The following is a 72,089-nucleotide window of genomic DNA, read 5'->3' as shown; positions in this document are numbered from 1 at the left end:
ATACGGGAGAATCCGAGTATGCCTCGGACCCGTGTAAAATGGGTGAAGTTCGGGGGGGTTCGGTTTCCGAGAAACCGAACCCGCTGATCACCTTTAATGCTGCAAAATTCTCTTTTGGTCAAGAAATTCTGACACAGCACTGTAAATGAACACAGAGACTCATATCAGCAGCTGGGTATTATTTTAAGCTCTGCTTTGTGCTTCAGATTCACATTTTAAAGTTATGCCCCCTAATGAAAAAAAAAGTAAAGTGGAAGAACTTTAAGAACATTGAACTACAAGAAGCACAGTGTGTTTTTAATCCTGAGGGTAAGTGATGGTTTTAGATTCAAATATGAACAACACCAGGAAGGAATTAGAGGTTCCAAGGAAATGGCTATGCTACTTAAAGACTGCATCATTATTATGGATTTATTTCTAAACTCTTCTCTGGGCTTGGAATTTAGAAATAGATGGAAGGTTGGACCAGTTGTTCTCTGTGCTCCCTCCACTCCAATATGTGGGTAGGTGGGCATGTAATGTTTTGTACATGCTACCTCTCATTTGTAAAAGGGCAGAGGTGATACCTGCACTTCTACTGCTTCCAAGTCCCCAGCAGTCACTGAACTACAGAATAATGTCTTCCCCACTGTGAATATTTGAAAACAGACATCACTGCTGGATTTTATCCTAATTATCACCACAGCGGAGCCCCATTTGCACACCGAACATCCCCCATTCATCTGAACCTTTGCTCCTGCTGCTTGTCATGATCCTGTTGTCATGTGCAGTTAACAGAATATCTGGTTTCTTGCTGAGCAAGTGGCAAGGAGTCATCTAATTTTCATGTACAGTGTCTTAGACAAGGACTTTTGAAGCATTTGTGCAGAAGCTGCTGACTCTATTAACCACTTCCTGTCTATATTTGAGTGAGAAGCTTTATTTGTTTACCTAGCATATATTTTCCAAAGGAGCTGAAACACACAACTAAAAGTTATATATCTGCTGGTAATATTCCGATGTTTATCTTCCGGATTGACCGAAATCACTCCTTTGCTTAGTGGATGGTTTGTCAAAAGGTGAAATCCCTATTGCTGGCAATAAAGTGGAGCTTTTCACTGTAGTAATAAGGCTGGTTGTTTGCATTCCTCTATATGTAAACTTAAAGATGGATCACATTAGGGAAGGTTCTCTCTTGCTTTTACATGGCAAAGCATGTTTCTAAAATACAGTAAGCCTGTAGTGGCGTTGCTTGCACCCGTTTGTTGCTACGAACTCTGGAGAGCTTTAAGAGAAAATCACTGAATAAATAATAATAATAATAATAATAATAATAATAATAAAATACAGTGTGTACATTTTTAATTTCTTCTACATCAGTTCAGTTATTCTGTGCAGACACAAAATGGCATTCAGGTTGATCCATATGCCAACTGGCCTTGTGAACACATAAGAGTAACATTCACTGCCCCAGTCCCGAATTGCATTCAAAGGTAATATTTTTCATTGCTACAGTGAACGGTAATAAATTATACTATACATAATAAGAAGAAGGCAAGTAAAATCTATTTGAAGCAAGTCTATTTTTTTAAAGCAGAATTATACTGTACAGATGTGTCCTGCTACATCTTTGCTCCATACGCCATCCTGCTAATTGCACACTGCTGTGACGCTGCTTGACGCTCGAATTAGCTTTGTACTACAGTAAGGTGAAATGGAACATACTGAGGCGGTGGAGAAGTGGGAGAGTATTATACAACTTTCTGTCCACCAGATGTTGCTTTTCCTAAACTGTAGTGCGCATGCGTTAAATAGCCAACAAGCTTCTGTAACACCACCGGCTAGCTGGCTGAAGGAATATATAATAGTACTAAACAGCATTTTGCTGTGAATCCAGTGCTACAGTTGATTTTGAAATACTGTAAAGGATTAAATATCTTTTTATTTTATGTTACCCAGCTGCATTTTAGGCTAAACCGCTATAGACATTGTATTGTACAAATTACAGGCCGTGGTACATGGTTTAAAGACACAAGGGCAGTTTTTCATAAGGAGAGACCATTTCAGGTTCAATACTTTTAAAGTACTCTGCTCAACTTTATGCATTACTTCACACTTCCCTCCTTCCGTCCTCTCAATGGTATGACACCCAGCTGCATAAGACTCTAAACATTGTATTGTACACATTATGTAGGGGAAAGTCGCAGTACCCGAGCCTTATTGAACAGGAATTGAACTCACTTTGTGACATGCTGAGCTTGCGTCTTTTAAATAGCAAAGTTATAGTATGCATACGTCATTGCTACAGTAAAGGGGGGTACACACGGAGAGATCCGTACTTAAAATCTAAGCAATCTTGCTAGATTGCTTAGATTTTAAGCACGGATCTGCCGTGTGTATGCCCTCCAGCGATAGCGATGCGCGGCCCCGCGCATCGCTATCGCCGATGCTAGATTGAGCTGCATGCAGGCTCAATCTAGCGGGTCGCTCACTTCACCGTTGTGTGAAGTGAGCGGCCCCCCCGTCGGCTTTCCCCCTCGCTCAGCACATCGCGCTGTGCTGAGCGGGGTGAGAGATGTGTGCTGAGCGGTCTGTGTTAAGATCGCTCAGCACACATCTCTCCCGTGAGTACCCCCCTTTAGTTACATAACAAAGTCAATAGCGGTTAAGTGTCTAATGCAGATGGGTGGCATACAGTAGTATAAAAATGAAGCTTGGGAGGAGGTGCCGAGCCAAGTGACTGTTTACACTGCCTGACTGTGATTAGGCAGCTTATCAGGGATCACAATTCACAGACACAATATTGTTTTCAATACTGTAGTTTTTGTCCGTGGAACATTCGCCACCCAGCTGTTAAACCAGGGCTGGCCAAACCGGTCCTCGAGATCTACCAACAGTTCATGTTTTCCAGACCTCCTGGAGATCTGAAGAATTGTCAGTTTGAACGAATGCAGCACATCTTAATTAGTAATGACTACACCTGTACACCGGCTAGGTGGTCTGAAAAATCTGAACTGTTGGTAGATCTCGGGGACTGGTTTGGCCAGCCCTGGGTTAAACTGTGTATTGCATGGTGTGGATTCTTTTGTGGTCAGAGGCATAACTAGCATGGGGGGAACAGGGCACTGTGGCAGGCCCAGCAGAGGGCAGCGATCACCACCCCCCATTCTCACAGATCGCGCTCGCCCCCCTCCATCACACAGCCCCAGTCAGGCAGAGTAGGAAGAGTGGTGGTATGGGATTTGTGGTTTATTTTTTTACTGCTCAGACTCTGGGCTGTAAAAAATGAACTACAAATCCCATGATGCACTGAAACCCCCCTTCCTCCCCCAACACCTAAAGATGGCCACCGCTGGAGCAAAGGAAGAGTGGTGGTAATATATGGTATTTGTAATTATTTATTTTTTTACTGCTCAGGCTCTGAGAGGATACGTTTCTTCAGAGGTTCCCCATAGTGAGAAGCCATCATATAGAATTAGATGCATGTGGAATGGAAAGGAATGTTCCAAAGTGACTAGAAATGGGTGGCCTGTCATGTTTACACACCCCATTTTCAGTGACCACATCCCCTCTGGCACGTGGCCATGCCCATTTCTCGGCATGCTCCTTTGGTGCAAACACATAATTTTAAATGGGGTTGGTGGGGGCTCCATTCACCATCTTGCCCTGGGCTTCGAAGACACTAGTCACTACTCTACTCTTAGCGTTCTGTAGGGACACCACGTCATGACATGCTGTGAGTGGGAGGCTTGAATGCCGCATTATGAGCAAAGATGTAAGAGGACACATCTGTAGGTATTTTTTTTTAAACCTTTTTTATTAACGTACTCTTTTTTGAAAACACAACATTCTATGGTAGTATTACTTTTAAAAGTTTCAGCACAGTGTAGTTAAAGGTTATCAATGACATACAAAATACCTGATATACTGGACTGTAAATTTCCAAATTGTTTACAAATAAGTCTGACCGAAGGCTGACAGTAAAAGCATTGGCATTTCTATAATGAGTGCAATGTGAATGATGCACACTGGTCCCTGGGTACAGGGCAGCCCACACCGCACACACTGCACCCATAGTTTAAAACTTACCTTCCAGAATCCAGCATCGTGCTCTGCAGTCGTGGCAAAAATCACAGCCAAAATGGCCACTGCGCATGCGCTGTAGTCAAATTGGTCTCCAGAACATGACAGGCATCATGTTTCCAGAGATCTGCGCACACGCAGTAGATTCTGGCACAATGGGGGTAATTCCGAGTTGATCGCAGCAGGAATTTTGTTAACAGTTGGGCAAAACCATGTGCACTGCAGGGGAGGCAGATATAACATGTGCAGAGAGAGATAGATTTGGGTGTGGTGTGTTCAATCTGCAATCTAAATTGCAGTGTAAAAATAAAGCAGCCAGTATTTACCCTGCACAGAAACAAAATAACCCACTAAAATCTAACTCTCTCTGCACATATTATATCTGCCTCCCCTGCAGTGCACACGGTTTTGCCCAATTGCTAACAAACTTGCTGCTGCGATCAACTCAGAATACCCCCAATACCAGAGACTACTGCACCGTGCAGAGGAGGGGGCCCACCCGGAGGTGCACATGGGCCCCCTCCTCTGTTAAAACACCCTTGAGTATAAGCATGAGGGATATTAAACCACAATGGGTTTTGAGTGTTGCCATTTTAATAATATGCTGGTATTTCCCCTTTAAGGTAGTTAGCTTCGTTGTTAACATCCAATAGCAGTAAAGTGGGGAGGAGCTTCTAGAGTTAATAGTGGTGTGAGGCAGAAAATCTGCCTCTTTGTTCCAGTTCTCCCATTTTTTTTGTGTTTGGTTTATACTAGAGAACCGAACCCCCCCGAACTTCACATGGTTTACATGGGTCCAAGGCAGCCTCGGTTCGTCCCGCCTTACTCGGTAAACCCGAACGGGGGAAAAGTCATCATCCCGCTGTCGGATTCTCGTGAGAGTCGGATTCCATATAAAGAGCCGCGCGTCGCCGCCATTTTCACTCGTGCATTGTAGATTGAGCAGAGAGGACGTGGCTACGTTCTCTGAGTGGAAAGCTCAATATCAGCTCAATATCTGTGCTCAGTATCAGTGCTGCATTGTGGTGACCAGTATACTACAGTACAATAGTCCAGTGCTGTTCTCACTGCCCAGTATCAGTTCTAGTATCCCCATCAGTGCTCAGGATCAGTGCTCATTGTCTTGCTGCTGCATTGTGGTGACCAGTATACTGCAGTACAATAGTCCATTGCTGTTCTCGCTGCCCAGTGTCAGTTCTAGTATCCTCATCAGTGCTCAGTATCACTGCTCATTGTCTTGTGCTGCATTGTGTGGAGCTCAGTATACTACAGTACATTACTAATAGTCCAGTGTCTTGTGCTGCATCTTGCTGCTGTAGGGTGCTGTGGTAGTGTCTTGTCACTGTGCATAGGTCATCATCATTCCAGTCACAGTGGTATCTGGGGGGTGACAATTCCAGAGGGCTTTTGTGCTGCTCACTAATACTAGTACAGTGTCTTGTGCTGCATCAGTGTCAGTTCTCCGTAGTATCATCAGTGCTCAGTATAATCAGTGCTCAGTATAATCAGTGATCAGTATAATTAGTGCGCTGTTAGACGTGCGCCCATTATCCGCCATTGGTGCAGTGGGATTTAGACAATTGATGAAGTTATTGTGTCCCCAGTACCAAATAACATCTAGATTCCACTTCACTAGGCAGGCGATAGCGAGATTTTGCCAATTAATTCCAGTGCTGTGGACATAGCATTACAGTGATTTTACCAATTAATATCAGTGATTTATAATTATTCATTACAGTGATCTTGCCAAATAATTCCAGTGATTTGGACATATAATTCCAGTTGGAATTGTTTGTGTCGCTTGGCTTAGTCATACAGCTACCTCATTGCACCTCTTCGACATCTTTGCATGAGGTGCTGTTTGAGGCCTAGTTTTTGAAAAGTTCCATCCTGTGTGACACTGCCGTATGAGTCCAGGGGTACTGCTGTATTAGTCCTGGGGTACTGCCGTATAAGTCCACCAGTTGCATATTTTTTTTAAAGTGACTGGAGCGTGCTGGAGATGCTGTCAGTGTACCGAACAATTGCGGCCCACTCTTGATATTCAGCCACTGCGTGAGACTACTAGATGGGCCAGGTGGTTGTGTTGCTTAGCTTAGGCCTACATCAACCTCGGTGCACCTTTTTTTCATCTTTGCATCATGTGCTTTCAGGAGCCTTTTTTTTTATATCTGCCCTCCTGTCTGACACGCAGTGCCACTCCTACTAGATGGGCCAGGTGTTTGTGCTGACCACTTGGGTCGCTTAGCTTAGTCATCCAGTGACCTCGGTGCAACCTTTTGTCCTAAAAACAATATTGTGAGGTGTGAGGTGTTCAGAATAGACTGGAAATGAGTGGCAATTATAGTTATTGAGGTGAATAATACTATAGGATAAAAATTACCCCCAAAATCTATGATTTAAGCTGTTTTTGATATACAAAATTTAAAATGCCAGCACTGCTGTTTGTGTCTTTATTTGTACTGGTTAAATTATGCATATGTAGTTAATTACAGGTAACATAAAAGTATGTTGCCAGTGCGTTTAATGTATTAATGAAACACAGCTGAAAAATTATGAAAATAGGATTTTAATTACCTACCATTAAAGCCTTTTCTCGTAGTCCGTAGAGGATGCTGGGGTCCACATTAGTACCATGGGGTATAGACGGGTCGACTAGGAGCCACTGGCACTTTAAGAGTTTGAGAGTGTGGGCTGGCTTCTCCCTCTATGCCCCTCCTACCAGACTCAGTCTAGAAACTGTGAACAAGGAGACAGACAACTTCGAGAGAAGGATTTTACACAGATAGTGGTGAGATTCACACCAGCTTACACATACAAGGCAAACCAAGCTAACTAGCTTAAAACATCAGCAACGGCTGAACAATATTACTTAACCAAGTAACAATACAGTACTTAACCAAGAACTAAGCAGTACTGAACTAAGTAACCACTGCAGGATCACGAAGCGCTGTACGGGCGCCCGGCATCCTCTACGGACTATGAGAAAAGGATTTACCGATAGGTAATTAAAATCCTATTTTCTCTTACGTCCTAGAGGATGCTGAGGTCCACATTAGTACCATGGGGATGTACCAAAGCTCCCAGAATGGGAGGGAGAGCGCGGAGGCTCCTGCAGAACTGATTGACCAAACTTCAGGTCCTCAGCGGCCAAAGTATCGAACTTTTATAACTTTGCAAACATGTTCGACCCAGACCAAGTAGCCGCTCGGCAAAGCTGTAAAGCCGAGACTCCTCAGGCAGCCGCCCAGGAAGAACCCACCTTACGAGTAGAGTGGGCCGTAACAGACGTAGGACATGGCAATCCTGCCATAGAATACGCATGCTGGATAGTGAACCTGATCCAGCGAGAGATTGTCTGCTTAGAAGCAGGACACCCATGTTTCTTGGGATCATACAGGACAAACCGAGTCCGATTTCCTGTGACGAGCAGTCCTCTTCACGTAGATTTTCAGAGCCCTTGCAACATCCAAGGACTTTGATGTGATTGAGGAGTCAGTAGCCACTGGCACCACAATAGGTTGGTTGATATGAAATGCTGAAACAACCTTCGGAAGGAACTACTGACGTGTCCGGAGCTCAGCTCTATCTTCATGGAAGATCAAGTAGGGGCTCTTACAAGACAAAGCCCCCAATTCCAACACACGTCTAGCAGAAGCTAAGGCCAACAAAGTGACAGCCTTTCACGTGAGAAATTTGACTTCAACCTCCGGTAAAGTTTTGAACCAATCCGATTGGAGGAACTGTAACACCACACTAAGATCCCAGGACGCCCTATGCGGCACAAAGGGAAGCTGGATATGCAGAGCTCCTTTCAGAAAAGTCTGAACCTCAGGGAGGGAAGCCAACTATTTCTGGAAGAAAATGGATAGGGCAGAAATCTGGACCTTTACGGATCCCAACCTCAGGCTCATATCCACACCTGCTTGCAGGAAGAGAAGAACCTGTCCCAGTTGAAACTCCACCATAGGAAACTTCTTGGACTCACACCAAGATACATATTTTTTCCAAATAAGATGGTAATGTTTAGACGTTACTCCTTTCCTAGCCTGTATCAGGGTAGGAATAATCTTGTTCAGAATGCACTTCTGAGTTAATATCTGGCGTTCAACCTCCATGCCATCAAACGTAGCCGCGGTAAGTCTTGATAAGCGAATGGCTCTTGCTGCAGCAGGTCCTCTCGAAGAGGAAGAGGCCTCGTCTCTTCTAGCAGTGGATCCAGAAGATCCGCGTACCAAGTCCTTCTTGGCCAGTCCAGAGCAATGAGGATTGCCTGAACACTTGTTCTCCTTATGAGTTTTAGAACTCTTGGAATGAGTGGAAGTGGAGGAAACATGTATACCGACTGGAACAACCATGGAGTCACTAGGGTGTCCACCGCCACGGCTTGCGGGTCCCTCGACCTGGAACAATACCGCCAAAGCTTCTTGTTGAAACGAGAGGCCATCATGTCTATTTGAGGTACACCCCAAAGATCTGTTACCTCCGTGATCCTGTCTGCTAAGGAAGTCCGCTTCCCAGTTGTCTACTCCCGGAATGAAGATTGCTGACAGCGCCAACGCGTGTTTTTCTGCCCAGAGGATGATTCTTGTTACCTCTGACATTGCAGCGCTGCTCTTCATTCCGCCCTGTCGGTTTATGTAAGCCACCATTATTACATTGTCCGACTGCACTTGAATGGCTCGATCTCGCAGAAGATGGGCCGCTTGGAGAAGACCATTGTAGACGGCTCTTAGTTACAGAATGCTTATTGGAAGGCTTGATCCCAGACTTGACCACCTTCCTTGGAAGTTTTTCCCCTGAGAGACTGCGCCCCAGCCCAGGAGACTTGCATCCGTGGTTAGAAGGATCCAGTCCTGAATCCCGAACCTGCGGCTCTCCAGAAGGTGAGGTAGTTGCAGCCACCAGAGGAGTGAAATCCTGGCTTTCGGCTACACGTATTCTCTGGTGCTTGTGTAGATGAGATCCTGACCACTTGTCCAGGAGATCCAGTTGGAAGGGCCGAGCATGAAACCTTCCGTACTGTAGAGCCTCGTAAGAGGCCACCATCTTCCCCAGAAGGCGAATGCACTGATGAACCGACACCCGGACTGGCTTCAGGACATCCCGGACCATTGTTTGTATCACCAACGCTTTCTCCTACGGAAGAAACACCCTCTGCACTTCCGTGTCGAGGATCATTCCCAGAAAAGACAACCTCCTGGTCGGCTCCAAATGTGATTTTGGAAGATTCAGGATCCAACCGTGTTCTCTGAGCAGATGAGTCATGAGAACAATGGACTGCAACAACCTCTCCCTGGAAGATTCCTTTATCAGCAGATCGTCCAGATATGGGATTATGTTCACCCCCTGTCTGTGGAGGAGAACCATCATCTCTGCCATCACCTTGGTGAACACCCTCGGTGCTGTGGAGAGGACGACTGGCAGTGCCTGGAATTGATAGTGACTGTCTAGCAGTGCAAATCTGAGCTAAGCCTGGTGAGGCGGCCAAATCGGAATGTGGAGGTGCGCATCCTTGATATCCAGGGATACCACAAACTCTCCCTCCTCCAGACCTGAAATCACTGCTCTTAGAGACTCCATTTTGAATTTGAACACCCTCAGGTAAGGGTTCAACGATTTCAAGTTCAAAATTGGTCTGACTGAACCATCCTGTTTCGGTACCACGAAAAGGTTTGAGTCATAACCCTTGTTTTGCATATGAGGTGGAACTGGGACAATGACCTGTGATTTTTCCAATTTTAGGATGGCTTCCTGTAGGATAGCCCTGTCTGTCAGCAAAGCTGGCAAGCCTGATTTGTAGAACCAGTGAGGCGGGAGTTCTTGAAACTCCAGTCTGTACCCCTGGGACACAATATCCTTTACCCAGGGATCCAGGCCGGATGACACCCAGACATGCCTGAAACATCTGAGTCTTGCACCCACCAGCCTGTCCTCCAGGCTTTGAGGTCCACCATCATGCTGAGGATTTTGAGAAACCAGAAGCAGGTCTCTGGTCCTGGGAGCCTGCGGGTGCAAGCTTTTTGGATTTTGCCCGACCACCTCTAAAGAAAGTGGTAGAAGGTTTGGACTTTTTTGTCTTAGCGGTCCAAAAGGACTGCGGCACAGCTGAAGAAAATGGTTTCTTCATAGAAGGTGTAGCAGAGGGAAGGAAAGGTGACTTACCCGCGGTTGCTGTGGAAATCCACGAATCCAACGCTTCCCCAAATAGAGCCTGACCTGTGTAGGGTAGGTTCTCCACACTTCTCCTGGATTCCGCATCTGCAGACCATTGGCGTAGCCAGAGTCCCCTGCGGGCTTAGACTGACATGGAAGATATCCGTGCAGTCAGCTTACCCAGGTTCTTCATGGATTCTACCATGAACCCCGCAGAATCCTGTATGTTACGTAAAAACAATTCAATGTCACTTCTATCCATTGTATTCACATCTTCTAGTAATGTGTCTGACCACTTTACTATGGCTTTAGAAATCCATGCACAGGCAATAGTGGGCCTTAACACCACTCATGAAGCAGTGTAAATGGATTTGAGCGTAGTGTCAATCTTACGATCAGCCGGATCTTTTAACGCGGTAGAACCAGGGACAGGTAAAACCACTTTTTTAGACAGTCTGGAGACAGATGCATCAACAATAGGTGGGTTTTCCCATTTTTTCATATCTTCCTCAGGGAAGGGAAAAGCAACCAGAACTCTTTTTGTAATCTGAAATTCTTTCTCTGTGTTTTCCCAGGATTTTTCAAATATAGCATTTAATTCTTTAGACGCAGGGAAGGTTAGCGAGGCTTTCTTATTGTCCGTGAAGTAAGCCTCCGCAACCTGCTCAGGTGTGGTGTCATTAATGTTTAACACATCTCTAATGGCCTCAATCATGAGTTGCACCCCTTTTGCAAGGGATGCTGCCCCCCTCAGCACATCCCCATCACCATCTGCAACATCAGAATCGGTATCCGTGTTATCTTGCATAATTTGGACAAGTGAAAATTTCTTTGGGAACATGCTAGGGGATTTTGCAGGAATAGGTACAGAGCCTGACAAAACTGCCATTGATTTCTTCAACACCTGAGTTTCAGTCTCAGTATTAGCTACCCTAGTAGAGATCTGAGAGATCATTCCTTTGATAGAAGTTAACCACTCAATTTCAACAATAGGGATCTGAGACAAAGCATTACAATCCTGTGTACATGGAATGGATCCCTCCTGAGAGGAAACATCTTCTGCAGCATACGACACAGAGTCCCTAGACATGGCTATGTGAGATATTAAACACCCACACACATACACACAGGGAAATGTCAGACACAGATGCCACAGAGAGACACAGAGATTGGAGCCAACCCACACACAGCACTTGTTAAGGTAGAATTAATGAAACTACCAGCACTGTCTGTGTACCTTAATAGACTTAACAGACTTTACACAGCCCCCCCCCCCCCCTTCTACAACCCCCTGGTACTGCACAGGATAGTTGGAGTTACTTGGAGGGAATGCTCTCCCTGTCAGCGTCTGTTGTAAAGGAACTGCAGGCAGGAAAATGGCGCTGAATGCTGCTGGGTCCGCTCTGAGGAGAAGCTCCGCCCTCCGAACATGGCATTGCTTCCCGCTCTTCATTATATTATACTGGCCTGAGGATTTGTGCTGGCAGCGATCTGAGGACCCTGAGAGGCTTGCTGACCAGTTTTGGGTGTAGGCGCTGGCTCAGGGCACCACTCACAGCGCCGCACAATGTACTGCTGAGCCCCGGAGCGCAGTTAGTACTGCGCTCCCGCCTTGTTGCCGCCATCTTCACACTGGCCCCACGCTTGCCAGGGGGGCCGGTGACTCACTTACCACCAAATTCTTCTGGCTCTGTAAGGGGGTGACTGCATGCTGCGGGAGTGAGCGGTCGCCTGGGGCGGCTAACGATCAGCACCCTCAGGAGCTCAGTGTCCTCTCAGCAGAGATAGTGGCTCAGACCCCGGAGGGCAGACACTACTCCCCCTTAGTCCCTCGAAGCAGGGAGACTGTTGCCAGCAGCCTTTCTGTAAAATAATAAACTCTAAAAATAACTTTTACTAGAGAAACTCTGGAGAGCTCCCCTAGCTGTGACCGACTCCTCCGGGCATATTTTCTAAACTGAGTCTGGTAGGAGGGGCATAGAGGGAGGAGCCAGCCCACACTCTCAAACTCTTAAAGTGCCAGTGGCTCCTAGTGGACCCGTCTATACCCCATGGTACTAATGTGGACCCCAGCATCCTCTAGGACATAAGAGAAATACAGTATATAATAGTAGTTGTAGTGTTTGTCAAACTTTAGCAACAATTAAATCTGAATCATATAACTATAATGTGACACAACTATTACTAATAATTTATATTTTATATTTAGTTGGGTCATCTAGAAAGGGTTGTCCGAGAGAAAGGTTAGAAGCAAGGTTTCAAACCCAACTAACATATTGGGCTCATGGAAAAGGGTTTTGAGTATCCCATTATAAAAATGTATGCAGTGGAGCAGACCAATGATTGCCAAGCTCGGTCTTCAATGCACCCAAACAGTCTAGGTTTTATCCATGGCTAAATACAGATGGTTAAATCAAATTGACTGAGATGCTACTAACAGTAAGTCACCTGTGCCCAAGTTTGGTTATCCATGAACGCTAGGGTGCGTTAAGGACCAAGTTTGGGAACCTCTGGAGTAGACCATAGGCTGAAGATGACATTAACTGATGGGGCCAGGCTCTGGATGAATCATAATCTGTAGCTTGGTAAATCTGACAGATTAACAGGTCCAATAAAACCTACGGGGGCTGCTTTTGTGGTTGTAAATAAATGATGGGGATACCAAGCTTTTGCTAAATGACATTACTAAATATACCTTAAAAGTGTGAAGATGCAAATGAGTACTAGAACATACAATCTTGTTAGGATAATTAAACTATCCTTCTCACCTACATACAGTGAATGCAATCATTTTTTGATCTTAAGTTCCAAACTATTTACTGGTAGGTGGAATGCAAACTGTCAAGACCCCGATAGCAGCATCCCGCCCGCCAAAATGCAGGCAGCGGGGCGAGCGCTTAGAGTTCCCTTGCGGATTCGCTGTGCTCGCCATGCTGCGGGCTCGGTGACCGCCAGGATACCGACAGCTGGCAAATTAATTGTATCCCGTGAAGTTTTGTGGTTTGACTTGTTATAAGTTATTATGTAGAAGTGCAGTGGACACATGCTGTTTTGTAATTTGAGTAGTTATTAGTTATTAGGAAGAAATGGAGGGGACACATGCTGTTTTGTGGGGCCCTGCATTTGTACAATTGCACCATTTTTCCGGACAAGTGCACAGATTTGCTGTAGCACAATATTGCTAATGGTTGCATGTTACTATGAAAGGAATTCAGAAGTCATTACTGCATATATGGGTTTATAATTGGTGCATATTACTGGATTGGTTTGTCTGTGGATGAAATGGTAAATTCATGATCAAATAATGTATTTCCAGAGCAAATTGCTACCATAAAGAATGTCTGCGTGTGAGTAGTACATGTACTGTTAAAGTCGAAAAATATTGCAGTACACACATCACGTACAAACCACACGCACATGCCCGCTGCGCGTGCACTTGTTCCGCCATGCGTGCACATATCCGCAAATTGCGTATGGTCACACCAGCGGTCCGGCGCATTAGAGCGTGGTACGAGTAATTACAGTGGAATTTGTACTCTCATGGAAAAGCCACAAAGATATATCATAGATCTAATATATATATTGTAAAAATCCCACACCGTCTGATCTTTCTTCTAAATAGCATGAAGGTCAGTCACACATAAATTAAAACTCCCAGAGACTAAAATACAATGGCCTTATTTACACTAAGCTTTGAAATTCTATGAAGAAGGCAAACACCTTTGTTTACTAGGAGAGCCAAGTTTCTATTTTAAACAATGAGTACTGGATTGTCATTGTCTCACCTGAAGGCAAAAACAGACGAAGAGACAATACCCAGGAACCGAAGCTGTTTAAGAAAATCAATTAACAATAGCTAACCAAAACACAAGACCAGACAGTTAGAAATCTAAGATATTAACATTCATAGTCTAAAACTCATGGAGATGTGGGTGTTATATATATATATATATATATATATATAATTCCTAACAAATTGTAATAGCAGGAGTATGTGTGTATGTGTGTATGTGTGTGTGTATATATATATATATATATATATGAGTATATGGATATATGTGGATATATGTATATCTTGAGGATTGAAATAGATAATCATATCATGTGTGGGATCATATTGTTCAGAGTCACGTAAACATTAATCTGGTGGGAATAAGAACATTATTATATATTACCTCATTAAGTTATTAATAATACCAGATTTATGTATGATTAATGTGATGGGTTTAACTGGTCATGGGGCGGGAACTCAGATGTAAACAACAGAAACCACATCTCAAGTCCTAGCCATCGCCCACTTCTTGAACTGACCAATGGTCCCCGGTGCACAGGATATGTCCCACCCCGAACCAATGGAAGAAGAGCACACAGTGTCTATTGTATTATGTTTTGATCTACTGAATAAAGAGCGAGCTGCAGGCCAGGTCACTATCACAGACTCTGAACCCTATCTACCTGATGAGCGGAGGACTGGTCCAGGTTGCGCAAGCGAATATTCTCACGTATGTACATTGACTGTAGCCATTATTCTGTTGTAGATTTATCTTGTTAGCCTTGTAGTGTATAATTTGTATTGTTATCCCCTTTCAAATAATCCACTGTGGCGTTAGAACCCAGCGGTTAACTACAAATCGGTGTTGTATCCTCATTTCCCTGCTAAGGTTTAAAGCGTATTACATTACCTAACTGTATAAGGTTTAAAAGTGTATTGATAAGGTGTGTACGCACTGTGGGTACTTTGTACCGTCAGCGCTGCATAAGGTTTAAGGTGTAACATCATTGCAGTGCTTTGCTGCATAAGGTTTAAAGTGTAATCATATCATTGCATTGTATTACTAATAAGGTTTAAAGTATATCAATTGAGTGTGTACGCGCTGTGTGTACTTTGTACCCCCAGCGCGGCGTTTGTACACAAAGTACGTACACGGTGCGGGACTCTGTACGCAAATAGCGTACGAAGTACGTAGCGTGAGTATTAAGTCTAGCGGCCGCAGTGGCTCCATGGTAAAGGTGTGATTTAAGGTATAGCTTTGTGTTTTAAGGTAATATCGACATTATCAGTACTTTTAAATTCAGAAATTGTATATTTGTTTGGATATGTCCACCTTAACTGCCAAGAATTGCTGAAGAGAAGGGCTGCAGGAAGTGTTGCAGGACTAACAAAATGGGACAGAGTAAATGAAGATAGACATTCACTTATATAAAATGTTTAACAGCATTCTGGTTTGTGAAAGGCAAACTCTATTTAAAATTCAGCCTGGCTGCTGATGTTCACTATCTGCTTTTTACAATCCATTTAAAATTGAATATCTGTCAAAAGTAGATGCTTCAAAAATTAAAGGGGAGGGATGAAAGTATGCAACTGAAATAAAACTCCAATACGACTTTTTTCTTTTGAACGCAGAGGCCCATGAGTCAATTTGAAAGAAAAGATTTAGCAAACATGTCTTACACAGTACACTCATCAGGAGCCCACAGCCAGATTTTAAAGACATTCCTATATTTTGTATTAGCTTTGATCATTTTGCTCTCAATGTTGCTAAATATCTCTTTTAAATATAATAAAGAAATGAGTCTAATAACCCTTTTACACTAAAATGCCGGGTTGTACACAGCTCCAACCTGGGTGCGACCTGGCTGAGACCCCTTGCCAGGTTAGCGGCATCACTGTACACGTGAGCATCCCGGCACTTGGAGATAAGATCATCTCCATGCACCGGCTCTCCCTATGCTGTAAACGGGTGCCAGGTCGCATCGACATGGCTTACCTGTTTACACTGCACCGCGACCTGGTTCCTTCCCAGGTCCAATCCTGCAAGCTAGTCGAGTTGGATTCCCAGGCCACTGGACCCAGGTTAACCCTTTTCCACTGAGCCGCTCCCCGGTTATCATGCCAATAACCCGGGTTTTAGTGGCAGTGGAGAAGGGGTATAAGTAAATGAGAGAGAACAAGTAGAACTAAAGTTGACAGATGCCTTAAAATTGGCGGTCTTAGCTTGTGCTGTAAGTCTCAGATGCGCCATTTATGAAGGATTTCTCTAATTCTTGCAAACCAATTATGTACTCTTAACTAATACATTTATTTTTCTAAAATTGTTCTGATATTTAATTCAAGTTCCCAAACATTTATTATATTTTACAACAAAACAGTAAATTAAATGGAATGGGGGCCTATTCAATATCACTTCTCCTTTTTTAGACCATAATGATCATATCTAGTTGTCATATTTAAGTAATGGACCCATTCATTAAGCATGAAACTAAGGAGATTGCGCAGGAGCAGACACGGGGGTGTCGCTCTTGGTCTTCCCCCCTCCCCTGGGTAACGGACTTTCTCTTTCACCCCTTGCTCTAGAACATAGACTGCTCACCTAGGACGCTCAGGTAAGCAGTCTATGTCCTAGACGAGGGGGGTGGGAGTAGACTATAATGCGGCTGAGAGAGGATGTCCCAGAGTGGCACCCCAGTGCCAGCTCCTGCAAACACCTATGGATATTTTGATATATGCTGGTTACAAATCTTGTGGACAAGATGGGTGCAGCATTTTACATCTTCTCATAGAAGTTGGGTAGACTGGAATACAATTTGCAGGGTGTGGATCCTTCTTATGTTCCCACATGCAAAAATGTGATTACATTTTGTCTATCAAGATTATGCAAATTATATAAAGGAGGCAAAGAGTCCCATTTAGGGGGTATGCTCTTGTCAGTATCAATGGTCTATTTGAGGTGACCAGGCTAGGGCAGTACTGATTAGGAGAGGTTTGGCACCTGTGTGAAAGCTTAAGGGTTTCCAGCTGTTGGAATGCAATTCTAGCATTTTTTAAGGACCATTTGTATAACGGTTATTGGGGGTCATTCCGAATTGATCGTAGCTGTGCTAAATTTAGCACAGCTATGATCAGGTACTCAGACATGCGGGGGGACGCCCAGCACAGGGCTAGTCCGCCCCGCATGTCATTGCCAGCCAGCCCCCCCGCAGAAATGCAAAAGCATCGCACAGTGGCAATGCTTTTGCATCTCAGGAGTTACTCCCGACCAGCACAGCTCCTGCGGCTGGCCGGGAGAACTTCTTCGCTGCCCCGGGTTGCAGCGGCTGTGTGTGATGTCACGTAGCTGCCATGGCCCGCCCCCCCAGCGGTCCGGCCACACCTGCGTTGGCCGGACCGCGCTCCCTAAACTGCGGCTTAACGCCGCCATCCAGCCCCCTCCCGCCCAGCGACCACCTCTGCCTCAGAGGCAATCACTAGGCAACGATGGCCTTTGGCCATCTGGCATGCGCCGGCACATGCGCAGTTCCGACCCAATCGCTGCACTGCGATAAACTGCAGCGAGCGATCAGGTCGGAATGACCCCCATTATTAGGTGATTTACGCAGGTCTACACTCGCTAAACCTTATGACTCTGAGCCTTTGATATCTGCTACTTCACCATTGGATACCTCTGCTGCCAAACCTTAAAACCAGACTTTGACCTGTTTGTCTTGCCAATGTATATTGGATACCTGTGCTACAAGATCTGGAACCAGACCTGACCTGTTTGTCTTGCCAATGTATATTGGATACCTGTGCTACAAGATCTGGAACCAGACCTGACCTGTTTGTCTTGCCAATGTATATTGGATACCTGTGCTGCAAGATCTGGAACCAGACCTGACCTGTTTGTCTTGCCAATGTATATTGGATACCTGTGCTGCAAGATCTGGAACCAGACCTGACCTGTTTGTCTTGCCAATGTATATTGGATACCTGTGCTGCAAGATCTGGAACCAGACCTGACCTGTTTGTCTTGCCAATGTATATTGGATACCTGTGCTGCAAGATCTGGAACCAGACCTGACCTGTTTGTCTTGCCAATGTATATTGGATACCTGTGCTACAAGATCTGGAACCAGACCTGACCTGTTTGTCTTGCCAATGTATATTGGATACCTGTGCTACAAGATCTGGAACCAGACCTGACCTGTTTGTCTTGCCAATGTATATTGGATACCTGTGCTACAAGATCTGGAACCAGACCTGACCTGCTTTTGCATTTATCATTATAATATTATCAGTACTGTATTAGACAGAAATGATCATTCTGCACTCAATGCTGCATACATCTGCTGTGCAAGGCTGCGCTCACATTTGTGTATGGCCTTGTCTGCAGTTGTGGTGCAGGTTGCACAGAAAACTTCGGAAGCAGGTGAGAGACTTTAGAGATTATTTCCAGGTATAAGTATTTTAGATCATTTCTGCATGGCTGAATCCAGTTTTGTAAATTTATACTACAGTTGTAGCTGTGATCATAGCACCAATGACTTGATTGGAGTGAATAGCTTGCATGTAAGCGGGCACATGTGAATAGTCACACCTGTTATCCATAGGAAATACATTATGCAATTACGGGTGTGACTATTCACACATGGGCTAAAGTAGTTGCTGCTGCGTATACATCACAGCAAATATGAAACTGGCTATAACTGTTTATCCATGTGATTTCTATGGTCAGTGGCAGAACTGATGAGTGGTGGGATCAGGTCATAGGCATATCTATAATGCATGCAAGGTGTGTAGTACACACAGGCCCCTGGGTCTACTACACGCTCTGCACACATATAATTATATTTACCCCTCCATAGTCCTGCGGTTGCAGCCGGCACTGCAGTGATAGATTCACAATAGAGATATCCCTGGAAACAAGGTGTAGTCGCTATGTTCCTGGAGACCTGTGCATGCTCAGTAGACTCTGGCATAAATCCAGAGTTTACTTGATGCCACAGAGGAGTTGGCTGACATGGAGTTGGCCCAGATGCAACAATATGCCCTTCCTAACACATAGAAGAAGCATACCTCTCAGCATTGGGGAGGATGGTGTAGCAAATCTTGTGCAAAAATGAGCTCGGCCTCATGCTGCGTGAGGTCCCGCTCCCTATGCACACATTTTGGGGGTATGAATATGCATTATGCCCCCATTTTTTCACACTGGGGGCTTACCAAGCGTGCAAGCCTCTCCTGGCACAGTGTATACATAATTTTGTGTATTTTTGGGAGGCTATACAAGAGGGGTACTTTGAGGAACTCTGTTTTTAAAAAGGTATCAATGTTAATAATATTATTAAAAACCGCTGCATATATGCACAGAAGTTTAAATAATTCACCTGGATGTCCGATCATATCAGCAAGGGGCTCTTTGTCCAGCAGTGTTTCTCAGTATCTTGATTCCTACATACAACTAAAGGGGTCATTCCGAATTGATCGCTAGATGCATTTGTGTGCAGCGCAGCGATCAAGCTAAAAAAATGGCAGTTCTGCGCATGCGTATGTGGCGCAATGCGCACGCGTGTTGTACGGCCACAACGAACAATGTAGTTTCACACAGGGTCTAACAAAGCTTTTCAGTAGCACGGGTTGCCACAGAGTGATTGACATGAAGTGGGCGTTTCTGGGTGTCGACTGACCATTTTCAGGGAGTGTTCGGAGAAACGCAGACGTGCCAGGAAAAACGCAGGCGTGGCTGGACGAATGCTGGGCGGGTTTGTGACATCAAAACAGGAACTGAACAGTCTGAAGTGATTGCAAGCGCTGAGTAGGTTTTGAGCTACTCTGAAACTGCACAAAAAAACTTTGTAGCCGCTCTGCGAAAGAACCGTTGTCACTTCTGCTAAGCTAAAATACACTCCCAGTGGGCGGCGGCATAGCGTTTGCACGGCTGCTAAAAACTGCTAGCGAGCAATCAACTCGGAATGACCCCCTATGTGTAGAGGCCCAGTCAACTTATTTGAAAGACATTACTACACTTTTGATAATCATTTAGATCAGTGGTTCTCAACCTCGGTCCTCAAGTACCCCCAACAGTTCATGTTTTCCAGGTCACCTAGAAGGTGCACAGGTGTATTCATTACTCACTGACACATTTTAAAAGACCCACGGGTGGAGCAAATTATTTCACTTGCAATCGTGTGAGGATACCTGGAAAACATGAACTGTTGGGGGTACTTGAGAACCACTGATTTAGATCATATTTCTAATATATTTATTGCTTCTATGCTCTTTTGTTGTGATATGGATACTTTGTTGCTATGTATATGCAGTCTATTTTTTCTTATATATTAATATCTTATAGTACTTTGTTGAAATATTGTACTTGATTGTGAAGCTAACCTTTAATAGTACTGCGAAGCCATTCAGTAAGACTGGTCTTTTGCTGCTTAGCTATTGATAATGTTAGCTGGTAACTATTTACATTTTCTGCATATGTTATTATCACTGTAGTGATACTACGTTTAGATCTTTTGCAATATATATGTGCTGCTTTTATAAAATTGTTTTGGTTGTGATATGTTCATAGATGGCGGGTTGCCGTGGCAATGGTAAATGGTTCCATGCTGAGGCAGAGCCGGGCGTATGCCACTCACGGGAGCTGCTGGCAACCGGACGTCTGGGTGAGGTGTACTTTATTTAAGGCAAGCACTGTAAGTAATTGTTTGTGTATCCTGATTATGGGTTTGTAATATACCAGAAACGTTAATGATTAAGGAGCATATGTGAGCTTTATTTACAAGTGCCACCTTTTGTGGAGACTGTGGGGTATATTTACTAACATTCGTAATTTTCGGAAAAAGGTCAAAGTTCAATCACGAATGACATCGAAAGTGTAAAACTGCAACTTTTTGAATTTATTACGCCTAATTTACTAAGCTGTCGTATTCGGATTTTTCATTTGTTCCGATGTCGATGTCATTCGTGTTTTTTTCCCGTTTTTTACGGCAGTGATTAGCAAAACACTGCCGACTTTATCACAATGAATCTCGGCCGGATCTGTGTGATCCGTGCTGGGGTTCATTTTTTTTTTTTTTTTAAATAAACACTGTAAAACGGAGAAAAAAATTGCGTGGGGTCCCCCCTCCTAAGCATAACCAGCCTCGGGCTCTTTGAGCCGACCCTGGTGGCAGAAATATGGGGAAAAAAATGACAGGGGTTCCCCCATATTTAAGCAACCAGCATCGGGCTCTGCGCCTGGTCCTGGTTCCAAAAATACGGGGGACAAAAAGAGTAGGGGTCCCCCGTATTTCTAAAACCAGCACCGGGCTCCACTAGCTGGACAGATAATGCCACAGCCGGGGGTCACTTTTATATAGTGCCCTGCGGCCGTGGCATCAAAAATCCAACTAGTCACCCCTGGCCGGGGTACCCTGGGGGAGTGGGGACCCCTTCAATCAAGGGGTCCCCCCCCCAGCCACCCAAGGGCCAGGGGTGAAGCCCGAGGCTGTCCCCCCCCATCCAATTGGCTGCGGATGGGGGGCTGATAGCCTTTTGTGAAAATGAAAAGATATTGTTTTTAGTAGCAGTACTACAAGGCCCAGCAAGCCTCCCCCGCATGCTGGTACTTGGAGAACCACAAGTACCAGCATGCGACGGAAAAACGGGCCCGCTGGTACCTGTAGTACTACTACTAAAAAAATACCCAAAAAAAGACAATACACACACAGCTTGAAAGTAAAGTTTTATTACATGCATCCACACAAACATACATACATACTTACCTTATGTTCACACGAGGGTCGGTCCTCTTCTCCAGTAGAATCCATGGGGTACCTGTTGAATAAATTCTACTCACCAGATCCAGGGTCCCAGGCTCCTCGTAGCATCCATTTGTAATCCACGTACTTGAATAAAATAAAAAAACGGAGAGCCGAGCCACGCACTGAAAGGGGACCCATGTTTGCACATGGGCCCCCTTTCCCCGAATGCCAGAAACCCACTCTGACTGATGTCTAAGTGGGTTTCTTCAGCCAATCAGGGAGCGCTACGTTGTAGCACCCTCCTGATCGGCTGTGTGCTCCTGTACTGTCTGACAGGCGGCACACGGCAGTGTTACAATGTAGCGCCGCCTATGCGCTCCATTGTAACCAATGGTGGGAACTTTGTAGTCAGCGGTTGACCGAAAGTGACCTCACCGCTGACCACAAAGTTCCCACCATTGGTTACAATGGAGCGCATAGGCGCTACATTGTAACACTGCCGTGTGCCGCCTGTCAGTCAGTACAGGAGCACACAGCCGATCAGGAGGGTGCTACAACGTGGCGCTCCCTGATTGGCTGAAGAAACCCACTTAGACAGAAGTCAGAGTGGCTTTCTGGCATTCGGGGGAAAGGGGTCCCATGTGAAAACATGGGTCCCCTTTCAGTGCGTGGCTCGGCTCTCCGTTTTTTTTTTTTAATCAAGTACGTGGATTACAAAAGGATTATCCGAGGAGCCTGGTACCCTGGATCTGGTGAGTAGAATTTATTCAACAGGTACCCCATGGATTCTACTGGAGAAGAGGACCGACCCTCGTGTGAACATAAGGTAAGTATGTATGTATGTTTGTGTGGATGCATGTAATAAAACTTTACTTTCAAGCTGTGTGTGTATTGTCTTTTTTTGGGTATTTTTTTAGTAGTAGTACTACAGGTACCAGCGGGCCCGTTTTTCCGCCGCATGCTGGTACTTGTGGTTCTCCAAGTACCAGCATGCGGGGGAGGCTTGCTGGGCCTTGTAGTACTGCTACTAAAAACAATATCTTTTCATTTTCACAAAAGGCTATCAGCCCCCCATCTGCAGCCAATTGGATGGGGGGGACAGCCTCGGGCTTCACCCCTGGCCCTTGGGTGGCTGGGGGGGGGACCCCTTGATTGAAGGGGTCCCCACTCCCCCAGGGTACCCCGGCCAGGGGTGACTAGTTGGATTTTTGATGCCACGGCCGCAGGGCACTATATAAAAGTGACCCCCGGCTGTGGCATTATCTGTCCAGCTAGTGGAGCCCGGTGCTGGTTTTAAAAATACGGGGGACCCCTACTCTTTTTGTCCCCCGTATTTTTGGAACCAGGACCAGGCGCAGAGCCCGATGCTGGTTGCTTAAATATGGGGGAACCCCTGTCAATTTTTTCCCCATATTTCTGCAACCAGGATCGTCTCAAAGAGCCCGAGGCTGGTTATGCTTAGGAGGGGGGACCCCACGCAATTTTTTTTAAGAAAATAACCACTTTCCCACCCCTTCCCACTGATATACATGCACGGATCTCATGGATCCCTGCATGCCTATACAATCACGGATTAAAAAAGCAGGTCTGTTTTTTTTTAGCACTTTTTTACGAGTTGTAATTTTTCACGGCAGTGTTTTTTTTTTTTTTTGCTTTGCACTTCTTAGCAAATGACCGAGATTCATACTTAAACAGCCGCGTTTTGACCGATGGTGTATTCATTCGTATTTTTTTTGTTGGACTTCCAAAAAATTACGAATGCCCTCATCACTGCCGTGATTATTGCTTAGTAAATTACCGAGATGACACTTTGATGAAAAAACGGCATCTCGGTCAAAATCGGGACCTTAGTAAATATACCCCTGTATGTATTTACTGGTTGTGCACCATGGCAATTGACTATTGTACTTTAAGGGCGTGTCTACACATGCTGCTCCATTATATGCATATATCAGGGCTGATTCTAGACCTTGTGGCACCTAGGGCAAAAGTTTATTTTGCCCCCCCCATTTAAAACAGGGACAGTGCACACTGAATGTGCAAGTAAAAAATAGGGGTATGGCTTCATGGGGAAAGGACGTGGCCATAGAATAGTACCAATTCATATTACACTGCACAATAGTGTCTGTCAGTCACATTGCATCACATGCCATGTTAGAGCCCCTTACACATATTACACCAGAGTAGAGCAGTACTTCTCAGAGCCGGCCCTAGGCATAGGCAAACTAGGCAAATGCCTAGGGCATTTGGAATGCCTAAGGACACAAGCAGATTCTGCTGATTAAAATGATATGCAGCATGCCTATATTTTGTGTGTGACTGTGGCTGTATCTGCATACGAAATGCTACTTTACAGTGTATTCCTGGAAATCACTGTAACGTAGCATTTTGTATGCAGATACAGCCACAGTCACACACAGAATATAGGCATGCTACATATCATTTTAATGAACTGAAGCTGCTTGTGCATCCTAGTCACACAGCAATGAAAATAATTAACATTTTCTGAAGAAAAAAAAAGGCGGCCAACGTTAGCAGAGCTGGATGGGAGCTGCATGGTATATTGAGGCAAGATGTATAAGGACGCATCTGTATCCAAGGAGAGGTAAAGGTCACAGTGTTAGCGCCCGTGTGAGTGCTGTGTGTAGGTAGGTTCATTGTGCAATTGTGTTCGGCATATGTGTAAGGGGCATTATGCCTGTCATGTGTATAAATGCATTAATAATGTACGACATATGTGCAAGATGCATTATGTGTGTCATTATGTGTATAAGGGCCTTAATAATGTGCGGAATATGTGTAAGGTGCATTATGTGTGTCATTATGTGTATAGGGGCATTAATAAAGATTGGCATAATGTGTAAGGTGCATTATGTTTATAAGGACATTAATAATGTGTGTCATATGTGTAAGGGACATTACTGTGTGGTATTATGTGTATAAAGGCATTACTAATGTGTGGCATTATGTGTATAAGGTGCTCTACTGTGTGGTGTAATGTGAATAAAGAGCAATATGATGTGATGTAATGTGAATAAGGAGTAATTCAGTGTGATGTAATGTGAATAAGGAGCACTACTATGATTAGTAATGTATATAAGGTAAAGTGGTACTACTGTGTGATGTAACGTGAATTAGAGACACTATTGCATGATATAATGTGAATAAAGTTGCACTACTGTGTGACGTAATTTCAGTTGGGGGTACTATTGTGTGGCCATGCTCCTTGCCAAAAGAATACGCCCTTTTTGGGCTGCGCGCAGAATGTGTGCACTGTTCCTATTTAAAATATAGGGGGCAGGAGCACCAAAATAAGGACTGGACTGCTAAGACTGAGGGGTGATGATGCTGGGAAAGGGGTGCAGGGGCAGAGGCAGATCTACAGTAGCAGCGGTGATAGGGGGCACCAGACAAAATCTTGCCTAGGGCATCATATTGATTAGGGCCGGCTCTGGTACTTCTTATACACATTACGCCAGGTAGAGCCCCTTTCACAAAACAGGAAAAAACCTTATTAATGCCCATTACATTATTTGTCATTTTCCTCCTTAAAGTACACATTATGCCACACACTGTAATGCCCTTTACACATTATGTCACACACTTTAGTGCCTGTTACACATTATGCCACACACTATAATGCCCATTACACATTATGCCACACACCATAATGCCCTTGAAATGTTATGTCACACACCATAATGCCCATTACACATTATGCCACACACCATAATGCCCTTTACACATTATGCCACACACCATAATGCCCTTAACACATTATATCATACAATATAATGCCCATTACACATTATGCCACACACCATAATGCCCTTGACACATTATGTCACACACCATAATACCCATAACACATTATGCCACACACAGTTATGCCCCTGACACCATTTTCTGCACTAGACACAATAATGTCCCTTACAAATTATGCCCCACAGTAAGGCTTCTAATTACTTTGAAATTACCTGCTCATTGTCAGGGATCTCATGCTCGTTGCCAAAGGTTTCATGCTCATTGTCAGGGTTTTCATGCTTAGGATAACATGCTCATTGCCAGGGGTTTCATGCTTGTTGGCAGGGGTCTCATACTCATTGCCAAAGGTTTCATGCTCATTATCAGAGGTTTCAAGCTCCTGGGTTTCATGCTCTTTACCAGGGGTTTCCCGCTCGTTGCCAGGGGGTTCATGCTTGTTGTCGGGATTTACATGGGAGATGTATTTTTGCATCTTCTCCTGGTGGCGCCAGCAGTTCCAGTGCTTCCGCTATGCTTGCTGTTCACTGTCTTTCTCCCCGCTCTCCTCCTTGGTGTTGGCTGCATGCGGATGCCCATACAACCCCTGGCACCTGCTGCAGCCATTGTTATTGTGCGGGGTACGGGCAAGCTGTGGGCACCAGTGCAATGACTGCGTCCGTGCCCTCAGGCCATAGCATCCCAGACGCCTGCCTTGCTAGCCCACACCTAAAACCACCACTTATATATATATACACACAAGGATTGTTCAATAACTTGTCAGACCTTTCTTAATTATATTTTCATTTTTCTGTAGTTTCCATAATGCTTCTATCTCCTTGTACTTAGGTTAGGTTCCATAATCAGCTGCATCTACACATCACACAGGTCTCTTGTTGACCAGGTCATACAATATACTTATATTATTTCCCTTAGAAACCAGGGGATACTTAGAATTCATTTTCAGGCCTGATTTAGAGCAACTTTCATACTTACTCATAAGAGCATTCTCCTTTCTCATGAAATGCCTCTTTAATGTTAATTTGCATACAGATTTATTCAGATCAAAGAAAGTCTCAAATTTGCTTATTCTCTCAATAGGTGCAAAAGACAGTCCTTTACTTAAAAGTGAGATTTCAGGTTGTTTTAGATTTTACTTGGATAAATTAAAAAATCCTTTATTTACTGGATCAATCATTGTAGATTTCTTATTTTTGTAGTTTCTCCCTCCTGCTTTCCCACTTTCCTCTTTCTCTATAAATCTGTTTTTGAGAGGTGAGACATGTCTGACTTACTCTTTGAGGGACATTCTTGTGGCATTTTGAAGGCATTGGTTGGCTCCCAGGGATAAAAAAAAAAAATCACACTCATTATTGGATCCTTGAGTTTGTAGTACTAAAAATCTATTTTTTGTGTATGTTGGTCTAGAAGCAGGGGATTCAACATACATACATGCTCTTCACAGGTACAGTTTTCCAATATTGTTTGTCTCTTTTGTCCTGTTGATGTCCTGGAACTTTAAGTCTGCTCCAATTCCTCATTTTATTTAGGTTGCAGTCTTGTTTATCCCAAATAAACCTTTTCTCCTCCCTTTTATGACTTCTTCTTCTATATGCACCAATTTCTTATTTAGCAGCCGATCATTTAATTTATAGTTCTCTTCATCTTAAACACTTACATCTATGCTTCTTTTGCTTTTATAGTTCTCTTCATCTTAAACACTTACATCTATGCTTCTTTTGCATTTATATTAGTTTCCAAATTGGTTAAAATTCTCCTTTACTCTTTAATTAATAGTTTCATCAAACCAATGGAACAATTTGTGTAAATTGTTATCCCATTCCTTTACAAATTTTGGGTTATCCAAACCAAACAAGGGTTGTTTCAGCAGTCTTTGGCCTCTGGGGGATCCAATCAACTCAAATATAATGTTGAAACCCCTTAATATCCCACCAGGCTTTAACTTCTTTGGTGAGTAATCTTTCCAATCCCCAGAATAAATCATCTAGGTCCCCAGATGGGTTAGCAGTTTGTGGTTGGATATTTTCATAAAAAATATCTGACATCATTGTAATGTTAGAAACTCTTATCACCAGGCAGCTATAGACAAGAAGACCAGTTAAATACAGATAGAAAATGGATGAATAAAGCGCCAAATGTAAATGTTTGATCTTAGCACATGGGTAAATGCTTTTACGACTATCGTAGCACTCTCTTAATTTCTTAAGGGCATCAGCTTCACCCCAAATATATTAGTGGTGGTAAACCACAGCAGTAATGTTTGTACAGAAAATGGAGTATATCATTTACAGCAGGGATAACAATTTATTAACATAACAATAGTACATATAAAAAGGAGTGAAAACCATAAAAAAAATCATAAAAATTCACAATAGCACAAGAGTAAGAAAGTCCTTTTCTTATTTAGAGCATGAGGTCAATCGAGGGTAGCCCAACACGTTTCATCCAGTGGACTTCATCAAGGGTATACATAACAATGGGACAGTCCTCTACTTTTACCTAGGTAAATTAACTCATTATGGTTTCAGTTGTGACATTATTTCCAGTTCCAGTATCAAATATACCTCTTCAGAGCTTAAAAGTAAATAACAAACATTAACTTAATATAGCAATGGACAATTCATACATTAAAAAGTAAAAAAATATAAGAAAAAAAAATGGCCAAAAAAAAACAGAAGACAGCCACACTTCCTGTATCCAGCATCCAGCTGTTACATCACATCCACCCCATTTCTGGTGTCTACATAGTTCTTACTACTCATGTGCATTCAGTAATGCCCCACTTGCTACTTCATAATGCAGAAGTCTCAATTACAATTAGTGGTGGAAGTCATGAAGGGAAAAAATGTGTTGGAACCCTGTTCCTGGCCTCTCCCAGAGGTGTTTAATTAATTGTGGATAACTAACAGTATCCCTAATTAGACAGTAAAGTTAGCAATGCACAATACAGCAAAATACAGCTGGGATTCAACATTGTGAATATTGGTCGTGATGCTCCACGCAGAAGGCCAGCTGAGTAAGCTCCAGTTTACTCAGTTGGCCCACAGAAGCGTGAGCTGTGAGGCCAGGAAGTTTGCGTGGTGAAACACACACCCTTGGCTCTTTCCTCTCAGAAATGGGGGCAATACTCCCATATTTCTGGGAATGCAGGCTTCCCCCATCCCCTCAATGCCACTGCCTGTCAATCAGGCAGTGGCAGAGGGGAAGTGTGGACAAGATAGCAAAGGCCAGTTCTGTGCATGCACAGAATAAACTTTGCGCAGCTGCAGATTTCTGGGCTAATCAACCTGCAGTCCCTAATCCAGTCCCTAATCCCACTTAACAAGATCATCATGGCAGGAAGCGATGGTTGAGATAGTAAAACTCATGGTGTGGTAACTGCTCTGGTAGTGCCATCTCAAGATAGCTGTAAAAGAAAAAGAAATGCATTTCAAAAAATTATTTTTCTTTCAATATTTTTTTACGCTTTACTGCATTTAAATGTTTTATTTAGTTTATAAAACATAGAAAATAGTCTTAATTTTATATAAATATTTCTGGGATTTCAGTAGTATTGCACATGTGCAAGTGCAATACTATAGTATTGCACATGTGCAAGTGCAATACTATAGCAAAGCAATAAGTTACTATAGCGGTGCAAGTCCTGTATGGCAGATCATTACTCAGCTGCCTCAGATAAATTGTTTTAATAAATCTGTAATATATCATCTTCTATTTCTGCCACTATTATTGCAATCATTCAAATTTTAACAAATAGATAACTAATTAAGTCAATATATTCCTTTTTAGATAATGTATGGTTTTAAAATATTATTATTTGACATATTTGACCTTTATTAAACTAATAATAACCAAATTGTAGACAGTTCCTCTAACCTTTCAGATGTAACACTGCCATGTTTCAAAGAATGTCAGCATTATGGACGCCGATGTGTTTAGGATACGTTTCAAAAAGTTCCCCAAGGTCTGTGCAGCAAAACATAACATATATTTTGGCATATGCTAAAGGTTCTGTCTATGGCAAACAGCCCTGAGCTTTTAAAGAACCTGCAGTCCTATTTCTCTGCATCTTCCGTTCTGCTGATGTCTGTTGTAATTTATGTTTAATATGCAACATTTACTAAGTCAGCAGTGTATCTACAAACAACCTAAAATGCTGAACACAATTACTGGACCCCTCTATTGAATATTATCACAAAGTATCCTTAGTGATGTGGATAACATGGTGGCTATATAATATCAGAAGAGACAAGTGAGCTGGTAATAGGTACTAATACCTAAATTGAATTCATTTGTAAACAAAAAAATGGAATCAGTATGATATCCCAGGTTTGTCGTGATCCCAGTGGTCATGAGACCGATGCCTGGATCACGACAGCCGTAATACCGGCGGCGGACGCAGCATGTCCCCTGGCAGGCTTGCTGCACTCGCCACGCTTTGGGCCTTGTGACGAACTTCGGTCACCACAGGGTTATATTCCCCCTCGGGTGGTGGCGTGGACAACCGCTCGAGTGGGGATTCCAACTGCCGGTATTTCACAAAAGACGAAGACCATCATGATGTTATGGTCTTATAAACATATAAATGTAAAAGCCTGTGGAATAAGGTGCCGCATGATATTATTTTCTGCTTTATAAAGGGCCCCAGAGTTGCTCACACCACCAGCCAGAGAGAATAGTGACCCTCTTTCCTACCATTTCCAGTTTCTGCAATCAACATCGCCTGGGATGTGGCCAAAAGATGAGGACCAAAACACAGACATCCCGAGGGGCGTGGCCAAGATGGGCATGGAGTAGCATGTATCTTGTGCAGCTCTCCAGCCACAATATCCTTTTACCGTATCCTGATTCCCCCCCTGGGGCTCCCTGTCGGGCTACAGCTGGGTGAATCGCTGGTGCTCCCCTCAACCCCATTTGAGCTGCTGTGAGGCCAGGAATCGGCGTGCTACGGCCCGTTTGTGTGCGGCCTCCGGAGCTGGGCCCACATGGGACGCCGCAGCTGGGCGCTCTCCTCCAACCCGGAAGTCTCCCTGCCAGCCGCTGCTCACTGCCGCCAGCCGAGATTGCAACACCGGAGTGAGCACTCTCCGTGACCGCTGCCTCCTCCACCGTGCTGCCCGTGGGTGTACGCTCCCCCTTCTCCTACTGTCCAATTGCCACCTGCTCCCTGTCCTCTGTGCTGCTACTTCCTGGTCTCAGGGTCTGAGGCGGGGGGGCCGCGCTGCTGCTGTGGAGGGGGAGATTAGAAGAGCCCTGTGCCTGGAGTTGGTCTGGCCCCTCATAACCCCTTCACATTATAAATCGGCATATTTGCAGCTGCACATTAAGTATTAGGGATTGGGATCCCTACCCATGTACTGGATCGTATACAGAGGAGATTAACCCTATATGGCTCCCTCACACTGAGGACCACGGCCTGAGGGTCAAGTTATTTGTCTCACTCACTCACTGCTTGTGTCTCTCTGTGCACGCATCTGTTACGCCGTTTGAATCTTTAATGCTGTGCTGGTACCTCTGCTACTCCACATACCTGCATTTGCTTTGATATTTGGTACTGGACTCCTACTGTGGCATCGTGTTATCCAAAATGGTGCGGGGCCGCCAGCAGAGCGCCGCGGCCGGTACGATAGAAAAGTTTGTTCGAAATCCTGCTCCTCCGCAGCAGAGGAGGGAGGATGGGCGGTCTGAGGCTTCGCCCCCATCTCCCGCAAATAGCTCTGCTTCCTCTTAAATACCTGATGCTGCTTTACAGAGAGTATTGGATGCTGTGACCGCCAGCGAGGCTCGCTTGGCTGATAAGATTGGGCAGGTACAGACCGACCTTTCTATTATTCACCATGACCTTCAGAGGGTGAGGGAGCGAGTGGGGGAGGTTGAGACCCATATCTCCACTGTTGAGGACTCTATTACTCCGCTGGGGAGGCGTACCAATGCCCTGGAATCCCAGATGACTGATGTGCGCAGGAAATGGATGGATTTGGAGGGACGCCTACGGCGTAACAATATCAGTTTCGTCGGCCTACCTGAAAAAGAGGAGGGCTCGTCTCCCGAAGACTTCCTTGAAAAATGGCTTAGGGATGCATTTGGGTCTGAGGAATTTTCGCCCTACTTTTCAGTGGAACGAGCCCATAGGGTGCCAATGCGCCCGTTGCCACCGGGGACTCCGCCTCGCACGTTCATTGCCAAGTTTCTCCATTTCCGTGACCGAGACTTGGTTTTAAAGCTAGCTCGCACGAAACGCCCTCTTAAATGAAATGGATCTCCAATATCTGTCTTCCCGGACTTTGTGGTGGATGTACAAAAGGATAGGGCTCAATTTCTGCCTGTTAAGCGGAGGCTTCGTGAGCTTGACTTGCCATATGCTATGCTCTTCCCTTCCAAATTGCGGGTGGTGGCTGATGGCGAGACTAAATTCTTTACCACTCCACGTGAGACATCGCTCTGGCTGGATCATCGTTTCCCGGCGAGGCGGGCTCTCGCAGATCCTTGATATTTCCTGGAGCTATGGATATGGGACTTTTGCTATGTATGCTGAGAGTATATGCATATCTGTTACATGGATGTGGGGGAGGGAGGAAGGATAATTTTTGTCTGTTCTTTCCTTATCTTACTTAAGCTAATGCTGTTTCTACTGACGTACAAAGGGGGGGGGGGGGGGAATCTATGTGGTCCTGCCATATCCGATTGCATTACGTTCTTCAGCCCCGGGGGGAGATTTCATATGTTTCACCCCTTTTTTCTCTTTTCTAGGGGTGATCTAGTTTAGTGGCTGGGAGTGTGCTTTTGTTTTTTGTGTTTTTTTCTTTTTAACTTATTCTCTTTTCTCGAGGCCATTATATTCTTGGCTCCACCCAGAATATAGCTTGCTGCGTGTTTTGGGTTTGAGTCGGTATTCTGTTATGGGATCCAGGTATGCTGCAAGTTGGGAGTAGTGTACGGGGTGGGGGTGGGGGGGTAGGGGTGTTTTAGGCTACGGTTGTTTTTTGTATGGCTGTTTTGGGTTTGTCTATGTGTGGCTTACTAAATTATTCATTGAGCACTGGTGCCTTGCGACTGCGTACCGTGAGGGTGGATCTGGCTGGCTGCGGGCTGTGGCCCCTATTATCATTATGATTTCTTATGGCTGGTCTTAGGATGTTATCATGGAATGTGCAGGGACTCAACGATAAGATTAAGCGATCTCTTGTGCTTAGACAAATTAAACAGTATGCCGCTGACGTAGTATGTCTTATGGAAACTCACCTGGTGGGCAGTAGGATCCTTTCCCTTAAGAGACCTTGGGTGGGTTGGGCATTCCATTCTATGCACACTTCTGCCTCTCGGGGGGTCTCTGTCCTTATAAAAAAGACCGTTCCCTTTGTGCTGGACACTGTACAATCGGATCCATGGGGAAGATTTGTGTTTTTAAAATGCAGAATTCATTGTGCCCCTTTGCTTCTATTGTCCGTATATGTGCCTCCCCCATACTCTTCCGATGTCCTGAAAAAAGCTGCAGGGTTTATGGCCTTGTCACCGGGAACACCTGTAGTTTGCCTGGGGGATTTCAATAATGTGTTAGATTTAGCGCTGGATAGATTCTCTACTACTCCCTCTGGTCCGCATTCTGGAAAGTCTGGCTTTGCTGATGTTGTGTCGGGGTTGGGCCTGGTCGATCCCTGGAGACTGAGACACCCGTCTGTTAAGCAATATTCCTGCTTTTCACATTCTCACTCCTCGTTCTCTCGGATTGACCTGGCCCTCCTTTCGAGCGACTTGGTCCCTAGGGTTCAAGATAGTAGATATGAGACTAGAGGTATATCAGATCACTCCCCATTAACCCTGGTCTTGGATTTCAACTGCTCCAGAGGCCAGGCCGTATGGAAGTTTAATCCGTTCTGGCTCGTACATATGGGCGATGGCTCTGATTTAGTAGCTGCATGGCGGGAATTTTTTGAGATAAATAAGGCTGGGCAGTCTATATCTCTTTTATGGGATGCGTTTAAGGCTTTTTTGAGGGGAACCTTAATTAAAGTCCTTTTTTAGGCGCCGGGAGGATAGTTTGGACAGCTCCAAATCGGCATGGTTGTCAGCCCAGGGGGAGTGGAAAGATTATCTCATGGAAAAGACTCAGCATGGACTCCTTTTCTCCTCCCAAGCCCTTTATGCTTCTGGGGATAGGCCGGGATCATATTTAGCCTTCCTGGCACGAGGTGAGAGGTCTTCTAATATTGTGGCTGAAATTGAGGCCTCAGATGGTACCACTTTATTGCAGACTCCACAAATTGCATCGGAATTTGTGTCCTATTATAGGTGTTTGTATAGCTCTAAATTAAACTGTACCTCGGTGCAATTGGATGACTACTTACAGACTATACAAGTCCCCCTACTGACTTGTGAGGCACATGATTTCCTCGAGGCACCTATCTCGCCGGAGGAGATCGTGGCTGCTATCAAGGCAGCTCCCAACGGGAAGGCTTCGGGACTGGACGGTATACCGTCTGAACTCTATAAGGGTCATTTAGATTTTTTTGTCCCCCAATTATTGGAGCTATACAATCAGATATTTGCACAGGAATCCCTTCCCTTGTCCATGGCGGAGGCATTGATTGTTGTTCTTCCTAAGCCTGACAAGGATCAGAGGAAGGTTGATTCTTATCACCATATTTCCCTGCTGCCCACCGACATTAAAATTCTGGCCAAGTCCTGGCATGTAGACTGAATCAAGTTATTACGCAGCTTATCCACCCAGATCAGACAGGGTTTATGCCCAATAAATCAACGTCCATTAATCTCAGATGCTTATTTAACCATTTACAGATCCCCCGTGAGGACTCCTCCTCCATTGTGGTGTCATTGGATGCCGCTAAGGCCTTTGATTCCGTGGAGTGGGATTACTTGTGGAACATAATGCGTAAATTTGGTATAGGCCCCAAATTTATTAAATTTGTTCGGTTGATGTACTCCTCTCCCTTGGCCTGAGTGGCAGTGAATGGCTTTGTATCACACTCCTTCCCCCTGTCTAGAGGTACACGTCAGGGGTGCCCACTGTCCCCTACCCTGTTTGCTATGGCCATAGAACCCCTTGCATGCCTTCTGCGGGCAAGCTCTGAGATTTATGGTTTTAAAGTAGGCACCAGGGAGGAGAAAATAGCTCTATATGCTGATGACATTCTGTTGTTTGTGGACCGCTATGCTGAGTCTATGCCTAAGATATTAGAAATTATCAACGAGTTTGGGTGTTATTCTGGGCTCCTGATTATTTGGGAGAAATCCTCTATTATCCCGTTTCGAGGTGAGATCCCTGCCTCCCCATTAGTTACTCTCCCATTACAATGGGTAAACTCCTTTAAATATCTGGGCGTTTGGGTATCTAATGACCCCCACAAATTCACCTCCCTTAATGTCACACCGCAAATAACTTATCTTCGGGATAAAGTGAAGGTCTGGGGGAAACTACCCCTAACGGTTACAGGGAGGGTTAACATGTTGAAAATGGTCTTTCAGCCCAAACGTTTGTATATTCTGCAGCAATCTCCTGTATACATCCCCCAGAGGATTTTTAAACGTATAGATGGTCTGCTTTCTTCATTAATTTGGGCCAGTAAAAGGGCACGGTTGAAACTTGATAATTTGACCAGGACAAAAACTTTAGGGGGTTTGGCTCTTCCCAACTTTCGTTTTTATTACTTGGCAGCACAATTAGCGCATCTCTGGGAATGGGTTAATGATTCTGACAACTCGAGTTTGCCCTCGCAGCTGGTGCTACAGGAGTATCCAGGAGGCTCCCCACTGAGACTGCTTCTCTGTGGAAATGTCAAAATGTCATCACTGCCACTCATAAAACAATATATTACTATCTGGAGGCTGGTGCACTCTGTACTGCAAGGACATGGTATTGACCCTGACACTCCATTGGACAATAAATGTGGATTGCCCGAGTTGTGTCAGCTTCAAATCAGGAGGGTATGGGAGCCATGGGGAGTGTCCTCAATAGGACACTTATACACTGATGGTGTTTTTAGATCCTTTCAGCAGCTTCAACATGAATTTAATGTCCCCTCTGTATATTTTTTTCGCTTCCTCCAATTGCGACATGCTATGTCTGCCCAATTCCCTGATGGCCCTCCGGCTCTTGCTGATTCCCCGGTTAAATTACTACTGCAAACGGTGGGATCTGGACATTTAGTCTCCAAAATATACGGTCATATACTTCAAAGGTATCATATAGACCCCCTTGTCTCCCTTAGGACTAAGTGGGAATCTGATTTGGGTCCATTGTCGGATGACATATGGGAGGGGGCTCTGGGATCTTGTCGGTTTTCAACATCCTCTGTCCGATATCAGCAAATTCAATTGTTCATATTGCATAGGGTATATATGACCGCATATAGGGGGATCCCATAGTTCAAAATGCCCCAAGTGTGGTAGTCTAGGAGCGGACTTTTGGCATATGCTCTGGCTGTGTCCCATGGTGTCGGTCTTTTGGGAGGAGGTTATACGTGCTATAGTTGATACGGGTGTCCCTTCTTCCATACTTACACCTATCACTTGCGTATTAGCGGCTATAGATGAGGAGGTTCTGGATCCACCTGGTCGACGCTACGTTGTGAACCTCTGTGCTTTGGCCAAGGTTTGCATAGCCAGATTGTGATTGGCTAATGAAGCCCCGGCCCCAAAGTCCTGGATTTCTCTGGTTAACGCTTCTGTTACACATGAAAAATTTGTATTTCTGGCCAGGAATGCAGAAAAAAAGTTTATTGCTGTATGGGGAAAGTGGATGAGTTCTCGCTACTACATGGATAAATACTATGAGCCTTAGAGTTATCTAATTAACTGTCCTGCGTGTCTTCTGTGGGAGGATTGTGGGGTGTGTGGCCCGCAGCCGGCCGGGTTAATGTGATTATTACCACTGTATTACTTACCATGGTGCGAGGTGTTAAATATATAGTACTGATACATCACCAGTGCTCTATTGATGTCTGACTTTGATTGGGAGTCATATCCGCACGTACCGCTATGTTCTCTATGTACAACTGTAAGCCTGCTGTTGTTTTTGCTGTTTATTGTTTATTTGTTTTATTTTATTTTGTTTTGTATTGCTCTTGCACTGTTTAATTGTAAAACTGTCTAAAATCCAATAAAAACTTATTGAATTTAAAAAAAACACAGACATCCCATGAGCAGATTTTACAAATGACCAGGGAAATACAAATCAAGTGTTCAATAAAAGCTGATGCTTTTGGTCTTATTTAGCTGGCCACAGATAAGATCATTGGCTGGGAATCATTCAGTTTATAGAACAGGAGAAGTGGTAATAAGCAGAATAAAACAAATTGCACAAGGACAGGAGAAATAGTTAATTATCTGAGTACCAGGAGCTTAACAATAGTGAGGTGAGCACCATGCTTCAGGTGGCAGGATCTAGGGGGCAGAAGGAAGCTTTGATTGTCCTCTTGAACCATACTTGCCTACCCTCCCCCAGTGATATTTGGGAAGATGACAGACCCTGGCACAGTGCCAGAGTCTTTGCTTTCTCTGTGTGGCACCATATTCCTGAAGAGATCACCAGTAAGATGCCGGCAACAGCAAAAGTATACTGGGGGGGTATCGGACCCGGGCCCCTCCAGTAGCCCTGGCCTCCGTAATTTGTTCCGGCCACCCCTCTCGGCGCCACTGTGTGTATTTTCTACAGTGCATTGCTGTTATTAAAATGGTACATTATCATGCATGCAGGGCCGGTGCAAGGTCTCTCTGCACCCTAGGCAAAGCTTTAACTTGGTGCCCCCTAACCTGCAACCCTCCTGCAAGAGGTGCATTAGGGCTATTTAGAGCCGCCATGGGGGCGCCCCTCAGAAGCCATAGTTACATCCGCCCCCTATGTGCCTTCACGTGACTTGATGTTACACGTGTCGGCACAGAGGAAGCGCTGAGGCACTATGTGGTACAGCCTGATAGTGGTAGTTGCACCCGATTAGACCCGCAGCAGCAACCAGCGCAGTGTAACAGGAGGCGGCCGCATACAGAGACGTCCTTCAGTTTTTTTCTAGATGAATTCAGTGGCGCCCTCCAGGGGCTGGCGCCCCTAGGCAGCCGCCTAAAGCTGCCTAATGGTAGAGCTGGCCCTGCATGCATGCACTAGCAAACATATTTATCAAGTGGCACAGTCCATGTACTAATGATTAGCCAAACCTGTAAGCATGGGCCCCTACCTCTGCATTTCCCAGGTGGGCCCTTCATGCATCATTCTGACACTGCCCCCAACTACCAAGTAATGCAGCTCCTACTTCCACACTTACTAAAAGCAGCATGCAGTCATTTATCAATGAACAATCCAATCTTACACTGACAGCCTTCTTTTCAACAAGAAAGATATAAAAGTGGTATCACCTTTGTGCTAGCCATACACTGGCTGGAGGGTGTAGTAATCCATGACCTGGTCATTCTCTGCCTCCAGTCAGAGCTAGAAAGCAGTAGAGAGTGACATTTCAGGCATGTGGAGGGCTTATTACCTCTGGAGCAGGGGAGACTAGAGGACAGTAATGTTTTATTGTATTATCATGGGTGAGGGAAGCAGCAAGTATGGGGTTGGGCCACAAAAGAGCCAGAAATAGTCCTGCTTATCACTGCCTAGCTTTTCCCAGTCCATGTTTTCCTCTGACAAACCTGTAACGCAGCTTATTTCCAAGTTTTATGGCATTCAATGCACATGAAAAAGGAAAAGTGATTTTATAGACTGAGGTGACTTGTAATAGCTATGTGCACCAGTCTTATGCTTGTAGAATGCTGCTCAATATGGAGTCTGTCTCTTAAGCTACAGTAGCTCCTCAAACAGCAAATAGGACAGGTCAAGCCTTTCATTTCACACTTAAATAAATGTAATAAGCATTTCTGGAAAATTGAAGCTGCAAGCAAATTGCATTGCATAGGGTCTACTGTGTTTTTTTGAACATTCGTGGGGGTCATCACTTGCACAATGAAATATAATTTAGTCTTTTGGAACTGAAACCCCATAAGGGCCTTTATTACATATGTTGTTGTCCCAAACTTTTAGTCTGATGAGCAAGGTAGGAGTCTTTGGAGTGTCCAGAGAGGCATCACTGGAGCCCCCGGAAAATGTTACTATGGAGTCCACCAACTCTGGGCTACACCTCAAGATTTATAGTTATCAATGGCGAGAGTGCCCCAAGCGCACCACTTCTCTTAATTAATTACCACGTTTAGAGCTTACATCCCATTGATACTAATTAATTCTCACCCAACTTTTTCACTTTAGGATAACTCCCAACATCGGTTGATAGTAATTCAGGATGGTGACATGAATATAGTAGGCTGGAATCGCATAAAAACACGAAGTCCATTGTGTTTTTTATGGATATAACTTCCAACCTACTGCAAATTGGGACAAACTTCCTAATCCCAGGATGCAGGGAAGTCCCCTGATATTGAAAATGTTAATACTGGTATTGTACAGTGATACCTGGGTTGTTTAGAGCATACTTTCTATGTCCTTTTTAAAGAGAGTGGTACTGAGAGGTACAGTACCTTACTCTTATGTATGTGAGGGGTGGGGTGGGTGGGGATCAGAGCTGGTCCTAGGCACAGGCAGTATAGGCAAATCCATAGGAGCATCTGGAAAAACCTATAAATAAATAAATAAATAAATAAATAGGGGCATCTGTTAAAGCCTAGGTGCATATGGGCAGGCTGGACATCTTAGCTCAGCGCCCCTGGCTCCAGATTTCAGTAGTCAAGTAGATGTTCTCAGATGAGACATACAGGCCTTTTGGCTGTGCCATTCCCTGACATGTTACAGTATATGACAGGCACCAGAGCAGCAGCAGCAGAAAGCCTGTATGCAGCCCAGCACCAATCATATACCTCCTACAGCTGTCATGATTGTGACATGGGTGTGACCTACGGGCTTGTCAGTGCCATTCACAGCAGAGAGTGTGCTGCGGAGGAGAGAAGCGGAGGGAAGACAGTAAAGGTAAACAAATTATGAGAGCTTGTTACATACAGTAGATAGATTGGGGATTGGATTGCTGGAGACACGCAAGGGGAAATACTTGATGGCTGGAGACACAGGATGGGAGGAGACTTTATGGCTGTAGACACACAAGGGGAAGAGATTTGATGGTTGGAGGCTCAAGGTCAGGAGAGACCTTATGGCTGAAGACACCGACAAGTTCTGCCTCCCCAGTCAGTCACTGTCACAAGGTCATGCTCATTCAGTGAGGCCATGGCCCAGACAGAATCTTGCCTATGTCATCAAATTGGTCAGGGCTGGCCCTGGTGGGGTTAGATGAGGGAGAAACTGATATACGTAATAAACCATACCTAATATGCAGTACTCACTAACATCCTCATTGCACATACGGTTCAGATATCAATGTCTAGATTACCGCTACAAACAGTATATATGCTGTGAGCTATAGCACAAGAAATTTATTCTTACATTTGTCTTAATCTGCTTTTCAGCCACCAAACTCATGGATCCACCGAAATGTATATGGACAAGTTACAGTTCAACATAATGAATAAAATCATTGACTTCATACAGAACCATCCTACTTTCATTATGAAAATGCAGTTTGGCTCAAGGAATACTAGATATTTTGAGAAATTCTATACAGTAAATCCCGAGTTCCAGAGCCCATGATTTTTATCACCCTGCACTAAATACAGATGTATATCACTTTTTTAGTTAGTGGGAAATTGAGTTTGTTGCTGCATGTAATACTGTGTGACATTAATTACCACCAGATTACCAGTTATTTACAGTGATGGCTAAATAATGTCTTGAGCCTCATCCAGCCCTAATGGAAAATATAGGAAGGGGTGACAAGCATTGCAAGGAGACTTTAATTGAAGCAGCAAATCATATTAAACATGCTGTGCTAGCACAAATTTAGCTCTTTTTAAAAGAAAGACCAGAGATAGGGAAAGTCTGAATGTATCGGTATATCATGTGAATGTTTCCTTTAGCCGCTGTGAAGAACGAACTTAGAGACATAGAAAAAGTTTGTGATTGATGCAATAGAAGATAAAGCACAGAGATCAGTGTGACTCGATATTAGAGGACCTGTCATCAGGATCAGTATATCAAAAATACCTTTTAATACTATCTGCAGTAATTGTTCCAGGAATATTTTCTAGGTTTGAACATAAGAGTGTCAGTACCTAGCGTGAATCATGCCCAGGTGTTTACAGCATTGAACTGCGGGGAACGGTGTCCTCCCAAAAAATTAATCAAAAACCCAATTTCAGTTCTGTATGAAGTAAATGGAGCCGTTCTCAGTATTACCTTTTACCATCCAGCTTGTTTAGTTATTTAGTTGACCCTCCAGCTCATCTACAGAATTTAGGGTTCTATTTACTAAGCCTTGGATGGAGATAAAGTACCAGCCAACCAGCTCCTGTCATTTTTCAAACCCAGCCTGTGACATGGCATTTAGGAGCTGATTGGCTGGTACTTTATCTCCATCCAAAGCTTAGTAAATAGACCCGTTAATGTGAAAAGGAAATCGAGGTGAGGAGTAAAAATTTCCTCAATATCTGTATTGTCTGTGAGAGAAAAAAGGAGATTTATGGTAAGAACTTACCTTTGTTAAATCTCTTTCTGCGAGGTACAATGGGTTCCACAGGAATAACATCGGGGTGTAGAGTTGGATCTTGATCCGAGACACCAACAGGCTAATGCTTTGACTGTTCCCAGGATGCATAGCGCCGCCTCCTCTATAACTCCGCCTCCTTGCACAGGAGCTCAGTTTTGTTAACCAGTCCAATGCAGTAGCAAGTAAAAGAGACAACAACCATTAGTAGCCACATACACCACATTCTCACGACAGGAGAAGGTATCAGCAGCTAATGCCATACAAACCCAAAGAAGTTAAGTGCGTCAGGGTGGGCGCCCTGTGGAATCAAGTGTACCTTGCAGAAAGAGATTTAACAAAGGTAAGTTCTTACCATAAATCTCCTTTTCTGCAGCGGGGTACACTGGGGTTCCACAGGGATAACATCGGGGATATCCTAAAGCAGTTCCTATGGGAGGGGACGCACTGTAGAGGGCACAAGTACCCGACGTCCAAAGGAGGCATCCTGAGAGGCGGAAGTATCGAAGGCATAGAACCTTATGAACATGTTCACTGAGGACCACGTAGCCGCCTTGCACAATTGTTCAAGGGTTGCACCACGGCAGGCCACCCAAGAAGGTCCAACAGACCGAGTAGAATGGGCTCTGATGGTAGCAGGAGCTGGAAGGTAATGTACATAAGCATGTGCAAGCACCATTCTAATCCATCTGGACAAGGTCTGCTTATTAGCAGGCCAGCCATGTTTGTGAAAACTAAAAAGAACAAAGAGAGAATCAGATCTCCTTAGCGAAGCTGTTCTCTTCACATAAATACGGAGAGCCCGTACCACATCCAAAGACCGCTCTTTGGAGGACAAACCAGGAGAGATAAAGGCTGGAACCACAATCTCTTGGTTAAGTTGGAAAGACGACACCACCTTAGGCAAATAACCAGGACGAGTTCTAAGAACCGCCCGGTCACAGTGAAAAATCAGAAAGGGTGACCAACAGGACAAGGCACCCAAGTCTGAAACCCGTCTAGTAGAGGCAATAGCCAGCAAGAACAAGACCTTAAGAGTAAGCCACTTAAGGTCGACATACTCAAGAGGTTCAAACGGAGACTCTTGTAAGGCATCCAGAACAACCGACAATTCCCAAGGAACCACAGGTAGAACACAGGGAGGTTGAATCTGTAAAACACCCTGAGTGAATGTATGAACATCAGGGAGAGTCGCAATTTTTCTCTGAAACCATAACGACAAGGCAGAAATATGAAACTTGAGGGAGGCCAGATGAAGGCCTAAGTCCAGGCCCTGTTGCAGGAAAGCCAAAAGATTGGCAATACTGAACTTGAATGCATCATAATTCTTAGCAGCACACCACGTGAAGTAAGAATTCCAGACCCTATAATAAATCAGAGCAGAAGCCGGTTTACGGGCCTTCAACATAGTTTAAATGACCGCCTCAGAAAATCCTTTGGCCCTCAGTACGGAAGCTTCAAGAGCCACGCCGTCAAAGCCAGCCAGGCCAAATCCTGGTAGACACAAGGGCCCAGAACAAGGAGGTCTGGGCATTGTGGAAATAGAAGAGAACGCTCTATTGAGAGACCCTGCAGGTCTTAGAACCGATGCTGTCTGGGCCACGCTGGAGCGATTAGAAGTAGTATTCCTCCTTCTTGCTTGAACTTCCTTATCACCCTGGGCAGAAGTGACACCAGAGGGAACATGTACGGCAGCCAAAAGTTCCATGGAGTTGCCAGTGCATCCACGAACGCTGCTTGAGGATCCTTTGTCCTTGCTCCGAAGACCGGAACCTTGTGATTGTGTCGAGACGCCATCAGGTCTACATCTGGTAGGCCCCACTTGTCCACTAGGAGTTGAAAGACTTCCGGATGAAGAGTCCACTCTCCGGCATGTACGTCCTGACGACTGAGGAAGTCTGCTTCCCAGTTGAGGACTCCCGGAATGAACACTGCCGATATGGCTGGCAAATAGCGTTCCGCCCAATGAAGGATTTTTGATACTTCCATCATTGCCGTGCGGCTTCGAGTGCCGCCTTGATGACTTATGTACGCCACCGTGGTGGCGTTGTCTGTACTTGAACAGGCCTGTTCTGTACTAGAGGTAGGGCTAGTGTCAACGCATTGAACACTGCCCGCAATTCCAGAATGTTTATCGGGAGGAGAGATTACTCCCTGAAGAGAATGTTGCTCCAACACCACACCCCAGCCCCGCAGACTGGTATACATTGTCAGAAGGACCCAGTTGGCGATCCAGAAGGGACGACCTTTGCTCAGTTCCTGGTCCAGTAGCCACCAGCTCAGTGACAAGCGGACCTCCGGAGTCAAAGAGATAATTTGAGTCCTGATCCGGTGAGGTAGGCCATCCCACTTGGAGAGTATTAACCTCTGCAGAGGGCATGAATGAACTTGAGCGTACTCCACCATGTCGAAAGCCGACACCATGAGGCCTAGTACTTGCATCGCCGAGTGTATCGACACACGTGGGCGAGAGAGGAAGTATCTTATCTTGTCCTGAAGTTTCAAGACCTTCTCCTGAGACAAAAACAACCACTGGTTGTGGTTGTCCAATAGCGCTCCCAGGTGCACCATGCTCTGAGCAGGGACCCGTGGGCTTGCAGGAATTGGACCGTTAGTTCCAGATGACGAAGGAGAATCTCCGGAGAGTTCACCAGGATCAACAAGTCGTCCAGATACGGCAGGATCCTGATACCCTGATGGCGGAGTAGAGCCGTCATGACCACCATGACCTTGTTGAAGACCCTTGGAGCCATGGTCAGACCAAAAGGTAAGGCCTGAAATTGAAAATGTAGGTTGCCAATAGCAAACCGCAGGTATTGCTGATGCGACACTGCAATAGGTATATGCAGGTAAGCATCCTGAATGTCCAGGGATACCATATAGTCCTTGGGCTCAAAAGCCATAACAATAGAGCGAAGAGTTTCCATACGGAATTTTTAAACTCTCACAAATTTGTTCAAAGACTTGAGGTTGAGAATGGGTCGGGAAGATCCATTCGGCTTTAGAACTAGGAACAGCGTTGAATAGTACCCCCTACCCCTCTGAGTTAGAGGCACCGGCACTATCGCTCCCATGTCCAGGAGGGATTGTACCACCAGATGTAGAGTTTTTGCTTTTACTGGGTCCGAAGGGACGTTTGTTGAGCAAAACTGGTGAGGGGGACGTTTTTTGAAAGAGATGGCGTATCTGTGAGTGACGATTTCCCTTACCCAGGCATCTGAAGTGGTCTGTAACCATACCTGAGCAAACTGTAGAAGTCGGCCTCACACCCTGGGATCCCCTAGAGGGAGGCCCGCCCCGTCATGCAGCAGGCTTGTCTGTTTTGGAAGCAGTCTGATGGGCAGCCCCGGCACTTTTTGGTTTGGGCTTAGTGGATTTGGAAGTGTGAGCCTGTTTTGGGTACGCCTGATCCTTTGCTTTACCTGGAGGTCGAAAGGAACGAAAGGAAGTACTCTTAGCCTTCGGAGCTGAAGGAGTAGTACTAGGTAGACATGCAGTTTTAGCAGATGCTAAGTCAGCAACAATCTTATTGAGGTCTTCCCCAAAAAGAATGTTTCCCTTAAAAGGGATCACCTCCCAGGTCTTTTTAGAGTCCAGATCTACAGACCGGGACCACAACCAGAGGATCCGGCCGGCCAGAATAGACGTAGTAGACGCTTTGGCCGCCAGAATACCTGCATCAGATGCCACCTCCTGTTTATAATGAGAGGCTGTAATAATGTATGACAGACACTGTCTAGCATTATCAGGAAAATTAGATGGTAGTTCCACTTCAACTTCCTGAACCCAGGCCTTTATGGCTTTAGCAGTCCAAGAGGCCGCAATAGTAGGCCTATGCACAGCTCCATCAAGTGTGTAAATAGATTTCAAGCAACCCTCCACTCGTTTATCCGTCAGTTCCTTCAAAGAGGTGATGGTAGTGACAAGCAGAGCAGATGACACCACCATACGCACGACTTGTGAGTCTACCGGCGGCTGTGTTTCCCAATTTTTACTTAACTCTGCAGCGAGAGGATAGCAAGCTAGCATCTTCTTAGACAGGGAGAATTTCTTTCCTGGATATTCCAAGGATTCCTGACGTATGTCAACTAAATGGTAGGAATGTGGTAAAACTAATTTAGTAACCTTCTGACGCTTAAACTTATCTGGTTTCTTAGAAGAAAGCTGGGGGTTCTTCGTCATCATCAATTTGAAGAATCAGCCTGACAGCCTCCAAAAGGTCAGGAACATCCACCTGTGTAGTAGACTCCCATTAGAAGCATCTGCATCAGTATCTGAGGGGTCAGTATATGCGCCATCTACATCAGATGAAGTAACTGAAACATGAGTGGATTGTGAGGAAGTAATAGCCTGTTTTGACGACCCCTTGGTCTTAGGTGGGCGAGGGTTAGGATTTTGCTTGCCAAAGACTGATTTAATTGCTGTAACTGAGAGGACAGAGTATCTGCCCATGGCGGATTAACAGCAGGGACAATATGTGACTGTAATGGCACAGGAGGTTCCATAGGGGGCGCAAGTCTAGTTACAAGCATAGTCAGTAAATTATAAAATGTAGCCCATGATGGGTCATGATTTGCCCCCGTTGCTGTGGACTGACTAAGGGGTATAAAATCCCCTGTACCTGAACCCTCAGCTGCAATATTTTCCTCAGAGACATCTATGGCATTAGCACTGCAGGGTGCAGGATTAGCCATAGAATTATCACCCTGTGTAGCTGACATGATATGAAAGCGTAACCGTAGGCCGAAATAGTACAATATAAGCAGACAAAGTACCTCACAAAAATCCCCCTGTATAGTGTGACTGCAAATAGAGCACACATGGAGAATTTAAGAGGTATATGGTGACTGCAAAACACAGAGAAAAATACCAAAGGAGTATATCCTGTGAAACACTATATTATATGAAAACCCTGAAGCACTTAGCCCCCCTCAGGGTACAGAATATAGGGATAGCAGTATATGTGAGATACACGGAATGGAAATCACAAAGCAGCTATTGGCACACACACAGTCACATGTACAATGCAGAAATGATTACAAATAACAATAAAACTGAACTGGACTAGCAATACTAAGTAACTGCACTACTTAAGTAAAGTTATGTATAAATATAGATATAACAATGCACAGTAAAGACTGGATGTATATCACAGGGTACTTGTACTAATTAACCCTGAATGTATGCACTTGTTCTTAACTAACACTGTCTAAAGACATGTAGAATACTTAAGTGCCCTGTAAATGCACAGCGCTGATGATGCAGGCGGCTTTACAGAGGAGACATTGCCAAGCAGTCCCAAAGTCAGCTCAGCATCTGTGTAATGGCGCCCAAACACTGACAGGGAGTGAGGGAGGCAGAGAGAAGCAGCTCCAGGGCGGGAACATTAGCAGTAAATGGCGCCTGGGGCTTGGGGAGGGGCTACAGGTCAGAGCCTTATCCCCTTGCTGGACTTCACCACTGCGGGCCTTAGTAAAATGGATTATGAGGTAATCCGACCTGTGCCCTTGCCCTGGTGGTCTAGTGGGGTCCCTGTACGGCCACAGTGTCCACGCCAGCACGTGTGGTCCGTCTCTTAAAGACCGCGCCGGATCACGATTTCCAGCGGGTCCTGCCTGGGGGACCCTCTTACCTACTCCCTTGATGCGGCCAACGCGATCCCGGAGTGCTTCGGCAGGTGTGTGTGCCCTAGGTGAAGAACCGGAGCCCTCCGCTGTAACTAACCGGCAAACAGGACGCGGGAGTATACAGCGCCGCCAGGGCAGGGGAGGGAGCCGCAGTATGATATGTCAGAATGACATGTAGCACTTTTAAGTACCTATGCTGTGGCCCTTGAAGTCTTCTATCTTCATAAAAAGCTCTTTTCAGGGCTGCTCAGTGTAGCCCTCCCTATTAGCTGCCTAACTGCAGGCACCAACTTACAAACTGAGCTCCTGTGCACGGAGGCGGGGTTATAGAGGAAGCGGCGCTATGCATCCTGGGAACAGTCAAGCTTTTAGCCTGTTGGTGCCTCGGCTCAAGATCCAACTCTACACCCCGATGTTATCTCTGTGGAAGCCCAGTGTACCCCGCTGCAGAAATATACAAATATATTTTGTTCTTAACACACTTTGGTTAAGACCTATTCTCAGGTGTGATTGGTAATTAAAAGTTACCCTGAATAAATAAAGATTGCCCCATGTTGGCATGGTGTAAATCAGCTGTAGACAGGGCACTGACATTGTCAGCGCACAGGTGTAATGCAGAGACCAGCAGATTGCAGGCAGGGTTAGGGGAATTGGATCGAAATGGATCACCAGTGCACCAGGAATCAGAGACATTGTAGCCTTCAGGTGTCCCCATTAGACCACTTGTCCTCAAGGCAAATGGTCTGATACAGAGGTGGATGAAGTACTGTAGCAGCTATGAATGTTTTTTTCTCAACTGCTACTGTATCTTCATGCTAATGCTGAAGCCAACAGTCTTACTACTGAAATGCCCACCACGAGTGGTGCTAATCTGCCACTGTGATTATTAAAATGCACCATTGGAAACACACACCATTGGACATTGCACCAGCTCTATGGAGGTTCAGAATCTCCGCCTGAAAATGGCCACCGGTGTCAGTGCATCTGTGTGTTTAGACGCAATCACTGATTGTGTTATCCCCACATCTAGCCAGGGCCGGCATTGGCCCAGCAACAGAAATCTTGAGGCCCGGTACAGTGATATCTCTGGGGCCCCCGTGAAAGCACAACGGAATTTGCTGCACTATATAAAAACTGTTAATAAATAAAAATGTTATGACACACATTAGTGCCCCATATACACGTACACATATACACAAGGCCCACAGTAGTAGCACCCCAAATACACATAATGCCCACAGCAGTAGTGCCCCTTATAAAATGCCCACAGTAGTAGTGCTCCTTATGCAATGCCCACTGTAGTGGTAGTGCCCCTTATGTAGAGCCCATAGTAGTAGTTCCCCCAGTAGTAGATAATAAACAGAGCCCTGAAGGTGTGTTATCAAAGCTCAGAGAGAGATACAATTGGGAGAGATAAAGTCAGGCAATCAACTTCTGCCTTACACTTTACAGGCCTTGCTTGAAAAATGACAGGAGCAGATTGGGTGGTACTTTATCTCTTACAAGTTTATCTCTCTCCAAGATTTATTAAATACCCTCCCTTAAAAGTTTTATTATAATAATTAGTGCATTTTCTTACAACCAATTTCTGCTTTCCTTTCTTTCCTCAGATAAGGCACAGAAGCAGAGCTGTAGATCATTGTACACACTTTGGGGGTAATTCCAAGTTGATCGCAGCAGGAAATTTTTTAGCAGTTGGGCAAAACCATGCGCACTGCAGGGGGGGGGGGGGGGGCAGATATAACATTTGCAGAGAGAGTTAGATTTGAGAGAGTTAGATTTGGGTGGGTTATTTTGTTTCTGTGCAGGGTAAATACTGGCTGCTTTATTTTTACACTGCAATTTAGATTGCAGATTGAACTCACCACACCCAAATCTATCTCTTTCTGCACATGTTATATCTGTCTCCCCTGCAGTGCACATGGTTTTGCCCAACTGCTAACAAAGTTCCTGCTGCAATCAACTCAGAATTACCCCCTTTGATCTGTTATCAGACACATTCCAGACTCTTCAGCTGAATGAGGTTACTGAGGTTGGACAGCAGTCAGCAGTGCTGCAGCAAGTTACTATGAAAGGAGAGAGATCTTTTATAGTTCAGAAACCCCCTCGGTATTTCCTCTTTTGGGCCGCTCTGACAACTGGAGCCCGGCAGCAAATGTCTCTGTTGTCTCTGGGAGTTACACCACTGCACACAGTGGCTGCATACAAAGACACAGTGGTGGCAAAATTACTGCTCATCTCTAAAGTAGCCCACAGATCGAATCCATATAATGCGGGCAAATCCTAAGGTACCTTTAAATAAAGATTAAAAAAATTAAAGTCAGCAGATTAGGAATTTCTGGGTACAATGTGGTAGTATATATTATCTCAACTAACTCTTGGAAGATACTTGAGAAAGGGGGTCATTCCGAGTTGATCGCTCACTAGCAGTTTTTAGCAGCTGTGCAAACGCATAGCCGCCTCCCACGGGGGAGTGTATTTTCGCTTTGCAGGAGTGCGAACGCCTGTGCAGCAGAGCGCCTGCAAACACATTTTGTGCAAAACAAGACCAGCCCTGTAGTTACTTATCCTGTGCGATGATTGCTGCGACGAATGACACAGTAATGACGTCAGATATCTGCCCAGCCACGCCTGCGTTTTTCCAAACACTCCCAGAAAACGGTCAGTTGACACCCATAATCGCCCTCTTTCTGTCAATCTCCTTGTGTTCGGCTGTGCGATTGGAATCGTCGCTAGAACCAGTGCAAAACCACAATGGACTTCGTACCCGTACGACACGCCTGCGCATTGCGGTGCATACGCATGCGCAGATTAACCATTTTTTTCGCTGATCACTACGCAGCGAACAACGGCAGCTAGTGATCATCTCGGAATGACCCCCAAAGTGTCAAACAGCACAACCACACATACTGTATTTTATAAATACAGTATATGAGTTGCCAACCATGCACATTTGTTATATTTATGCACATCAATGTAAAGTAATGTAATGTACTGTAGGTTTTAGGACTCGCCATTTCAGATTTAAAAAATGTACACATATCTTATCTATAATAATATACTGTAGAAAGAGAAAAGTAATGTGCTGGCTCAGTTAACACCTGCGAGCAGTGAACTGTGTGAAGCTGGAGCATACCGTCAATCCTTTATTAGTATACAGTATCTTTATCTATGCACATAAATTCATTCACACATTCTTCACACTTATTTATAAAACCTTAATCTACTTTTTTTCAACACAACACCTCATTCTATGCTATACTTGCTGAAAGTAACTGCAAATGTTTATTCTCTTAATTGTACTATGAAAACATTAAAAACAACTTTGATATTACTGTACATATGTCCAGTTGTAGAGTGTAACAAAATGTCCTAACAATGCCTTATTTTCAAAATGCTTTCAGCATGCCTGTAGATTAGTATCTGTACCTGTACTGCTGACTGAGTGGTTACGGTTGGATCGGGGACCAAGGGGTAGGCTGTGCAGTCACAAATACTGTGGTGGCAATGGTGGTGGTGGGTCCGTCAGGTGAGCCTCTGCCATGGATGTCATGAATCCCCCGAAGACTGCTCCTGATGGTGTAGACCTGGTGGTGTCATATGTATACAGACTGGTGCTGCTGTTGTGGAGCCAGGGGATATGTGAATGTAAACACTGACACAGCCGCTATTATTACAAAGACTTTGTCCCAGGGGTAGACAGCAAGCATGTCAGCTGATACCCCTGTGGTACCTGATAGAGCCTCCGCTTCTTGCATGACAGGTTCCCAGCATGAAGCCAATCAGTGTCAGCCTACAGCAGAGTTGGTGGCACAGTGCGATTCTATTAAGAAACAGTTATTTCACTGGCCCCTGCAGGGATCGCTGTTCCACAAGGATGTACAGCCAAGAAAATGGGTGAGGCTATGGTGTACTCAAATGCTAGGGGCCATCCTGCTCTTGTCTCAAGGAATGTCGGGAAACCTCTACTAGTAGTCGACGAACATCCTGATCCTGGAGACCCGTGGGGATATTCCTTCCAATGCGAGTGTTCTTCTTGGATCAAGTGAGGTATCCTCATACAGAAGATGTCTTTTGATGTTGCCCACTATGTGTGGCTCAGGAGGGCCCTAATTGAGTTGGGGTTCTCCCCTGATTGTTGCTTTGCCGTGGGCAAGAATTGTGATGGTACCTGCCAGGTCCTCCATTAAGTGAGTGTAGTAAACTTGCCACAGGAGCAATTTCTTGCATGTGAAGGCCCCACTACGAGGTTTCACCACAGAGGATGGCATCCAAATGGGTCAGACAAAGTTGTTTCTGACCCTCCAGTATTGGATAGTCTGGTGATAGTTCGTGGCCATGTGTCTATTACCGTTATTCTGCCTGTGACAGTCATATCATGGCATTAGACCCCAGTGGCTACAGCTGGTACAGGTGGTCCTTGTGGTGCTGATGGAGGTACTTACCACCATTACATATGGACAGCCAGCGCTAGGAGTAACTAGAATATAAGTCTGGTCTGGTCTGGTCCAGGGGCCACCTTCACCACAAGCTGCTTTTTTGCTTCTCCTGGGTCAGCTTATGCAAGCATAGGTCTACCTCTATCACTCTTGTTCCAGCTGCCACAGTCCCTGCCCCCCACCTCTGCTTCTTTGCCTGATTTGAGTGCTACCCTTTTCCTCTCATTTTTAGAGGATATTGACAATTACCCAGCTATGGTTGAGGATGTCTCCATGGCATATTTTGCATTGGCAGGAGAACAACTCAGACCCTGGCTAGGGCAGAGCTGGATTGGAAGGGGGCACTGCCTCTTCCACTTCTAGTAATTTCTCTAGTGGATTGTGCAGACATGATGCTAAGAGGGCCCATAGAGGAAACCCCAGCAGGCATATAACTTGCAGGTAATCTAGTGGTTCTAACTTTAGCCACAATAGGGAGGCAAATAGACACCTCGGTGGCATGGCGAGGAGTGACACCACTGTGTTACATGGTCTCTATGTGCGTATGTGCAAGGGCATACATGGGGGAAAATATGTCAATGTATTTGCCCTGACATCTAAGGCAAGGAATGATTTGGCTGTGGCCAAGCATAAAGGGAGAGTCATGTGGATACCTTTAAATTGTATACATGCATGGTCACTATCTAAAATATTTACATCTTGTCCACAACATGTTCAAGTCATCCAGTGGGTTTATGTGGTGGGCTTCTGACAAGTAGTTCCAATGGAAGTGTTGAGGGACCTCCGTTATTGCTTTCTGGTGCAAAAATATGGAGGTGGGGTTTGAAGTCACCCAACTGTTCAGGCATACCATTGAGTTGGTGAATGTGCGTCATGCACAGGGACCCTCTTGTTCTCCTGGCTCCACTCCTTTTATTGGTCACTGTAATGCAATTAACAACTACCAACCCAATCATGGGAACTGGTATTGTTTCACCTCCTCTGTTTGCATTGGTGGTGCACCAACGCTGTAAAGAATTGCTCACATTCAGCCAATGCCTCCAAGCTCCTCATCCTGGGTCAGGAAGTAGCAGATCCGCTTGTTAAAGCTCCTAAATCGTTTCAGTCATGTACAAGTGGCTTGCATGCTATACCAACCATATGACAGTTGTCTGGTTGCAGAGGGGTTTTACAGTTGGATTTAGGCTTCCAGTAAACATCAATGTTCCATCTTTATAACACCAGAAACTGAAGTCAACATTTGAGTTGCCAAAGATTAGGAGAAGATACTGAAATACCACCACATGGCTGGCCATTTTGCATCTCCATGTCACCAGTCGTAGTGGTGCCCAAGAAGATTTTGGGGCCTGATTCAACATCTTTGTTATCCGGTAGTAGCTTTGATTAATGATGATATCCCTTTAATTTATGCAGAGTGGAATACCAGTCTTTCAAAGTTACCCTATTGTTAGTCTAGTCTATGTGTCAGGTTGTTTAGATCAATATTGAATTGACATTTGGGCTCTCATTCCGAGTTGATCGCTCGCTGCCGTTTTTCGCAGTGCAGCGATCAGGTTACTACTGCGCATGCGTATGCACTGCAATGCGCACGTGCGTTGTTCGGGTACAAACAGCATTGTTGCTGTGCAATGCTTCTAGTGACGAATCCATTCGCACAACCAATTGCAAGGAGATTGACAGGAAGAAGGCATTTATGGGTGTCAACTGACCGTTTTCTGGGAGTGGTAGGGAAAATGCAGGCGTGTCCAGGCGTTTGAGGGCGGGTGTCTGATGTCAATTCCGGTACCGGACAGGCTGAAGTGATTGCAAGAGCTGAGTAAGTCCAGAGCTACTCAGAAACTGCAAAAAAACATTTTCGTCCCACTCAGCTGCACAAGCGTTTGCACACTTGCAAAGTGAAAATACACTCCCCTAGAGGCGTCGACTATGTGATCGCTGCTCTGCAAAAAAAATAGCTAGCGAGCGATCAACTCAGAGTGAGGGCCTTAGTTTGTTGCCTTTGCATCCTGATTCTTTCAGGTTCATGGGTGTCAGCTTACCTAATGGTTTTTACATAGCCAAATGTTTGTCTATATACTGATTAGTGTCTTGTGCCTTTTTCAAGTGTTTCAATAGCTTCTTGCATTGATTCATTGAGTCTGGTATGGGGAGTTGTGGCATTGGCCCTCATTCCGAGTTGATCGCTCGCTAGCTGCTTTTAGCAGCAGAGCAAACGCTAAGCCGCCGCCCTCTGTGAGTGTATCTTAGCTTAGCAGAAGTGCGAACGATAGGTTAGCAGAATAGTGCTGACATTTTTTCAAGCAGTTTCAGAGTAGCTGCAGACCTACTTCTTCCTTGCGATCACTTCAGTCTGTTTAGTTCCTGCTTTGACGTCACAAACACGCCCTGCGTTCAGCCAGCCACTCCCCCATTTCCACAGGCACGCCTGTGTTTTTACCTGACACGCCTGCGTTTTTTAGCACACTCCTGGAAAACGGCCAGTTACTACCCAGAAACACCCACTTCCTGTCAATCACTCTACGATCAGCAGAGCGACTGAAAAGCGTCGCTAGACCTTGTGTAAAACTGCATAGTTTTGTGTGAAATTACATCGCACGTGCGCACTGCGCACCATACGCGTGCGCAGAAGTGCTGATTTTTAGCCTGATCGCTGCGCTGCGAACAACGGCAGCTAGCGATCAACTCGGAATGAGGGCCATTGTCCATTACCTTGGCAATTTTTTTAGTTGTTGGCCTGGCTGACTCCTGTCTGTGTTCCTTCCTAATGTTTTTCATGTCTGCACTTTTTGCAAAAAAATTGAGTTCCCATTGGAACACGGATGGAGGGGACACTGGTCCAGCTGATGTTTCTGGGTATCAAAATTGATACCCAAGATTGCTGTTGCCATCTTCCTGAAGTTTAGTTCTGGAAAACTGACCTTTTTATCAGTTTCAGCCTATCTTGGGTCAGCTTAGTTTTTCCTGTCGGGTTATTCTAATGGAGAAGGTGTTCTGACAGAAGTTAGAATGAGCCATCATGGGGGTGGTCAGTGCTCACCATGTCACTGGACTTTCTTTAGAAGCAAGACCTGAAGACATGGAACTCTTTTTTTAATTGATTCAATGGAGTTTTGTCTTAGTTGTTACTTGTCGAGTGCAAGTGCCCAGATTCAGCTTTTTATTGATGCTGCTGGAGTTCATGGCTTAGGGCTTTTCTGATTGGGTCCTGGTGCACCGATCCTTAGCCGGTGGACTGGGTTTGGGATGGCCTAATTAGGAACTTCCTGTTGCTGGAACACTTACAAATTGTGGTGTTTATGGAATTCTGGAGCTAGCTCTTATGCAACTCTAATGTTATATTTTGGTGCGACAATCTAGGGGCAGTCTAGGTACAGTAATCAATGGGCAGAGATGCTCATCTTTGCCAGTTGTTCGACTCTTTGCCAGATTACACTTGCCCTGCCTCAAGCTTAATGTACTTTCAAAGGTATGTCAATACCCAGGGGACATAAATTCAGTTGATGGCATGCTTTCTAGGATTGTCTGGTGCCTCTTGTCCCTCTTATGTTTGGCAAGCTGTCAGGCGAGTATGGAGGGGCTAATCATGACAGCTATTGCCATGAGTACTTTAAAAGCATACTGATTAGCCTGGAATGAATGAGAGGTGTTTTGATACCGAATACACCTCTGGAATTCTGTAATTAAGACTGCGCATCAACTGATACTATGGCTCGTGCGTGACCTTACACATTGTGGCCGCATCCAGGAAAGAAGCAGCCACAGTGTGATTTACAGCAGGGAGCGTTCGCGGGGATGGGTTTGGCTGAAGGGCCAGTCATAAAATACATTTATTTGTAGCCAAGATCGTATGGAAGAATGTTGGTTTAGTGATGGAGCACAATCTTATAAGGTTCAGAAATGCCCACCTTTATCGGCCTGATGGTGTCTACCTCACAGAGCATGGTTCGGCTGTTTTCCTAGAGGATTTCATTTTGAGTTTTGTGGCTATGATTAAGTTTTCTTTATAGGTTTTTTGTTGTTACTTTATAGTAGTGACTTAATCTTGGTTTGAACAGCTGTGTTTATTTGTAAGTTTTGTTTTTAGGTGGTCATTCCGAGTTGTTCGCTCGCAAGCTGCTTTTAGCAGCTTTGCACACGCTAAGCCGCCGCCTACTGGGAGTGAATCTTAGCGTATCAAAATTGCGAACGAAAGATTCGCAATATTGCGAAAAGACTTCTCTGTGCAGTTTCTGAGTAGCTCGAGACTTACTCTGCCAGTGCGATCAGTTCAGTGCTTGTCGTTCCTGGTTTGACGTCACAAACACACCCAGCGTACGCCCAGACACTCCTCCGTTTCTCCAGCCACTCCCGCGTTTTTCCCAGAAACGGTAGCGTTTTTTCACACACTCCCATAAAACGGCCAGTTTCCGCCCAGAAACACCCACTTCCTGTCAATCACACTCCGATCACCAGAACGAAGAAAAAACCTCGTAATGCCGTGAGTAAAATACCTAACTGCATAGCAAATTTACTTGGCGCAGTCGCACTGCGGACATTGCGCATGCGCATTAGCGACTAATCGCTCCGTTGCGAGAAAAAAATAATGGGCGAACAACTCGGAATGACCCCCTTAGATGGGTGTGCCCTTCATTATTTTGGTGGTGGTTTTGCCACACCATAAATTGTTTTAGGGGAAAGTGGTTCACTAGAAAATGTATTGGTTATTTGTGAGATAGTTGGTTTTGGCAGCCATTCTCTATTGCCACCATATGTCCCTACTCCCCATCTCTTTTCTTTCAAATTTTGTTAAATACATTTTACACTTTTTTACCGCAATAACTTTCTCTTTCTCTTTATTTTTTCTCATTTGGTATTATTAGTTTATGTTAACAATTGATATTAGTATCATGTACCTGATTGATGGTGAGTCGTAGCCCGTCAGGGAGTTTATGTCATTTAGGGGGTCATTCCGACCCGATCGCTCACTGCAGTTTGTCGCAGCACAGTGGTCGGGACTGGGCGGGAGGGGTCTGAACGGCGGCATTAAGCTACCGTTTAGGGGGAGCGATCCGACCAACGCAGGCGTGGTCGGACCGTTGCGGGGGGCGGGGAGGCAGCTGCTGCAGGCCGGGGAGCGACGAGTAGCTCCCGGCCAGCACGCTAAAGCTGCGCTAGCCGGGAGCTACTCTTGAAGTGCAAAGGCATCGCTGCTGTGCGATGCTTTTGCACTTCTGCGGGGGGGCCGGCACTGACATGCGGAGCGGACTAGCCCTGTGCTGGGTGTCCCCCTGCATGTCTGTGTGAATGATCGTAGCTGTGCTAAATTTAGCTCAGCTACGATCAACTCAGAATGACCCCCTTAGACTGGCGTGGTGTGGTGTCAGATTGATCAGCCTATAGCTATGTGGAGATGGAAATAGGTTGTGTCTTCAGGTTTGTAGTGCGTAGTTGGCTTGTGTGTGCATTGCATTTGTACCCGCGATCCCATAGGATCATAGGATCGCATGGTGTAAACTGTGCCTTGGGATGGCGTACTGTGCTGTGGGCATGCACGGCTATTCGCATGCTGCGATGTGCGCCCACATTTGCCACGCTGCTAGCAAATATACAAGAGGACATATTGATACCTGCTAGTTCTTCCTAACACTTTTAATCACTTCCCTCTGTCTTTGTCTTGTTATCTTTTACTCATTACTCCCAATATTTGTGAGAAGGGGATCAGGACAGTGTGCATAAATAAGGGGTGTAGCCTCTTAACATGGGATGGTGACTTCACATCATGGTTGTGTCTCCATATGTCTTGCCCCTGTTCTAATTATATAGTTACATAGTGAGGTTGAAAAGAGGCAAATGCCCATCGGGTTCAACCTGTGTTAAGCTGTTCATATTATAATGCACCTGCTGAAATAATGGTTTAGTACCAATTGACAACTATGAGTCTTACCACTCCAAGATATTAATGTCACTATGTTAAATGCTATAACCCTGGATACTTTTTCCAGTTAAAAATTTGTCAAGTCCATTCTTAAATGCATTTACAGAGTCTGCCGTTATTACCTTCTCTGGCAGTGAGTTCCAAATCTTTATTGCCCTTACCATGAAGAACCCTTTCCTACGCTGTGTACAGAATTTTCTCTCCTCTAGCCTCAGCGAGTGCCCATGTGTCCTATACAGAGTACTTTTAATAAACAAATACACTGCTAACTCCTTGTAATGACCCTTTACATATTTGAAGATATTAATAATGTCTCCTCTTAGATGCCTCTTTTCTAGTGTATACATATGTAACCTAGTAAGCCTTTCCTCATATTCAAGTGTCTCTAACCCTTTAATCAATTTAGTAACATAGAAACATAGAATTTGACGGCAGATAAGAACCACTTGGCCCATCTAGTCTGCCCCTTTTTTTTTATCCTTTAGGTAATCTCAACCCTTTTGAACCTTAATTCTTTGTAAGGATATTCATATGCCTATCCCAAGCATGTTTAAATTGCTCTACAGTCTTAGCCTCTACCACCTCTGATGGGAGACTATTAGTAGCTCGCCTTTGAACTCTTTCTAGTTCCCAGATATCTTTTTTATAATATGGTGCCCAAAACTGAACACAATATTCAAGATGTAGACGTACCCATGATTTGTACAGTGACAGAATTACATCCTTGTCCCTTGTCTGAATTCCCCGTTTTATGCACGCAAGCACTTTACGTGCCTTTTTTTGCTGCATTTTGACATTGTGTACTGTTATTAAGCCTTTTATCTATCAAATCTTTTTCCTCCACAGTTACCCCTATATTTTCCCCATTAAGAGTACAGGATGCATGTTTGTTTTTTGTCCCAAAATGCATAACTTTGCATTTTTCTATATTGAACCTCATTCCCCATTTAGATGCCCAGGTTTCAAGTTTAAATAAGTAATTCTGTAGAGACTTCACATTGCCTTCTGACTTAGCACAGTTTAGTATCATCTGCAAAGAATGACACTGTGCTTTTCCAGGCCTATTCCTAGATCATTGATAAATATATTGAACAGTAGTGGGCCAAGTACAGACCCTTGTGGTATTCCGCTGACTACTGATGCCCAGCTGGAGAACATCCCGTTGACCACTACTCGTTGTACTCTGTTATCCAGCCAATTATCTATCCATGTACAAATAGTATATCCTAGGCCAAGTTCCCTTAATTTGATGATCAGTCTCCTGTGAGGCACTACATCGAAGGCTTTTGCAAAATCTAAATACACAACATCCACTGATTTTCCGTGGTCAAGATTCTTGCTCACTTCATCGTAGAAGCTAATTAAGTTAGTAAGACATGATCTGCCCCTTACAAACCCATGCTGACTAGTAAACTTATTAACCTGCAGATAATCCTCTATGCTATCCCTCAAAATACCTTCCAATATTTTACCCACTATAGAGATTAAACTAACTGGTCTATAGTTACCAGGATTATTTTTAGTTCCCTTTTTAAATAAAGGCACTACCTCAGCTATGCGCCAATCCTTTGGTACCATGCCTGATGTAATTGAACTATGGAAAATCAAGTATAGGTGTTTTGCTAGCTGCGACCTGAGCTCAATAATAACCCTCGGATGAAAACCATCTGGGCCTGGTGATTTATTAATCTTTATGTTGCTTAATCTCTCTAGGACTACTTCCTCACTTAAACAAGCATCAAGCCAAGAGTCATTATCTTCACTATCGTTATGCACTACTCTCACCATCTGATCCTGCTTGGTGAATACTGAGGGGAAAAAAATGTTCAGTATTTCAGCTTTTATTTTATCATTGTTTATCAAAGCTCCCAATTCATCTTTTAATGGGCCTACATTCTCCTTCTTTAACCTTTTACTGTTTATGTATTTATAAAACATTTTAGGATTGATTTTACTCTCTATAGTGATTTGCTTTTTGTTTACAATTTTAGTTGCCCTTATTATTTTTTTTGCATTTTTTATTGCACTCCTTATAATGCTGGTTTAAATGTTTTTTTTTTAGCCATTACTTCTTTGACCTCCTTATTAAGCCACATAGGCTTATGTTTAGTACTCCGTTTACTACTCATGGGAATGAATTTGTGAATATTGCTATCAAGCAACCCTTTTAAAGCTACCCACATTTCCAATGTGTCTTTACCATGAAACAGAACTTCCCAGTCAATGTCGTTTAGTGCCCGTCTCAGCATATTGAAGTTAGCTTTTCTAAAGTTAAATCTTTTAGTTGTTCCCTTATAGCTATGCTTCTTGAAACTGATGTCGAATGTGATCATATAGTGGCCACTGTTTCCCAAGGTCTCCCCAACTTTAGTGTTTGATATAATGTCCACATTATTGGTAATATAACTAGGTCCAGAATAGTTTTACCTCTAGTTGGGTCCTCGACTAACTGAGACAATTATTGATCCTTTAATGTATTTAAGAATCTGCTGCTCCTAGTTTTTACACATGAATCGTTATTCCAATTTATATCCGGATAGTTAAAATCCCCTAACACTAGGATGTCCCCCATTCCCACAGTTTTTTCAATTTGCAGTAAGAGTTGTTCCTCATCATGTATGCTAATATCTGGTTGCTTGTAGCACGTGCCAATTATTAATATCTTTGCTTCTGTGACCCCACTTGTGATCTCAACCCATAGTGATTCCACGTTATCTCCGGTCCCCTCATAAATACCATCTATTGAGTTTGGTTTTAGAGATGGTTTAACAAAGAGACATACCCCTCCTCCCCTTTTGGTAGCCCTATATCTCCTGAAAACAGAATATCCCTCCAAATTCGCAACCCAGTCGTGAGAGTCGTCCCACCATGTTTCCGTAATACCTATAATATCATACTGAGATTCTGATACAAGCCTTTCCAATTCCCCAATTTTACCTGATAGGCTTCTTGCATTCACAAGCATACATTTTAGCTTAGCATCTCCCTTGCCCGTTTGTTTTAATGGTATCGTATCTATATTTACAAGTGCCCTAATAGACTTACCCTTACTGACTGTTATTCTCTTCCCTCCCTTTCCACCCCCATCATGCTTTATACAGCCTTCCCCACTACTATCTCTATTTGACCCATTAAGACTTTCTAAACCCCCCTGATGTTAGTATCTTCCCTTATGCTATGGACATCATTTTCTATATACCTTATTGTTGAGCCATATTCGTCATTAGGTGGTAAATTGGGAATATCTTGGGCAATACCTGTGTCAGTATTTCCAGTGTTAATACCCATGCAAATACCCTTGCCGGTTGATCTTTCGCTCCCCCCTGCTCCACCCCCAAATTGATTACTACCCCCATCCTTACTGTTCTCACTGTTTGACCTGTAGCTTCTAGCTAAACTCTCCCCCCAGGCTCCTAGTTTAAAAGCTCCTCCAACCTTCTAACCATCCTGCCCCCCAGCACCGCAGCCCCCTCCTCATTCAGGTGTAATCCATTGTGACAAAAAAGATGGCGCCTGACTGAGAAGTCCGCCCAGTGTTTCAAGAACACAAACCCTTCCTTCCTACACCAGTCTCTAAACCACACATTTACTTCCCTAATCTCCCTCTGCCTCCCTGGACTAGTGCATGGCACTGGTAATATTTCAGAGAATATTACCCTAGATGTCCTTGCCTTAAGTTTCTTGCCTAATTCCCTATAGTCTTTCTTAAGGACATCCCACCTACCACTAACTTTGTCATTGGTGCCAACATGCACCAAGACCACCGGGTCTTTACCAGCCCCTCCCAACAATCTATCTACCTGGTCCGCGATGTGCCGTACCTGAGCACCCGGAAGACAACAGACTGTACAGCGATCATGGTCCCGGTAGCAGATTGCCCTGTCTGTCCTCCTGATAATAGAATCCCCTACCACCACAATCTGACTAGGTGCCTCACTAACTGTTTTCCCATCTGTACCAGGGGGACTGCTCCTCTGGTTGCTAGAGGGAACAGTCTCCTCCGGTTTCGTGATTTCCTCACTGCCATCTTCAGAATCTTCGTCCAATCGGGCAAATCTGTTGGGGTTTGGCAGATCGGAGATGTCCTGTTTCCCCCTCCGCAACTTCTTCTTCCTTCTAAGCATGACCCAGCTGTCTACCTGATCATCCTCGTCTACCAGTGATCCCCCCTGCAACTCCTCCACCGTTCTATCTAAACTTTGCACAAGATTGTGAATACTCCTCAGACGCGTAATGGTCTGCTCTAGATCAGTTACCTGGGCTTCCATGGTGGCCATTCGCTCACATCTCATACAGATGTAATCACACTCAGTCTGTTGTGCCAGGTGCGCATACATCATGCATGACACGCACTGAGTGAGAATCTCAGTCGTGACCACCCCCATTTTTAATTAGTGCTAACTCCCTGTTACCTTTAGAAATAAAACAGAGGGGGACAACTATATATATAAGGACAATACATAAGGGACAATAAATAAAGGACAAAAAGTATAGATTAAGTATAAATAAAATAGAGTAAAGGTCACAATCTATGCAGTAAAATACAGTACTATAGCCTAACTGTAAAGAAAAACAATATTCAACAACAGAACAGTAATTGATAAGACAATACAGTCAAGGACAAGGGGAGACACAGAAGGACAGAGTTAAAAACAAACAAACAAAAAAACAGTCACTTATATAGTAATGTAGTTAAGCGTATACTTATAAATCCTGGTGCACCCTCTGATCTTTTTCTTTGTCAAAGCAGTAGTCCCCGGCCAGTGATGCAAGTAGAAAATAATGTCTTATAGGTACTGTGTGCGTGCTCCAAAAAATGTGTGTGGTCAATACCACATGGGGCATGGCCAATGAAAATGGGGTCGTGATACACATATGGGGGAGGGGCAGATACACTTTGCCCCACAGTGCCAGATATACATTGCCCCACAGTGCCAGATATACATTGCCCCACAGTGCCAGATACACATTACCTCACTGTGCCAGATACACAAATGCCCCCGAGTGCCAGATATACATTGCCTCACAGTGCCAGATACACTTTGGCCCACAGTGCCAGATACACAAATGCCCTCAGAGTGCCAGATATACATTGCCTCACAGTGCCAGATACACAAATGCCCCCACAGTGCCAGATATGCCCCCAGTGCCAGATACAGAAAGGCCCCCAGTGCCAGATACACATGTCCCCCCAGTGCCAGATATGTCTCCAGTGCCAGAAACACATGTTCCCCCAATGCCAGAAATGCCCCCAGTGCCAGATACACATGGCCCCAATGCGAGATATGCCCCCAGTGCCAGATATGCCCCCAGTGCCAGATACACATGTCCCCGCAGTGCCAGATATGCCCCCAGTGCCAGATACACATGTCCCCCCAGTGCCAGATATGCTCCCAGTGCCAGATACACATTTCCCCCCAGTGCCAGATATGCCCCTAGTGCCAGATATGCCCCCAGTGCCAAGTACACATGCCCCCCCTCCCCCTGCTGCTCACCGCTACTGCTGTCCTGTGTGTGAGGGGAGAAGAGCACAGCGTCTATCTACCCCATAGCGCAGGCAAAAGTTAGTAATTGCTGAGCACTAACTGGGATATAGGGGTACATTTACTAAGCAGTAATAAGTGCAGAGAAGTGCCAGTGGAGAAGTTGCCCATGGCAACCAATCAGCACTGAAGTAAAATCTATAATTTGCATACTATAAAATGATACAGAGCTGCTGATTGGTTGATGGGGAAATTTCTCCACTGGCTCACTTCTCCGTTCTTATCACTGCTTAGTAAATGTACCCCTGAATACTTTAACTTTCTAATTTACATTTTTCTAAATATCTCAAAAACCTAAGGTGATATAAAATTTCTGATTTTATATTTGAATTTTAAGTCCAAAATTACATTGATATATATCGTGTCAGATGCAAAATGGCTGTTGAATAGTGTAATAGTTGTTTCCTTTTGGTAACAACACTTTTAGACCACTTTCAGACATAAGAGCGGGAAAATACCTGAGTACGAACCCGGGCTATTAACTCGGAATTTCCTGGGTCTCAGTCTAAAATTTCCGGGTCAGATGTGTTCACACTGATCCCCCGTCTGCCCTGGAATTTGGTGTGTATTTAAATTGGACTCTTTCATGTATATTATTCAGCCTTTGATATTTGTTTGTGGCAAGTATGTGGTTTTATTTCCTATTTAAATACTTTTTGCTATAAAGCTGTGCTACTTACTAGGTAATTCTTTGTTATTTTTTCTTACTAAGGTGCTCCTACTTACATTCCCCCTCCCACACCCAGCTATCAGCCAGTAAAACCATTCCTCAGTGTCAGATCTGCCCTTCTCGTGTATGAACGTCTGGTAAGTATACAGCATTTGCCCAGTCTGCTGTGTAATATTTTAAACTAAGCTGGGTTATAATATAGCCATTAGCCAAACAGCCAATTAGACACTTTTCTTCCAACGGGGATAAAATCCCGGGTTGGATGCATTCACACTAGAGGCGACCCGAGTTGCACCTGGGAAAAACCCTGATTATAGAGCAAGGTAGTGGACCCAGAACTTCGACCCAGGTCATTTCTATTCACACATAGCAAAAACCCAGGTCGATGCACGTTCATGGGTGAAATCCTGGTATTTTGCTGTATGTGTAATACCCTTTTCAGACAGAAATGTTGGAAAATTCTGGCTTTTACCCAGCATTTGAGTGCCTGGTCGTTTTGCCGGTCCCTGCCTGACCCCCCTTTCACACAGACAAGCAACTTACGAGGTCAAGAATTTCTACCCGGTAATTTGCAGATCAACATGGGTATTTCGTCTGTGTGAAAGGGTCAACCCCGGACAAAATTTCCAGGCCTCCGACGCTGGTAAATGATAAATTCCTGGGTTGAAGTCCTGGGAATTTAAACGCGAGTTGACCCTTTCACACAGAAAAAGGACCCGCGTTGATCATCAAATTACCTGGTAGAACTTCTTCACCCAGTAATTTGACATTCTGTGTGAAAGGGGTATGAAAGGGGTATTATTGCATTCCCTAGTTATCTTTTATTGACCTACCTATAGTACACTATAAATATAGTAGATACTGTAATTCGAATATGACCAATGATTTCATATGAGCAAAACTTGTAGTGTTAGGTCCGCATAATGATTTAAAATATTCAGTCAATAGCACTATATTCAGAGAACTGATCTTTTATAACACACAAATAAAAACTCTTTTGGGGTTTGTAATGATGGTTAGAGTGTGCACCTGTTCAATTTCTTTTCTTTTTATTATGTGTATAGTACAGAATTTAGACTGTAAACTCCACTGGGGCAGGGACAGTGCCAATGAATAATACATTCTCTGTAAAGTTCTGCATAATATGTTGGTGCTATATAAAGGTTAGGAAATAAATAGTATTTTTTTTATATAAAATGTATTGTTATAGAACAGCATATAAACCAATGACATTTTAAAATAATGTTTCAAATACAAAAAACATGTTTGGTGTGACCTTTGCAAACTGATGAGCTGATTGTACAGCTCTGAAATTTGTAGAAACTGAAAATTAGCATAAATGTTTTGCTTATCTCAATCAGAGCTGTTGTACAGTTTAGGAAATACATCACGTTTAGGCAACATGGGCAAATGTAATTGGGCCCGATTTGTAGAGATGAGCGGATTCGGTTTTACTCGGTTTTACTCGGTTCTCAAAACCGAATCTTATTGGCTATCCAAAACACGTGACATCCGTGAGCCAATAAGATGTCGTTTTGAGAACCGAGTAAAACCGAGTAAAACCGAATCCGCTCATCTCTACCGATTTGACAAAAGTGCTGAATTTAAAGCAGCAATTTTTAAAAAGGTGAAACCAACTTTGATTTGCCTTAAATAAAATTGCTGCTTTAAATAGCCCTGGCAATAGTAAGAAAAACGAAGGTGAAAAGTTTCAAGAGTATAACAATAATAAATCTAAAAAATGAACACGTATGAGCTGAAGCACAGTTATTATGCAGTTTCAGTGTCACAGTTATATTTTGGAATAATGGATTATAATTTAATAACTAAGGATTTGCAGTACATAGAACAGTATAATGCACTGGTTGTTTAACAAGGAATCCGCGAAAAATGATTTGGTCTTTGCTGTACCCAGGATGCAGGTAGTGGCCCATTAAAATGGTTCCAATTTAGTGTAGTAGAACTTATACCCCTTTTCCACTTAAGTCCCAGGTCTGACCCAAGATTTGGAACACAGGGGTCTATGTACTAAGCGTTGGAGAGAGATAAAGTGGACAGATATAAAGTACCAACCAACCAACCAACCAACCAACCAACCAACCAACCAACCAACCAACCAACCAACCAACCAACCCCTAGCTGTCATTTTTTAACACAGTCTATAGGGGTCTATTTACTAAAACTTGGACGGAGATAAAGTCGCTGGAGATAAAGTACCAGCCAATCGGCTCCTAACTGCCATTTTTAAAACACAGCCTGTAACATGGCAGTTAGGAGCGGATTGGCTGGTACTTTATCTCCATCCACTTTATCTGCATCCAAGGCTTAGTAAATAGTAGAGATGAGCGGGTTCGGTTTCTCTGAAACCGAACCCGCACGAACTTCATGTTTTTTTCACGGGTCCGAGCAGACTCGGATCCTCCCACCTTGCTCGGTTAACCCGAGCGCGCCCGAACGTCATCATGACGCTGTCGGATTCTCGCGAGACTCGGATTCTATATAAGGAGCCGCGCGTCGCCGCCATTTTCACACGTGCATTGAGATTGATAGGGAGAGGACGTGGCTGGCGTCCTCTCCATTAGAAATTAGATTAGAAGAGAGAGAGAGATTGTGCAGAGTCAGACAGAGTTTACCACAGTGACCAGTGCAGTTGTTGTTAGTTAACTTTTATTTATTTTAATATATATCCGTTCTCTGCTATATCCGTTCTCTGCCTGAAAAAAAACGATACACAGCAGCAGCCAGTCACACAGTGTGACTCAGTCTGTGTGCACTCAGCTCAGCCCAGTGTGCTGCACATCAATGTATAAAAGGCAAAGCTTATAATAATTGTGGGGGAGACTGGGGAGCACTGCAGGTTGTTATAGCAGGAGCCCCCAGGAGTACATAATATTATATTAATTTAAAATTAAACAGTGCACACTTTTGCTGCAGGAGTGCCACTGCCAGTGTGACTAGTGGTGACCAGTGCCTGACCACCAGTATAGTAGTATATTCATTGTTGTATGTATTGTATACTATCTCTTTATCAACCAGTCTATATTAGCAGCAGACACAGTACAGTGCGGTAGTTCACGGCTGTGGCTACCTCTGTGTCGGCAGTCGGAACTCGGCAGGCAGTCCGTCCATCCATAATTGTATTACAATATATACCACCTAACCGTGGTATTTTTTTTTCTTTCTTTATACCGTCATAGTGTCATACTAGTTGTTACGAGTATACTACTATCTCTTTATCAACCAGTGTACAGTGCGGTAGTTCACGGCTGTGGCTACCTCTGTGTCGGCAGTCGGCAGGCAGTCCGTCCATCCATAATTGTATTATTATTATAATATATACCACCTAACCGTGGTTTTTTTTCCATTCTTTATACCGTCGTCATAGTGTCATACTAGTTGTTACGAGTATACTACTATCTCTTTATCAACCAGTGTACAGTGCGGTAGTTCACGGCTGTGGCTACCTCTGTGTCGGCAGTCGGCAGGCAGTCCGTCCATCCATAATTGTATTATTATTATAATATATACCACCTAACCGTGGTTTTTTTTCCATTCTTTATACCGTCGTCATAGTGTCATACTAGTTGTTACGAGTATACTACTATCTCTTTATCAACCAGTGTACAGTGCGGTAGTTCACGGCTGTGGCTACCTCTGTGTCGGCAGTCGGCAGGCAGTCCGTCCATCCATAATTGTATTATTATTATAATATATACCACCTAACCGTGGTTTTTTTTCCATTCTTTATACCGTCGTCATAGTGTCATACTAGTTGTTACGAGTATACTACTATCTCTTTATCAACCAGTGTACAGTGCGGTAGTTCACGGCTGTGGCTACCTCTGTGTCGGCAGTCGGCAGGCAGTCCGTCCATCCATAATTGTATTATTATTATTATAATATATACCACCTAACCGTGGTTTTTTTTCCATTCTTTATACCGTCGTCATAGTGTCATACTAGTTGTTACGAGTATACTACTATCTCTTTATCAACCAGTGTACAGTGCGGTAGTTCACGGCTGTGGCTACCTCTGTGTCGGCAGTCGGCAGGCAGTCCGTCCATCCATAATTGTATTATTATTATAATATATACCACCTAACCGTGGTTTTTTTTTCATTCTTTATACCGTCGTCATAGTGTCATACTAGTTGTTACGAGTATACTACTATCTCTTTATCAACCAGTGTACAGTGCGGTAGTTCACGGCTGTGGCTACCTCTGTGTCGGCAGTCGGCAGGCAGTCCGTCCATCCATAATTGTATTATTATTATAATATATACCACCTAACCGTGGTTTTTTTTCCATTCTTTATACCGTCGTCATAGTGTCATACTAGTTGTTACGAGTATACTACTATCTCTTTATCAACCAGTGTACAGTGCGGTAGTTCACGGCTGTGGCTACCTCTGTGTCGGCAGTCGGCAGGCAGTCCGTCCATCCATAATTGTATTATTATTATAATATATACCACCTAACCGTGGTTTTTTTTCCATTCTTTATACCGTCGTCATAGTGTCATACTAGTTGTTACGAGTATACTACTATCTCTTTATCAACCAGTGTACAGTGCGGTAGTTCACGGCTGTGGCTACCTCTGTGTCGGCAGTCGGCAGGCAGTCCGTCCATCCATAATTGTATTATTATTATAATATATACCACCTAACCGTGGTTTTTTTTCCATTCTTTATACCGTCGTCATAGTGTCATACTAGTTGTTACGAGTATACTACTATCTCTTTATCAACCAGTGTACAGTGCGGTAGTTCACGGCTGTGGCTACCTCTGTGTCGGCAGTCGGCAGGCAGTCCGTCCATCCATAATTGTATTATTATTATAATATATACCACCTAACCGTGGTTTTTTTATACCACCTAACCGTGGCAGTCCGTCCATAATTGTATACTAGTAAACTATCCAATCCATTCATCTCCATTGTTTACCTGAGGTGCCTTTTAGTTCTGCCTATAAAATATGGAGAACAAAAAAGTTGAGGTTCCAAAATTAGGGAAAGATCAAGATCCACTTCCACCTCGTGCTGAAGCTGCTGCCACTAGTCATGGCCGAGACGATGAAATGCCAGCAACGTCGTCTGCCAAGGCCGATGCCCAATGTCATAGTACAGAGCATGTCAAATCCAAAACACCAAATATCAGAAAAAAAAGGACTCCAAAACCTAAAATAAAATTGTCGGAGGAGAAGCGTAAACTTGCCAATATGCCATTTACCACACGGAGTGGCAAGGAACGGCTGAGGCCCTGGCCTATGTTCATGGCTAGTGGTTCAGCTTCACATGAGGATGGAAGCACTCAGCCTCTCGCTAGAAAACTGAAAAGACTCAAGCTGGCAAAAGCACCGCAAAGAACTGTGCGTTCTTTGAAATCCCAAATCCACAAGGAGAGTCCAATTGTGTCGTTTGCGATGCCTGACCTTCCCAACACTGGACGTGAAGAGCATGCGCCTTCCACTATTTGCATGCCCCCTGCAAGTGCTGGAAGGAGCACCCGCAGTCCAGTTCCTGATAGTCAGATTGAAGATGTCAGTGTTGAAGTACACCAGGATGAGGAGGATATGGGTGTTGCTGGCGCTGGGGAGGAAATTGACCAGGAGGATTCTGATGGTGAGGTGGTTTGTTTAAGTCAGGCACCCGGGGAGACACCTGTTGTCCGTGGGAGGAATATGGCCGTTGACATGCCAGGTGAAAATACCAAAAAAATCAGCTCTTCGGTGTGGAGGTATTTCACCAGAAATGCGGACAACAGGTGTCAAGCCGTGTGTTCCCTTTGTCAAGCTGTAATAAGTAGGGGTAAGGACGTTAACCACCTCGGAACATCCTCCCTTATACGTCACCTGCAGCGCATTCATAATAAGTCAGTGACAAGTTCAAAAACTTTGGGTGACAGCGGAAGCAGTCCACTGACCAGTAAATCCCTTCCTCTTGTAACCAAGCTCACGCAAACCACCCCACCAACTCCCTCAGTGTCAATTTCCTCCTTCCCCAGGAATGCCAATAGTCCTGCAGGCCATGTCACTGGCAAGTCTGACGAGTCCTTTCCTGCCTGGGATTCCTCCGATGCATCCTTGCGTGTAACGCCTACTGCTGCTGGCGCTGCTGTTGTTGCCGCTGGGAGTCGATGGTCATCCCAGAGGGGAAGTCGTAAGCCCACTTGTACTACTTCCAGTAAGCAATTGACTGTTCAACAGTCCTTTGCGAGGAAGATGAAATATCACAGCAGTCATCCTACTGCAAAGCGGATAACTGAGTCCTTGACAACTATGTTGGTGTTAGACGTGCGTCCGGTATCCGCCGTTAGTTCACAGGGAACTAGACAATTTATTGAGGCAGTGTGCCCCCGTTACCAAATACCATCTAGGTTCCACTTCTCTAGGCAGGCGATACCGAGAATGTACACGGACGTCAGAAAAAGACTCACCAGTGTCCTAAAAAATGCAGTTGTACCCAATGTCCACTTAACCACGGACATGTGGACAAGTGGAGCAGGGCAGGGTCAGGACTATATGACTGTGACAGCCCACTGGGTAGATGTATGGACTCCCGCCGCAAGAACAGCAGCGGCGGCACCAGTAGCAGCATCTCGCAAACGCCAACTCTTTCCTAGGCAGGCTACGCTTTGTATCACCGCTTTCCAGAATACGCACACAGCTGAAAACCTCTTACGGCAACTGAGGAAGATCATCGCGGAATGGCTTACCCCAATTGGACTCTCCTGTGGATTTGTGGCATCGGACAACGCCAGCAATATTGTGTGTGCATTAAATATGGGCAAATTCCAGCACGTCCCATGTTTTGCACATACCTTGAATTTGGTGGTGCAGAATTTTTTAAAAAACGACAGGGGCGTGCAAGAGATGCTGTCGGTGGCCAGAAAAATTGCGGGACACTTTCGGCGTACAGGCACCACGTACAGAAGACTGGAGCACCACCAAAAACTACTGAACCTGCCCTGCCATCATCTGAAGCAAGAAGTGGTAACGAGGTGGAATTCAACCCTCTATATGCTTCAGAGGTTGGAGGAGCAGCAAAAGGCCATTCAAGCCTATACAATTGAGCACGATATAGGAGATGGAATGCACCTGTCTCAAGTGCAGTGGAGAATGATTTCAACGTTGTGCAAGGTTCTGATGCCCTTTGAACTTGCCACACGTGAAGTCAGTTCAGACACTGCCAGCCTGAGTCAGGTCATTCCCCTCATCAGGCTTTTGCAGAAGAAGCTGGAGGCATTGAAGAAGGAGCTAACACGGAGCGATTCCGCTAGGCATGTGGGACTTGTGGATGCAGCCCTTAATTCGCTTAACAAGGATTCACGGGTGGTCAATCTGTTGAAATCAGAGCACTACATTTTGGCCACCGTGCTCGATCCTAGATTTAAAGCCTACCTTGGATCTCTCTTTCCGGCAGACACAGGTCTGCTGGGGTTGAAAGACCTGCTGGTGACAAAATTGTCAAGTCAAGCGGAACGCGACCTGTCAACATCTCCTCCTTCACATTCTCCCGCAACTGGGGGTGCGAGGAAAAGGCTCAGAATTCCGAGCCCACCCGCTGGCGGTGATGCAGGGCAGTCTGGAGCGACTGCTGATGCTGACATCTGGTCCGGACTGAAGGACCTGACAACGATTACGGACATGTCGTCTACTGTCACTGCATATGATTCTCTCAACATTGATAGAATGGTGGAGGATTATATGAGTGACCGCATCCAAGTAGGCACGTCACACAGTCCGTACTTATACTGGCAGGAAAAAGAGGCAATTTGGAGGCCCTTGCACAAACTGGCTTTATTCTACCTAAGTTGCCCTCCCACAAGTGTGTACTCCGAAAGAGTGTTTAGTGCCGCCGCTCACCTTGTCAGCAATCGGCGTACGAGGTTACATCCAGAAAATGTGGAGAAGATGATGTTCATTAAAATGAATTATAATCAATTCCTCCGCGGAGACATTGACCAGCAGCAATTGCCTCCACAAAGTACACAGGGAGCTGAGATGGTGGATTCCAGTGGGGACGAATTGATAATCTGTGAGGAGGGGGATGTACACGGTGATATATCGGAGGGTGAAGATGAGGTGGACATCTTGCCTCTGTAGAGCCAGTTTGTGCAAGGAGAGATTAATTGCTTCTTTTTTGGGGGGGGTCCAAACCAACCCGTCATATCAGTCACAGTCGTGTGGCAGACCCTGTCACTGAAATGATGGGTTGGTTAAAGTGTGCATGTCCTGTTTTGTTTATACAACATAAGGGTGGGTGGGAGGGCCCAAGGATAATTCCATCTTGCACCTCTTTTTTCTTTTCTTTTTCTTTGCATCATGTGCTGATTGGGGAGGGTTTTTTGGAAGGGACATCCTGCGTGACACTGCAGTGCCACTCCTAGATGGGCCCGGTGTTTGTGTCGGCCACTAGGGTCGCTAATCTTACTCACACAGCTACCTCATTGCGCCTCTTTTTTTCTTTGCGTCATGTGCTGTTTGGGGAGGGTTTTTTGGAAGGGACATCCTGCGTGACACTGCAGTGCCACTCCTAGATGTGCCCGGTGTTTGTGTCGGCCACTAGGGTCGCTAATCTTACTCACACAGTCAGCTACCTCATTGCGCCTCTTTTTTTCTTTGCGTCATGTGCTGTTTGGGGAGGGTTTTTTGGAAGGGCCATCCTGCGTGACACTGCAGTGCCACTCCTAGATGGGCCCGGTGTTTGTGTCGGCCACTAGGGTCGCTAATCTTACTCACACAGCTACCTCATTGCGCCTCTTTTTTTCTTTGCGTCATGTGCTGTTTGGGGAGGGTTTTTTGGAAGGGCCATCCTGCGTGA

Source organism: Pseudophryne corroboree, chromosome 3 (assembly GCF_028390025.1).
Source record: "Pseudophryne corroboree isolate aPseCor3 chromosome 3, aPseCor3.hap2, whole genome shotgun sequence".
NCBI classification, from domain to species: Eukaryota; Metazoa; Chordata; class Amphibia; order Anura; family Myobatrachidae; genus Pseudophryne; species Pseudophryne corroboree.
This window is presented reverse-complemented; position numbering follows the sequence as displayed.